At 39.3% G+C, this 68,676-nt stretch overlaps 1 protein-coding gene across 6 annotated transcripts; it reads left to right on the top strand.

The window, feature by feature from the left end:
• Nucleotides 1-14,602: 14,602 nt before the first annotated feature.
• On the top strand, nucleotides 14,603-64,133 carry LOC121872069 (ras-specific guanine nucleotide-releasing factor RalGPS1-like; the record flags this gene model as incomplete). 6 transcript variants are annotated; one of them, XM_042374756.1, is given in 13 exon segments in its annotated part: nucleotides 14,603-14,772; nucleotides 20,227-20,285; nucleotides 28,413-28,600; nucleotides 33,376-33,522; nucleotides 34,396-34,495; nucleotides 35,119-35,282; nucleotides 35,848-35,990; nucleotides 36,314-36,539; nucleotides 45,010-45,234; nucleotides 45,944-46,015; nucleotides 49,310-49,387; nucleotides 60,472-60,672; nucleotides 63,992-64,133. In XM_042374756.1, coding segments are annotated over 11 exon segments (1,680 nt in total), but the record flags the coding sequence as incomplete, so codon positions are not given.
• Nucleotides 64,134-68,676: the final 4,543 nt, after the last annotated feature.

Below are 68,676 nucleotides of genomic sequence, written 5' to 3'. Positions count from 1 at the left end.
CCACACACACACACACACCCCACACACACACCCCACACACACACACACCCCACACCCACACACACCCCACACACACACACACCCCACACACACACACACCCCACACACACACCCCACACACACACACCCCACACACACACACACCCGACACACACACACCCGACACACACACACACCCGACACACACACACACCCACACACACACACACCCCACACACACACACACCCCACACACACACACACCCCACACACACACACACACACACCCCACACACACACACCCCACACACACACACCCCACACACACACACACACCCAACACACACACCCCACACACACACACCCCACACACACACACCCCACACACACACCCCACACACACACACCCCACACACACACACCCCACACCACACACCCCACACACACACACACACCCCACACACACACACACAACCCCACACACACACACACACACACAGACCACACACACACACAGACCACACACACACACACCCCACACCACACACCCCACACACACACACACACACACACACCCCACACACACACACACACACACCCACACACACACACCCCACACACACACACACCCCACACACACACACGCCCCACACTCACACACGCCCCACACTCACACACCCACACACACACACCCCACACACAGACCACACACGAGGTAAACTCCATACAACTTCACCACAGAGTTCCTCCAAGAGAGTTGTTATAATATTGTGGTCTGACCCACACTTGGGGGAGTGGCTCTATCACACTTAATTGGGTACAACAACTTAAAACACACACACACACACACACACCCCACACACACACCCCACACACCCCACACACACACACACACCCCACACACACACACCCCCACACACACACACACCCCCACACACACACACACACCCCACACACACACACCCCACACACACACACACACACCCCACCCACACACACACCCCACACACACACACACACCCCCACACACACACACACCCCCACACACACACACCCCACACACACACCCACACACACCCCACACACACACACACCCCACACACACACACACCCCACACACACACACACACCCCACACACACACACCCCACACACACACCCCACACACACCCCACACACACACACCCCACACACACACACCCCACACACCCCACACACACACACACCCCACACACACACACACACCCCACACACACACACACCACACACACACACACCCCACACACACCCCACACACACACACACACCCCACACTCACACACCCCACACACACACACACCCCACACACACACACACCCCACACACACACACACACCCCACACACACACCCCACACACACACACACACACCCCACACACACACACCCCACACACACACACACACACACACCACACACACACACACACACCCCACACACGAGGTAAACTGCCGTACAACTTCACCACAGAGTTCCTTATTAAGAGAGTTGTTTAACATTGTGGTCTGACCTACAACTTTGGGGAGGCGGCTCTCACCCTCACACTTAATTTGGGTACAACAACAACTTAAAACACACACACACACACACACACACACACACACACACACACACACACACACACACACACACACACACCCCACTACACACACCCCACCTCACACACACACACTTGAAGACGAATTTATTACACCCATTACACACTCATCAGTCACACAACTACCTGTATGACCTGTGGAATGACTCCAGACCTCACTGGTGGATGGTTCAGGTCGTCACCAAAGCTACTGTATGTCGAGGGGAGAACCTGATGAATCGACGCCAGGTGCAGGTCAACTGTAAACACTAAATGGTGTAAGTAACGGTGTTGTGTTGTGCTGTGTTGTGTTGTATTGTGCTGTGTTGAGGTCATGAGAGGGTGTAAATATTCTCCTCTCCCCAAGCAGGATTAACAACACCTATGTGTTATAGAAAAGCCCCCAAGACTCTGCCTCAACTCCTTAGCTTCAGCGTTCCCCAGATAACTTGTGTGAAGCTATAATCCTAATCCCACTCTTTATGAAGCTGGATTAAAGTAACTCTATGTAATTGTTTTGTCTTGGCTTAACTCTTAGGCCGCGAGAGATTGGAGTGGGAAGCTCGGGGTGTGGTAGCTGTGGTAGTGATGTGGTTAATTAGGTTAGATTCTTAAAAAAAAATCTTCAACTTGGAGTTTTTTTTTGTATTGTTTCATCAAGTTATTGTATGTCAGTATCATTTATTCTTTTTTTTTTTCTCTCTCTCTCATTGTTATATCAACTTCCTTCCTTCAGCTGTGTAATACATAAGTGTTTTATTGTTCACGTAAGAGGTTGTGTGGGCGTGGCGCATGTGTGTGAGGGTACTGCGTATGAGGGTATAGTATGTGTAAGGTTGGTGTATGGGGTGTGGGTGTGTGTGAGGGTGTATGTGGGGTGTGGCGTATGTGTGTGAGGGTTGTGTATGTGGGTGTGGGTATGTGAGGGTGCATGTGATGTGGGTGTGGCGTATGTGTGGGAGGAGGAGGAGGAGGAGGAAGGAAGGGTGATGGAGGGGAGGAGGGAGGAGGAGGAGGAGGAGGAAGGAAGGAAGGGTTGGGGTGATGGAGGGGGAGGAGGAGGAGGAGGAGGAGGAAGGAAGGGTTGGTGATGGAGAAGGGAGGAAGTAAGGGTTGGGGTGATGGAGGGGAGGAGGAAGGAAGGTTGGGTGATGGAGAAGGAGGAAGGAAGGGTTGGGTGATGGAGGAGAGGAAGAGGGGTTGGGTGATGGAGGAGGAGGAGGAGGAAGGGGTTGGGTGATGGAGGGGAGGAGGAAGGGAAGGGTTGGGTGATGGAGAAGGAGGAAGGAAGGGGTAGATGGAGGAGAGGAAGGGAAGGTTGGGGTGATGGAGGGGAGGAGGAGGAGGAAGGATGGGGTGATGGAGGGAAGGGGGAAGGGTTGGGTGATGAGGGGAGGAGGAGGAGGAGGAAGGGTTGGGGGATGGAGGGGAGGAGGAGGAAGGAAGGGTTGGGTGATGGAGGAGAGGAAGGAAGGGTTGGGGTGATGGAGGGGGAGTTGGAGGAGGAAGGGTTGGGTGATGGAGGGGAAGGAAGGAAGAGCTGGGTGATGGAGGGGAGGGGAGGAGGAGGAGGAGGAGGAAGGAAGAAGGTGATGGAGGAGGAGGAAGGGGAAGGTGATGGAGGGGAGGAAGGAAGGGTTGGGTGATGGAGGAGGAGGAAGGAAGGGTTGGGTGATGAGGAGGAGGAAGGAAGGGGTTGGGTGATGGAGGGGGGAGGAGGAGGAAGGGTTGGGGATGGAGGGGAGGAGGAAGGAAGGGTTGGGTGATGGAGGAGGAGGAAGGAAGGGTGGGTGATGGAGGAGGAGGAAGGAAGGGTTGGGTGATGGAGGGGAGGAGGAGGAGGAGGAAGGGTTGGGGTGATGGAGGAGGAGGAGGAGGAGGAGGAGGAGAGGAGGAAGGAAGGTTGGGTGATGGAGGGGAGGAGGGAAGGTTGGTGATGGAGGAGGAGGATGGCTTGGGTGATGGAGGAAGGAAGGAAGGGTTGGGTGATGGAGGGAGGGAGGAAGGAGGAAGGAAGGGTTGGGTGATGGGGGAGGAGGAAGGAAGGGGGTGATGGAGGGGGAGGAGGAAGGGTTGGGTGATGGAGGGGGGAGGAGGAAGGAAGGAGATGGAGAAGGAGGAAGGAAGGGGTTGGGTGATGGAGGGGAGGAGGAGGAAGGAAGGTTGGGTGATGGAGGGGAGGAGGAAGGAAGGGTTGGTGATGGAGGGGAGGAAGGGAAGGGTTGGGTGATGGAGGGGAGGAGGAGGAGGAAGGGTTGGGTGATGGAGGGGGGAGGAGAGAAGGGTTGGTGATGGAGGGGAGGAGGAGGAAGGAAGGGTTGGGTGATGGAGGGGGAGGAGGAGGAGGAGGAGGAAGGTTGGGTGATGGAGGGGAGGAGGAGGAGGGAAGGGTTGGGTGATGGAGGGGAGGAGGAGGAGGAGGGAAGGGTTGGGTGATGGAGGGGGGGAGGAGGAGGAGGAGGAAGGAAGGGTTGGGTGATGGGAGGAGGAGGAGGAGGAGGAAGGTTGGGTGATGGAGGGGGAGGAGGAGGAGGAGGAGGAAGGGTTGGGTGATGGAGGGGGAGGAGGAGGAAGGGAGGTGATGGAGGGGAGGAGGAGGAAGGGTTGGGGGTGAAGGAGGAGGAAGGGCTGGGGTGAAGGAGGAGGAAGGGCTGAGGGGTGAAGGAGGATGAAGGGCTGGGGGTGAAGGAGGAGGAAGGGCTGGGGGTGAAGGAGGAGGAAGGGCTGGGGAGGTGAAGGAGGAGGGAAGGGCTGGGGTGAAGGAGGAGGAAGGGCTGGGGGGGTGAAGGAGGAGGAAGGGCTGGGGGTGAAGGAGGAGGAAGGCTGAGGGGTGAAGGAGGAGGAAGGGTTAGAAGGAGGAGGAAGGGCTGGGGGTGAAGGAGGAGGAAGGGCTGGGGGTGAAGGAGGAGGAAGGGCTGAGGGGTGAAGGAGGAGGAAGGGCTGGGGGGTGGAAGGAGGAGGAAGGGCTGAGGTGAAGGAGAGGAAGGGCTGGGGGTGAAGGAGGAGGAAGGGCTGGGGTGAAGGAGGAGAAGGCTGGGCGGTGAAGGAGGTGGAAGGGCTGGGTGAAGGAGGTGGAAGGGCTGGTGAAGGAGGGAAGGGTTGCGGTGAAGGAGGTGGAAGGGCTGGGGGTGAAGGAGGAGGACGGGTTGGGGGGGTGAAGGAGAGGAAGGCTGGGGTGAAGGAGGAGGACGGGCTGGGGGGTGAAGGAGGAGGAAGGGCTGGGCGGTTGTAATAGATTTAGACAAGAGTTAAGGAAGTAACTTTTGTGTTATTGTGTGCGTGCGTATGTATGTATGTATGTATGTATGTATGTATGTATGTGTGTGTGTGTGTGTATGTATGCATGTATGTATGTATGTATGTATGTATGTGTATGTTGTATATGTATGTATGTTGTATGTATGTATGTGGCAGACAGGAGAAGGATGGTGAGAGGGAGGAATGATGGGAAGGACGTTTCTATCTATCTACAGTATTCATGGGTCACAGGTCATAACTCTACGGTAATTGACCTCCGGATTACATTGTCTCTGCCCAACGTCATTCTCTCTCTCTATTTAACACACACACACACACACACGCAACAACCACTGCTTTGTTTGTTTACCTACAGCCAGCGACAGTCACGTGGGGACCGAACCTCAGTAAATGTTATCACCAGGATGTACACCGCCACCACACCATCATCCTGGGATATGTGAAAAAAAAAAGCCATTTAGCTGAATGATTGCGTTTGCGTGTTTATATCCTATTGTGTTTGCATGAAAGTTTCCTGTATTTTGAGGTGATAATGAATCTTAACCGAAACTTTTATTACGACTTAATGATGAATTTTCAATGATTCTTACGTTAAATCCACCAAAGATGCCGTAAGTTTTTGCTTACGTTGGGAAAAGAAAACACCAACATTCATTATTATTAGTTGATGCTCTTTTGGACGGCATTGTGGGTGGCCGCTATCTGTGTGCCGTGGTTAAGCGAGTCACTTTAATATGCATTCTCCCGTCTCTAATTAGTGAGGAGGTGGTTGGATAGCTAAGACAGTCCAGGAATCTCTCAAGTATGCCGTAGGGTAAAGTTAGCCAATTAGCGCCATCTTCAGACCTCCAGATACGGGGGGTTAAGTTTTAGGGCCTTTGTGAACTCATGCCATTGTGTTGCTGTATAAGAGGTGTGTGTGTGTGTGTGTGTGTGTGGAGGAGGTACTCGCTCCCAGACCATTACTGCCACAGATGTACCTTATCTCCTACCACTGATACCACCACATCCACCACTCTTCACACCACTACCACCACCCGTGACACCACTACCACCACCACCTGATACCACAGTCACCATCACCTTTTCACTACCACCACCACCTGACACTACCACCCCTCACACCACTACCACCCTTTCCCCCCCTCATCACACACACACACACACACACACACACGCACACATACTAATCTCATATTTATATTTACTTTCCTCCGCCCTAAAAGTGTACACACACACACACACACACACACACACAGTAGCACTCCAGCAGAATGACCCTCCAAGACCTCTCCCTCCTCCAGGCGGGTTGTGATACAGCATCGCCTTCTTCATGGTTTTGTACCCCGTCATCTAGTCCGGGTTAAAGGTGTGTGTGTGTGTGTGTCGACGCCTACTGAAGCTGTACCTGTTGGAGGACGAGGTGTTGGAGGACGAGGTGTAGGGTGTTGCAGGACGAGGTGTAGGGTGTTGGAGGACGAGGTGTAGGGTGTTGGAGGACGATTTGTAGGGTGTTGGAGGACGAGGTGTAGATGTTGGAGGACAATGTGTAGGGTGTTGGAGGACGATGTGTGGGGTGTTGGAGATTTATAGGGTTAGTTTTTCATCCACATGTAGAGTCACGGCGCAATTTCGAAGCCGTTTATGTCCTCCAGGTCGTGTGTGGTAGGAGGAGTGAGAGAGACATCCTCACATCTCCAGTTAAGGGGAAAATTTAGCGCACCAACATTTGAGAATCTATCCTTTAATGACCCGACCCAGCCAACCACCATCACCACCACTAACGACCTTGTTGGCAATAAACTCTCTAAAGGCCAATACCATGAATACAGCGTCAGCATGAGCAATCGGTAACCGTCTGGCGTTCCGTTCTGTTCCGCCTGGCGTTCCTTTCCGCTCCTCCATCCAGCATTGACACACGGCCTGAAGGAGCGGAGCGTTATAATATGGTACGACAACACGGGCGTTTCCTCCATCCTGCAATGAAACGCCTGAGCTTTACCAGACGAGCGTTCGCCTTACACGGGAGTAAGTTTAGTACCGCACCGCCAAGATGTAGAGAGTGTAGTGAATATAGAGTAGTTTCCCCTCCCCTCTGAGAATCACAAGAAAGAAAACGGTATTATGAGTCAAAATAATAATTATGATGTCGGAATTTTCATGATAAAACTCCAAGTAAATTTAACTTTGCTGGGGTTAAATTAAGTTAGGAGCAGTTAGGTTCGGTTAAATGGTGGGGTAGGTTAGGAAATGTTAATGGTGGGGTAGGTTAGGAAAGGTTAATGGTGGGGTAGGTTGGTTTTTGGTGGGATAGGTTGGGATAAATGAATCGAGTTATGGCCGAGATTCGAGGTTAAGGCTGGAAGTCCAAGTTACGTAAATGATGAATTTAAGGATCAGTTAGGTTAGAAGGAGAGATGGTGGTGGGTGGCGAGGAGGAGGATGGTGGTGGGTGGCTAGGAGAGGGAGGATGATGGTGGTGGTGGCTAGGAGGAGGATGATGGTGGTGGGTGGCTAGGAGGAGGATAGTGGTGGTGGGTGGCTGGGAGGAGGATGATGGTGGTGGGTGGCGCTAGGAGGAGGATGATGGTGGTGGGTGGCTAGGAGGAGGATGATGGTGGTGGGTGGCTAGGAGGAGGATGATGGTGGTGGGTGGCTAGGAGGAGTGATGGTGGTGGGTGGCTAGGAGGAGGATGATGGTGGTGGGTGGCTAGGAGGAGGATGGTGGGTGGGGTGGCTGAGAGGAGGATGATGGTGGTGGGTGGCTAGGAGGAGGAGGATGACGGTGGTGGGTGGCTAGGAGGAGGATGGTGATGGATGGCGAGGAGGAGGAGGAGGAGGATGGTGGTGGGTGGCTGGGAGGGGAGGATGGTGTGTGACTAGGAGGACGGTGCTGCGTGGCTAGGAGGAGGACGGTGCTGGTGGCTAGGAGGACGGTGCTGGGTGGCCCTGGGAGGACAGTGCTGGGAGGGGCAGTGCTGGGTGGCTAGGAGGACGGTGCTGGGTGGCCTAGGAGGACGGTGCTGGGTGGGGAGGACGGTGCTGGGTGGCTAGGAGGGACGGTGCTGGGTGGCTAGGAGGGACGGTGGTGGAGCGGGTGGCGGCAGCGATGGACTGGGGGTGTCAAGGAACCCGGCTGGCTTCAGTGGCAGTGATCAGCACCAGTCTCTCTCTCTCTCTCTCTCTCTCTCTCTCTCTCTCTCTCTCTCTGTTAGGTTAAATTAGGCTAGGTTATGACAGGTCTGGTAAGGTCAGGTTAGGTAGGTCTAGTTAGGTTAGATTAGGTCAGGTCAGGTTAGGTGGGTCAAGTTAGGTTAGGTCAGGTCAGGTTAGATTAGGTTAGGTCAGGTTAGGTAGGTCAAGTTAGGTTAGATTGAGTTAGGTTCGGTCAGGTTAGGTTAGGTAGGTAACTTTAGCATAGCTCAGGTTATGGTCGTGTACAGTATTATAAACCAGAAGCCGCAGTGGGGTGTGAGGGGGTAGTCTGTGACTTTCCTCGTAAATTGGGGGAGTAGCTCCTCTCTCCTCTTGACCTTGCCGAGTCATCTTTACCCTAACCTAACCTTGCCTTGCCTTGCCTGACTCTTCAGGCTTCTACGCCCTTAACTCATGAGACATAAAGGCAAGCATGAACTTAGCATGCTTCCCTGTTGGGCGCTGTAAACGCTTCTGCGCTTCACACAAAATGCCCAATAAATCATAAAAAAAAGCCTGTAGCATAGCTGCTCCAGCTAGCCTAGCCTTGTGTGTTTAAACCTGTTTTTGTGTGGTGGTGTGTTTTATTATTATTATTATTATTATTATTATTTGTTTGTGATTCCTCCTCTCCCTCATTTCCTCCCCTCATTTCTCCCCCTCTTTTCTCCCCTCTTTTTCCTCCTCTTTCCTCCCCTCTTTTCCTCCCTCCTCCCCTCTTTTTCCCTCCCCTCCTTTTCCTTCTCTTCCTCCTCGGCTTTGTTCTAATGTGCCCATTCAGACGCAGTGAATCTTCAGTCCATTTCAAGATTCTCTCTCTCTCATTTAATTTTTTCTCTTTTTTTTCTCTGTCCTTCCTTCACTTATCTCCCCGCCCTTCTCCCTTTCCCACTTAATAAAGTATGGTGGTGGGGGAGGGTAGCTGCAGCAGACGTCAAGGTAGTCTCAAGGTTCCCATTAAATTTCCCACCTCCCCCTCCCACCCCACCTCCCCACCCCCCCCCCAACTAGGGACGTGGACTAAAGTACTTGACTCACTTAAGCCGGGACACAGTTGGATTCTCAGAAGGAGCTTTACATTTCTCCTACGTTAAATCCCCCTCCCACTACCCCGCCACTCCCATCACCCCACCCCTAATTAACTTTATATATATACTGTGTGTGTGTGTGTGTGTGTGTGTGTGTGTGTGTGTGTGTGTGTGTGTGTGTGTGTGTGTGTGTGTGTGTGTGTGTATCCTTACGTAATTGACTCACTTCAACTATAACATAAAAAGAATGATTCCTCAATGGTATTTCCTTGATAATTTCCTCGTATATGTGGTTGAAGAGAGTACTTATATATATATACGAGAGACTGTGAGTTAATTCTAACGGCATTGAATCATAGTTTATTTAAGGAGATAGATAGATAGATAGATAGATAGATAGATAGATAGATAGATAGATAGATAGATGCCTCCTCACGTCTTTAATTAGGAGAGAAGTCACCATTCAAACCTTTAGAGACTCTTTAACTTTTTGTCGTAAACTTAAGTGAGTTGGTCAAGCAGCTGTTGTCTACCTCCAGTTTTGGGGGAAATGAAGAACCCGCTAAAACTCAGCAGCACCTAACACATTGATGGGGTGGTGGCCTGTTCTCTCGCACCGTCCACGAGAGTTGGGTGTAAGGAAGTGTCTGTATGTCGTTAACTTTAGGGGGGGGGGGGAAATAGTGTGTTAGCAGGTGTCTGTATGTCTTATATCACACCAGCTGAAGTTCGCCCAAATATGCAACAAGGAAAGGCGGAGAAGTGTTGGGAATAAATAATGAGAGACAGGCGGCGGGGTGTCGCATTTTACCGCGTGTGGTGTATCGATAGGTTGTTGTGCAGGGCCTAGTGGGGCCTCTCAACACGCGTCACCCACAGAACGATTTTAAGTTGGTTTTAATAGGGTCAAGTCAGATTACATTAAGAGGGTGTTAGATCAAGTAAGGTTGGGTTATGTCAGAAGGGGGTTAGGTTAGGGTTATGTAGGAGGGGGTGGTTAGGTTGGGTTATGCTAGGAGGGTTAGGTTAGGTTGGGTTATGCTAGGAAGGGGTTAGGTTAGGTTGGGTTATGCTAGGATGGGGGTTTGGTTAGGTTGGGCTATGCTGGGAGGGGGTTAGGTTAGGTTGGGTTATGCTAGGAGGGGGTTTGGTTAGGTTGGGCTATGCTAAGAAAGGGGTTAGGTTGGGTTGGGTTATGCTAGGAGGGTTTGGTTAGATTGGGTTATGCTAGGGAGGGTTAGGTTAAGTTAGAACAGATTAGGATCATTTAAGTTGGGTTAGATATGGATAGGTTAATTTTGGTCATTGTATTGGCGCTAGGGTGAGTTCGGTTAGGTTAGGTTAGGTTAGTATGTGGGAGGTGGGGGCGTGGCGTGTGTGCGCGTGGAGAGAAGCGTGGCGTGGTGTTGGAGAGGAGGCGTGGCGCGTGTGTACGTGAGGGCTTGGCGTGGCGTGTGCGTAGAGAGGAGGCGTGGCATGGCGTGGTGTTGGGAGAGGGGGGAGGGGGCTTGCGCCGGGAACGAGGACAAGGTCGCAGACTAGGACTACAATTTACTCCAGGCAGTTCAGACGGTCTCGCGCCAATAAGTCTGCACCAGTGTGTCTGATTCTTGCTCCTCCTCCTCCTCCTCCACCACCTTACTCACCACCTCCTCCTCCACTACCTTACTCACCACCTCCTCCTCCACCACCTTACTCACCTCCTCCTCATCTTCCACCACCACCTTACTCATCTCCTCCTCCACTTACTCATCTCCTTCACCTAATTTACTTCCTCCTCCACCTTACCTCCACACACACACACAACCACACACACACACACACACACACACACACACACACACACGAAATCTCTACCTCCCGACAACCGGCTTAACTTTACTAAGAAACATCAATACAAATACAGTACAGATGACGTTCTAAAGTACAGGTACAGTACAGAATGTTGCGGCTGTATCATCAAGTACAGCAATACCTGAACTTAGGACTTAAAATAATACACCTGTAGCGCAAGATAGTATTATTTACATTAAGTGTCGTATTAAATGGGTCTTTTCGATAGTGGCAGTGGACAATAAATGATCTGTACCTTACATATCAAAGTGTTTATTTGGGGTTTAATTTCGTGTACCACCAAGCGAGCGACATTGACCTGTTTCTCTCTTCGACCTGTGTTTGTCCCCTCGACCTATTTCACTCTCTGACCTCTTTTTCTCCCCTCGACCTCTCTCTCTCTCTCTCTCTCAACCATTTGTCTTTAAATCGTATCACAGTTGACCATTTCTCGGCATGATCCATTTATTTTTCTACTAGAGCAGTAACACACACACACACACACACACTGCTTATCATAGAAATATCAAATTCTTAATGTTTTCTGTTCTTTGTATATTTTCCAGTGAGAGAGAAGAGAGAGAGAGAGAGAGAGAGAGAGAGAGAGAGAGAGAGAGAGAGAGAGAGAGAGAGAGAGAGAGAGAGAGAGAGAGAGAGAGAGAGAGAGAGAGAGAGAGGAGACTCTCTCTCTCTTGATGTTTTCCCATGTTGATTAGTGCAAATAGTGAAGTTGACAGAGCCAGACAGCCATGGTGTTGTGCATGTGGACCGGTAACAAGTATTATTGAAGGTATGCATACCAGAGCTTGGCTCCACCGCCTCCAATATACTGATCCAGGTCATCGATTGTCACACGTGTCACACTAGCTTTTCTAAGCCTGGCTGTTACACTAACACAGGTACTGGGCAGTACATTGTTGTATGGTTACCAGTGGATGAAGTGTACTGTAAGTGCCTAGTGTGTGATGGTTCAGTATCGTGTGTGTTAGCTTGGGTGAGCATCATAATGTGCTGTATTGTGTCTTCTACGAAATTACAGCACCATTAAAGAAACGAACAAACCAAATCTAACCTTATGATCTTAGATTTTAAATTGGTTAGATTAGGTTCGTTATGTGTTGTAAATGGCTTCAGCAAAACTCATTCATGGTTTAAGGTATTTGATGAAACTTTGCTCTAATGTTTATCCTCACGAGAGATGAGACCAGAAGTAAACTGTGGTCAGTGGGTATGACATCTACAGCAACCCTACGCCTCTTTAAATCGTCTGGAACGTTAACCATCCTGTTTTAAGTGCAATGTTCTGAACTCTGTGATTGTCTAGTACAGCATCGTGATATTGTAATCCATTGGTGACATCTTTTATTTACAAATATTATACAAAAATATCTGTAGACAATATAAGGGTTACCATACGACCGCTGTTTACTGGACCATTTTTCTGTCCTTCCAGGTTTTTTAAATAACTAAAAATGTCTGGGGACTTTGTTCTACTCGTTCTTTTTCTAACACTTTATATGTGCTCATATAAAATGTTGTAGCAGTATATAATTACAGTAATTATTTTGCATTTACACCATAGGTTATATTTAGTTATGTGTAGAAACTGTTACACCTTCTCTAGTGTGTTCTCTGTTCGGAAAGTTCAAATATGGTAACCGTGTATGAATGTATGTACGGTAGTGTTTTCTTTAATATTAGTTTTTAACTGAATTCTCCTAACATTATTATTAGTGAAAATAAGGAATAAGCATTTAAAACGAGCCAAGCCGACTAACTAACCTTACCTTACAATTGAAGTCTGACTAGATTTGGTTCTGATACAATATATTGTACATTGTTGACTCGAGTAAAGTAATTTTATAGATATTTTGTGTATTATTACCGAAAGTATTTATTCCAAGTTAATCCAGGCGGAGGAGGCAGAGCTAATTATGTGATGTGATTGGCCTTGTGGAGGAAAACGGTAGTAAGGGAGGACTTCTATATTATCCCGGGTGAGACCACCTCACTGTATCACAAGACATTCTTGTCAGCTATCCTCATTTTCTCATCCCCTAGCACATTATCTTTCTTGTTATTAAAAATTTATTATAATTATTATTAATAATCCTCTTTTTCCTCTCTTCATTATTATTTATTCTCTAATGATTTTGCTGCCAGTATCAGTGGAAAAGGAATTAAGTAATCATAGGCATATGGGCTAGCTGTTTACTGGTGGGGGGGGGGGGATACCAGAATTATATAAAATAGTGAAAAAAAATTTTTTTAGTGATTTTAATTGTCATTATTCTCTCCCCAAGCTATTACAGTAATTAAGTTAATACGAGTGTACTGTAGAGGCTTTCAATTTATGAATATGGCCACAAGATCCTCTACAGATGACTAGGCTATGTACAACAGTTTCAAGCAACCAATAGGTATTTGTCTCTACATATCCGGTTTCCTGAACGAATATTAGAGTTTAAGGAATTTAAATTTAGACTTGCCAACGGCTCACAAGTATTGCCCTTCCTCCTGTTGCACCCCATATACAGTATTTGCTGTATGCACAATAAAATCAACTTTTTTCTCTGTTTTTCATCCTTTGGAAATCGATGAAAATATCTAATTTACTTGTATATCATGTAGTCTGTAATTTGATAAGCAACCAAATATGGTGCATTTATGCGGCATTGTCTCAGACTTTCACCCCGACCATTTGACGTCATGCGCAGCGAATGACGAATTTTCGACTTGAAGTGGGTTGACTTGGTATAATTAAACTTTGGCATTACCATATACAATTTGATGTGCTGTAATGTACACGTAATTTTTAGCTGAACAACACATATTTCTAAAGGTACAAGTAACCAGTTTAATAGCTTACAAGGGGCCCGGTGTGTACTTATAATGTGTACTTAGTGGTGGTAATTGCAGTACTGTTCTAATAATTTTATTTGGACAGGTTTCAAGGCTTGCAGCTTACTCTTAGTTTCCTTATTCAAGCTGCTGTACCATGATATTCAAGCTGCTGTACCATGATATTCAAGCTGCTATACCATAATATTTATACCCTTTCCACATTAACCTGGCCTGTAAGCCACGCCCCTATTCTATAGCTACGAATAGCTGATTGGTTCCCCTGAGCGTTTTACCTCCCCCCAGACTGCGCGTATTTATATCGACCTTTTATAATAAATATTAAAATATTTCTAACATCCTCTCTGAAGTGCTAATGCCTTGAAATCATTTGTATTTTGGTTTTCCAGATATTTAACAATACTTTAGATAATAACAGGTTTGCTTATCGGTAATTGTGAACACATTTAGTTTGAATTTTCTATGAACCAATCCGCTATTAGTATAGAAGAGGGGCGTGGCTTATGGGCCAGGTTAGCGTGGAAATACTATAGGGTGCTGTACTGTACCATGAAATTTAGGGTGCTGTATCATGATATTCAGGCTGCTGTACCATGATGAACATGCATACAGTCGTCAAGATGACACTGTACCAAAGCCAACAAGATTAACTTCCTTGGCTCTCCTGTCAGTTACTATACTTTACTTTACTTGGATTTTGTGGTCAAGAATTTGGTTCCATTTATATATCTGTCCACCTGTCAATAAATCTTAACCAATTACCCAACATAAATGAGGCACAGTACAGTACTGTATTGGTACTGTATACTGTACTGTAATAGATGTATGTGTCATTTCTTGATGGTAATTGATGGTGTTTTTTCCAGGGTTGGTGGGAATGTCATGTCATCAGCAGCTGTGGGACCAGAGACAACAATACCATCACTTTCCTACACGAAGATGAGGTATTTGGAGATGCCGCGAGACGTATCCTGCGACAGCCTCGCCGCTCTCCGCATAAATGAGGTTAGTCACGGGGTAAATGAGACAATCACTGTGTAAATGAGGTCCGCCACAGCATAAATAGTGGGATGATCGTGTACTGTGATAAAATGGTTATTCATGATCTTATCTGCTTCTATGCAATGTGAATTAGCTTTTGTTGTTGTCTGAGGAAGTGTTTATACGAAGCACTTGCAGTTGAGTCAGTTGTATACTGTAGTAATTTAAATGAGAAACAGTACAGAGACTTTACTCTAAGAACATTACAGGGTGATGTTTGGTTGATTTATGAAAACAAAAATATGCTGTACAGGGCCCAGGTACTCAAAACTCCTCATAAGTTATACAATATTATAAACCCCCATTGCTACACATCTAGGTCAGGCTGAGAGAATACCGATCCATAATAAAGGTATGATAATGCACGTATTGTTTCTAAGTGATTTAGAGCGACTTCAATAGGTCAGTTATTTCATTGGGAAGGAGAGAATACCAAGAATGAGAAAGACATATTAAAACAAATTAATAATTTACAAAAAAAAAAAACATGAAATCTTTACAAGGCAAAACAGAATGGTAGCATAATTTAAATTCGTACTTTAACATCCTAAATCACATACCTAACAATAGTAACTTATCTGTTGAGGTGAATACAGTACAGGTCAGCCTCATAAGTAAATGAGTAAAAGAAAAATACTGTATAGCTTAAAAATTTCATATATCCAGTAGAGGAAATTTATAAAGTCTTAACATTTGTTCATCACTTCCGTGGGGGTCCAAAGGGTCTTGGTACCTCCTTTCACATTACACAGCTTGAGCATTTAAATATGGTACTGTACTGTTCATCATTAAACTCCACCTTACCTGATAAAACATAAACAAGCACAGCTGTTGTTTATAAGAGCCTTTAACTGATTAGATTCTATCTTTTAATATTATTTTCTAGTGAAATGGTACCTATATGAAACCTATTTTCTGAAGTATTCACTGATAAAACAGCTTTAATAAAGATGATTATAGCTTTGAAGGCATGCATACTGTTTACGCTCGCTGTGTCTGGGTGGGTTTATTCCGTTACAGGAACTCCAAAGGTCCTGTAAGTTATGGCCTTCAGAAACTTTGTGTGACGTCACAAGATGGTGGATATTTTGTTTTCAATACTGTATCATTACAGAGAGGACTTGCAACCTCGAAAATCAGTTTACAGAGTCAACTGGGAGATACAATATTGTAGATACAGGCCCAGTATTGTATACTCATGTACAATATTTGTTTCTATATTTAATTTGAAGAACTTAAGAACTTAATTAGGAATGAGGGTGATATTAATATACTGAATGATAAATGTATAGAGATACAGCATAATAGATAGATGGATGGGCTAATAAACCTTCAAATTAAGGACTTAGGATTATAGTAATGAGTAGAAGCTGGTGATGATATTGAGTGTACTGTGTTAAACTTAGGACCATCATTGTTAAGTGTTAGTTTTTAGTTGACTCCCATGTGGTAGATTCACTTACTAATATAGTGTACAGTTGTGGACAAAAAGAACTTAGCAGGCAGGCAGGGAGAGAGGTGGTGAATGGGAGGGTAGGTGGAGGCTTGGCATCGTCACATAGAGGTGGTGGTTAAAAGTCTGCGATTTTCTTTTCACACAAAAAATAGATTTTTTTGTTTAATTATGAGGCAGGTGCAACTTACACTAACATTGTGCTGTAAATAATTCAGTACACCAGAACAACCACAAAAATGCAATAAAATGTTGACTGTTTGAGGCGACTCCATTGCCACCTGGATGCTACCCTCCTACACCACCTCCCTACCTGCTGAATTCTTTTGTCCACAACTGTACTGTTTTTGTTGTTACACAAGCCAGACACACTGAGATTGAGATACAGTACTGTATAGTACAACAGTCAATTTTGATGGATGAGGTGAACTGTAGGTACAGTACAGTAAATATTTCTTTAGTAGTGTACATTAAGTGATGATGAATTTTAAGCACCATTCACTAGGTCTTGGTTTTAAAAACATAACTTTCAATAAATCAAATTTAGTTTGAGTGATTAAAATGAAACTACTTCATATGGAGGATAGCAGCAAGGAGTTATACAGGACAACAGTGACACAGGTACAGTACTGTGCTTCATACTGTACTCTCACAGGGACTACTTTATATCTTGTGGTAGAGAAGAACATTACTGCAAGGATGTGGAGGTTATATGCAGAAGTAGATATTTGTAAGGAATGGAGTAGCCAGTAAACTGTGTAGACTGAAGTAAGTTAAAGATGATGATCTTGATGTTTTCAGAACATTGACCATTGATGATACCAAAAAGAGAAGAAGGGTACTGAACCAATGACTGTGGGGCAGTCTTGTATTTTTGATAAAGTGGTCATAATGGGATGCATCCACATTTATTGTACCTAGTCCTACTGAACTTGTATGCACAGTTAATTGATATGAAGTAGTACAGTATAATTAATGTGGAGATTAAGGACTCACAGTACTGAATATGAAGAAAAGGTGCAAATATGATATGGGGAAGTGGATGTGTGTGTAGAATATTTTTCATGTTGTGTTAGCCATATCTTTTCATCTTGACACTTTTCTTGCATCGCATACTGTACTATTCCTCCCCTTTCTGGAGGTTTCTGTTTACTTCGATATGAACCCATGAAAAAGTGCGAGCAAAGGAAAGGTAATATTGTACAGTTGGTCCTCATATTACGCGGTTAATGTAACCCGGAGGGTACCGCGGAAAGTGAGAAACGCGTAAAGTGAATAACATAACATATGGGATTAATTGAAATGGAGTCCGGGCCGATCCCCAAACTCCACTTTTTGACGACACACAACTATGTTGTAGTAAAAATATTATCTTAACTTTATGATGGCATGCACACACAATTAATAATTAAGAGAAATATCAATAATATTAGGTTTTTTAACACTTACATTAGTAGAAAAGATGGCTGGGCACACGGGGATGGGCGGTTGGTTCCGAGGCAGAGGGCAGATTATTGGCCCTCACCTGTATCACTTGTATCAATTGTATCACTATCCACCACAGAGGCTTGCAGGGCCTCTTTGTCAAACCCCCCAAAGTTCATATAAGTCCATATCCTCACTATAATTATCACTATCACTGACTTGGGCCGGCTGTAGTGGGTGGCGGGTGAAGAACTGGTCATGTTTTGATGACTGGGCGACCTTGTGCGCACCATTTTCGCGCCTCTTACACAACATGGCGGATGGCGGGAGGTTTGGATCCAAAAATGGCGCGGCTTGCCAGCCGCTCTCCGCGTAATGGGGTTCACGACCGCTGAATGTGAAAATGTTAGGTTCTGGCAAGGCACCGCGTTAACGGTGAAACGCGGAATGAGGGGACCGCGTAATATGAGGACCAACTGTACAGTACTGTACTATACAGTCAGCTTTCAGTTTACAAGGTCGTATGTTCCTGAGAAACACTGTGCAAATGGGACCTGTATAAAAAAATACCAATGGCCTGTGTGAAATAGGGAGTTAGGTTCCATACTTTCAGCCTGAAATGACCTTTCCTTGTTCACCAATAAGTTCATAAACACACAACAAAACATTAATTTAAAAAAAATCATACCTGTATGTATTTAAATTTGCTACTAACCTCTAATGGTGATGAATTTGATATGATGATAGAGTTGAGGTTGAACAGCCTGGGGAGGCTGGAGAATATGCAGTGGAGGTAGCGATGGTAGTGGAGGCAGCTGTGGTAGTGTTATCGTGTTTGGGAATGAACATGGTGGTAAATGTGGGGAAAAAAAGGTGATGGTTAATTGTTTGACCATATTCTGTAAATATTTGTGCATTCCCTTGAAAGGAGTCAGTACACAGTCAGTTTCTCTTGAATTTCAAGCTCTTTTTCGTAAATGGATCCTCAACAAAAAAAGTCTTCAGTTTCCTTGGCCAGTCAAAAACACTTAGCCAGACACATGAGTGTTTGTTGGGGCACTTGTCCTTATCACTGGTGCTTGATTGAATCAGCTTCTCACTGAGCTCTGTGCAGTGGGATTCATGTGACATGTACATGAGTCACATGTGGTGCACTCCTCAGGCTCAAGTGGTCACCATGCTGAACTGTATACTGTACACTAAGTGAATTAAGACCTTGTACAAGAAATAAAGATCATAATCAAGCTGAATTAAAGTTATCCTCTTTTTTTTTATATCACAGCCCAGAATAAAATTTGTTACGTGCACAAATATACTGTGTGCAGATGCGTGCCTCCAGTAGAAATAAAAATGCTATGCCGTATAATAGTACAGTATTGTTTTAAAGTTACCATAGCCATGCAAAAAGTAAAAAGTTATCACTGTCTGTGACAATCTGGGCGGCTGGAAGAACTAAGTACCTAACACTTGATTGTCTGTTGATCACAGTTACTTGACCGTATATATGGCAAGTGAAACCATGCCTAAAATAAAAGTGGGCCGACTGTACACTACTGTACTTTAGATAGATGGGTAGGTAGATTCTTCAGAAAAATACTGTAAGAGATCATATTGAAGGAATTATAGGAAGACGAGTCTTCTGAGAGGTTTTGGAGCAAGAAAAATAAACATTCTCCAAAGTGTAAGTGTGATTAGTTTGTACAGTACTGTACTGTACAGTGTTTGTTCCAGCTGCTGCTTCTAAACTGTTGCACATTACCACATGTTTTGTGTGACAGTTATTAGGTCGGGCTTCACCTGGAAATAGCATGTTGTTTGTACTGTATAGGAAACTTTCTTCATTACATATAGTAGTTTAACCAAAATGGAAAGAGTTCATTTATATGCCTGTTTTAACTTTTTTTCTTATTGTATGAAAATCAGTGGCAATATGAAAACAGAAACCAGCCATAAAGAATATTAAAATTGCAGTATTATCTGATACCCCCACACTCGGTATTTACCCTCCTTTTGAAATATTTTTATAAACTAAATATTTTCAGGTTTGAATGATTCACTGGAATGATTTTGTAGTAGCTAGTAGTACTGTAGTAAAGGTCAGTTCTGTAGGTATATCCTTAAAAATATGCTGTGTGTTTTTGGTAGAAGTTTGTTAGAACAAAAGTGTTAATGTTGCATAGAAGAATGTTCCTGAACTTTTTAGTAGGCAAAATGATTTAATTTATATAAAATGCTCTTCACTTAGAGTAAGATGTGAGAGTTATACATTCTTATAAGAAAAATTAGGCTGATCTTTTTGAAAGTTTATTTTTTTTAGTGCAGTATATTGATTCCCATAATGGTTGTTGTTGGAATTTTAAGAGGTTAGTTTGCTTTGTGATCAATGGAGGCTTATATTTATTTTTTATCGCCTAGTGTGTGCTGTATTATCTTAAATTAGTTGTATGTGTTTTTCTTGCATGGGTTGAAGATGTATGATAATCTATAACTGTAATAATTGTTGTTGTTCCTATGTGTTACATCCGGTTTCCTTCCGACAGTTTTATAGGTAGTCGGCAACTCTACAATCAACTCCATTCAAGAAGTTGATTACGTTTAGGTATGGAGCCCCTTAAAAAATTTCAAGCAACAAAATGGTGCTGAGAAGAATGCCTGCATCATTTGTATATTTGCCTCTCTTAAAGTATATGGAGAAAAAGTAATTATATTCATATATCATGTAAAGAACCCACTCTTGCTTCTTAGCTTGTGTACTGTAATATAAATTTGAGTCACTCCGTTTTTTGGGGATACTGTATTTGATGGTCTGACACACGGCTTTGTTGCATGAACCACCAAACTATTGTACCTTGTCGTGGGAATGAAGGTGTCTGAAATATTCCATCCATTTGAAAATTATCTTAAGTATACTGTACTTTTCACACTCAGTTATCAGCTGTGGTGTAGCTTATTGCTTAATGTTATTTTTATGCTTTTGAAGCAAGTTTTTGCATCTTTCCATTCATGGTGGGTAATTGTAGGTGTGGATCAGTGTCACTTTTTTATTAGGTCCTGAGTTGTCGTGTTTGTTCTGATACCTTTGTTGTTTATCACATTTTATATCAAGACCCCCTTTCCTGCATGCAAAAGAGGGTGACCCATTCAGAAACTACTTTAAACGTTGTAGCGAACCAAACATTGCCCAGATTCTCAAAGTTTCTTATGATTAATTTTTCTCCTAACTGGTGATGTGGGAACATTTCTCAATGGTTTAGTTTAAGGTGCGATGCATAGGTGGTGACCAGGATGATATTGAAATTACTTTGAGACTCTGCCATAAGTAGACATGTTCTCTAATCCCAAGTTATTTGAAAAAAGTAATTTAGGAAACTTCAGAATCAGTGACCATACTGCACCTTTAAGTGTTGAAAACTGAACAGTAAAGCTCAGAGTACATCCTGAACATTTTTGTATATTTGCTTGGCTTTTATTTAAGTGAAACATTTAACATAGGCGTGTTCTGAAAATATTTATCTTTTTATTCAATTTTTATTGACTTAATCAGTTCAACCCATTGAGAACTTGTGTGAAAGAATCATTGATCCCTTAGTCAGCAGATGTAGTGAAACCAACATCATTTGCTTACTTTATGAAGCAAATATGTTTTAAGTGAATAAGTGTTTGTTCAACCAGTACTTAGAATGGGGAACATAAGAGTGAAGCAGTTGTAGCTTTTGTTATCCAGAAATGTTTATAGAAGGATGAATGATGACTTGCCCATGGCACATGCATGATGACAGTGAAAAGAAGTGGTTATCACAAATTTGCTCAGAGAAGAATTTGAAACTTGTAGAAAGAATGAATAGTACTGTACTGTACCATACCATACTGTACTGTACTGATTTATTTTTTGTCTTCAGGGCTTCATCTGTTAGGGTTAGTAAGCATCATTCACCAAGTCTCAATTTCTACAAGAGAAAACTTTAAATTTCATAATAAAAAGGTGGCTTATTAATTAATGTTACCTGATCATTGTGAAAAGTGGTGGTAGAGAAATAGAGAGATAAGGAGCAGCAATGACAATAATAATAATAGTTTATAATTGTTGTTTTGTTTCTTAAAAGTTCCAGATCCTTTTAAAGGGAGAAAAAAATTGCTAATGTATAATATACCAATATCCGGTTAGTGACAAGATATGCACAATAATAATTTTTTTCAGCTGTGAAAGCAAAAACTGTTAAAATAAAAGCAGTCACTCGAGTTTGTAGTCATCATTTGGTACACAGTCATCTGGGTCTTATGGTGTTGAAAAGGAAAGGACTTAATTGTTTTTTGAAAGTTTGATCAGAGTTCAGCTGCTTCAGGGATATGCTGTAGGTAGGCAGTTGTATAAATGAGGAGCTGTGTAGGAAAAAGCTCGAGCTACAAAAGAACATTCACACTCAACTCTAGGTTCACTGCCTCAGTGCAAGTCATATTGGAGCCAGTATCCATAGGTGGTTGAAGATTTTCCAACTGTGGTACTGGTATTTTGGTTCATGAAACTTTCCTACTTTAAAGATCCTCGAGCAGAAGTTTATATTAATTATTTCTTAATTAGGAACCAATTTAATTTGATTGGAAATGGAGTAGTGGAATTACTGTGTAAGTGAGTAGATGAGATGCTCAGGACAGACTGGACCTTCTTCAATAGATAATCTGGCAACTCATCCGCTGAAAGCTTCAAGAGACCTTATCCTGTACAGTATATATATACGATTAAAAATCTGAATATGATGAGCAATTTTTTTACCAGCAAGTCATTATGTTTTCTGAAATACAGTGGACGCTTGGTTAACGAACGGTTCAATTAACAAAATTTTGGTTAACGAATTAGCTCCCATGAGGATTTTCAGTCCGATTAACGAACAAAACTTCGATTAATGAAATCGTTACGACAAACACGGTTTGTTGTGTGCATCAGTTGATCAGCTAGTCCGCCAATACAGTAATTAGTTCTATGTTTACATTCGTTTCCAGTGAAGTAAATATCAAGATAGTTGGTCTCTTGAATATTTCTGCATTTTTTATATTAAAATTATTGGTTATTCAGAAATTTAGTTAACATATTGATAATAAAGACAGTACATGTACAGGGAACAGTTTTTGTGTGCCCATCAGCTGATTGAATCATCCAACAACGCTTCTCAATTTAACTTTGTTTACAGTGGAGTGAACATCGATTTTGTTGCTCTTGAATATTTTTTAATTTTTACATTAAAATTATTGGTTATTCTGAAATTTAGTTAACATATTGATAATATACAGTGCATAAATCATTATGAAACATGAAGAAGGCATTAGAACCAATGCACTCAGTAAAGAATATGGCATGTCATCATCGACTGCCTCTACAATCAGCTGTTTGATATGTAAACAAAGCTTTTACTTTTATCCTCTTCACCACTGATCGGCTCGTTAGCCGCTTGTGCGATCGGTCACGACTCTGATTACTTTTCCTTTTCTTTTATCCTCTTCACCAAAAGATCGGCTTGTTAGCCGCTTGGGCGATCGGTCACGTCTCTGTTACGCACTGTTGGCAAGTACTGGGCATGCACCGGCTCCTGAATGTACATGAACCTGCTCCAGTGTTGGTCAAGTCTTGTCTTGAAAGAGCTCACACTCGGTGCCGTTACAACACTTTCTGGTAGATTGTTCCAAGAGTTCACAACTCTCACTCCGAAAAAGTTTGCCCTCACAGTTTTCTGGACTTGCGGCTTCTTATATCTTGAGCTGTGACCCCTTGTGGGGCGAGCGTCCGCCAACTCCAAGTTAGGACACTCGACTGAGTAGTGCCCCTTGAGATGCTTATACACCTCTATTAGGTCACCCCTTGCCCGTCTGGAGTATAAGCTAGGCAAGTTCAGGCGCTCCAATCTCTCAGGGTAGCTGAGGTGCTGAAGAGCAGGCACCAGTCTGGTGACCCTCTTTTGAACATTTTCAACCAACTGACAGTCCCTAGCACATCTCGGGGACCAGACGGGGTGACAGTACACCAGATAGGGAAGCACTTCACTCTTGAAGATCGTTACGAGGGACGGACCGTCTAGATATCTGAACAACCCCTTCTTAAAAGACCCAATAATTTATTTGCCTGATTTACCTTCTAGCAATGGCCTGAGAACTTCAGCTCATTGTCAACATACACACCTAGGTCCTTCTCACATTCAGTCTCAAATAGTGCAGTTTCTTCATCCTGTTGGGACATATGATACGCCTCCTTACCGTTGGTACGCCCCAGGTGCATCCTCTTACACTTCGTGACATTGAATCTCAGCAGCCATTTCTTCGACCATTCTTGGAGCCCACAGAGGTCATTCTGCAACTCTTCACAGTCCGCTTGGTTCTTGATTTCCCGAAATAACTTGGCGTCATCGGCAAACATTTGTATGGAGGAGTGTACAACGTAATACGACACACACACGTCAAAGTAATTTAAAATACAGTATTCTATTGTTTTTTATTTATTATTATACAGTATACTGTACAGTACAGTACTGTATTTAGTTTATATTTAATGTTTTGTTAATTCTATTACTGGTATACAGTACTTTGTACAGGTTGACAATCCCTTATCCGAAATCCTTGGGGCCAGAGGCATTTCGGAATTTTTCGGTTTTGAGAATGGTTAGGTTTTTTTTTTTTTTTTTTTTTTTTTTTTTTTTTTTTTTTTTTTTTTTTGAGCCCACCCAAGCACAAGTCACTGACCCACATTGGGGCCTGGGAGGCGAAAATATAATAATAATTATATTAATAATAATAATTCATAGGTCTAGGTCGTGTTTCTCACTTTTTATCTTTTTTCATTCTTGTATTTCTTTATTATTATTATTATTATTATTATTATTATTTTTATTATTATTATTATTATTATTATTATTATTATTATTATTATTATTATTATTTTATTAATACAGTATTATTGTTATTATTATTATTATTAATTTTATTATATTTTCTTATTATTATTATTATTATTATTATTTTTTATTTTTATTTTGGTGTATTTTTATTAAATTTTTATTTACTATGAATAATTATTATTATTATTATAATTTTCGACCCCTATGTGGGTCAGTGATCTATGCCGGGTGAGCTAATCTCTGTTTAAAAAAAAAGAACTGCTCCACAAAAAAACTTTCGGTTTTCAGAGTTTTTCGGTTTTCGGAATTTTGGATAAAGGTTTGTCAACCTGTATGTACTTTTTCTTTGAGTTGGAACCAATTATCCAATATCCCATTGAAATAATAGATTCGGTTAATGAAATTTTCAGTTAACGAACGACTGTGTAACGAATTGTGTTCGTTAACCGAGGGACCACTGTACAGTCTGCGCGGATTGAGATCGTGTGCTGACAAAATATGCATATTTACGATTGTTATATAAATAAAGTCAAGTAACACTTATCACTTCAATTAATAATTTGTAGTGTTTCCTCTGCGCTTCAGACAGAGGCATTTGAGACCACAAATGTAAGTGTAAACATTATTGTCCTAAGACTGACCCCTATTATACTTCACATTTCAACCAGGCATATTCAGATGCCAGTCCTCTAACTGCAGGGTGTTGGAAATGATCTGATAGACAAGACAAGTTGTTGAAGAATGAGATGGGAATTCCAATCATAGTCATTGCAGACATAATTTTTTGAACTCGTAAGCAGCAAATTTGGGATCCTCAGGAAAACAAACTACTGCTTCATCTTCATTTACAGCCGTCCACAAGAATGGAGCAGTGCTTCTTCAATGTTGATGTTAACCGGAGCAAACTTCGTTCCATCAGTGACAGTGCCTACATTTGGGTTTATCATGAGGACCAGCTGATTGTCGAGTCTTGTTATGACCATAGGCTTTTATTTTCATACCAGCCCTAGATCATTCCCTGGATCTAATGAGGAAAAATTTTGACTTAGTGAGGAGGTTTGTTGCCTCAGCATCACAGTGGTTATAGAACCAGCAAAATCTACCATTTTTCTGGGATATAAAGTCATCATCCTCTAAATCAGTTTGAGAGTTGTACAGTACATGCCATAACAATGTGAACATCTGAGGGCTTGTGTTGTCTTGGCCACTGCCAAGACACAAAAATCCCTGGAGTGGTTTTTCTTGTACAGTGCTGTACTGGTAACAACTCAGTTAAGATCAGTTTAAGGAAGAATAGTGAACCTTGTGAAAAAGTAAGAGATGCTTAAAAGTCATGTTCTGGAGGGTAGCCTTCAATTTATATTCTGAAATCCCCTTCATTCAACACTTGATTTGTTCAAAGTTGTTAATCTGAAAATTATGAGAAGCCACTTAACCAAGAGGGTCTTTGTTAGAAAGGTTCCATTATCATACCAATGGATTTCAGATTAGTGACCCTTTGAAGCTTGAACCATCAATTGATAGGCATTGGGAACGCATTCTTGTCTCCCTGGCTTGAGGGAGTGTGCCACATGGCTGTAATTTGGTATGAATGTGCTCAGAGAATTAAAAGGCCTTTGAAAGAATCCTATTCATTGTAGTTCTTCATTTGATTAACCATGAATATCTCTTGAAGTACCTACATAATAAAACACCTCACATCTGTTTTTCAATGGAGGAAACTTTAATGTAAATTGAGCATTCAAAGGAGAAATAAGCTGCTAAACTGACAGGTGTGTGTCTGTACAGTGCAATATTTTGTTTTGTACAGTAGCTACACATGTATTGCACTGTACTGATATAAGTTGTTATGCTGTACCTGTATTATGTTTTTAGAAGTAATTTTTTTTACACTTTGTTTCTTAAATTTATGTTCTATTGGTGTATTTATGGTACTGTATATTAAACTAATCAGTTTTCAGCTGCTCTCGGTAAAGATAATGAAGGTATAGATGGGATCATCATCTTTGTAGGTATCAACCCTAAAACAGTACTGTACCACAAGTACAGTATTGGAAAACTACCATGAACAGGAGTACAGTGTTTTTATAAGCAGACACTGTGAACAAAAATAGTCTAACCAAACCACAATTTAACCTACCAGTATTTGTTTGTTTAAACTGGGTTGGTTTGTGTCATCTGAAAAGTAGAGTAGTTTAGTATACAGTAGTCCTTTTCATATTACTTTCCAACATCGCTCCTCCCACCATTTCTTTGTTGGTCTCGTGTTTCACTATTCTTTCCATAATCCTGACTGAGAGAAATACTGTACAGTAGTATCTCTTAAAACATATTTCACTCAGGATGAACTTCATGGCTTTATAGTTCATCTTCAGTAGATATATTGAGACCAATTTAAGATAAGTGTTGTGTTTGTCCCTGGATGAGGACCGGACACGGGGGTAAATGTTTTGTCAACCTGCCTTGTATTTTTCTCTTATAGTGTGTACAGATCTACTCATGGGCTTTATTATTATTATTCAATGATGTGGATACTGTATCTTTTAGGGGATTTTTTTATACATCTACATGTATACTATTTGTTTTAAGAAATAATATAATTCAATGATACATCATGGCTATATATTTTATTTTTCAAAGGTCATTTGATTCATAGATGACTACTTTGTCAGGGATTGTTATTAGGCCTAAGGTTTTGAGAAATAAATTTGATTTATTGATTAAAGTTAATGTATTTGTTTTGAGAAAGGGATCAGGTCTGTTGATTAAAATGAAAACTGTACTTGTATTTATTGCCTCCAAAACTCTATATCATTTTTATTCTCTGATTACGTGTATCACACCTTTGTTGTTGCTTGTGGCTAGTGCATATCAGTCACTGATTATGACCCATAAGCTGAGTTAACCAAGTCACTGATTACAAATTGATATCATTCGATCACTAAGAGGCACAGCTTTCACACAGTAGGACAAGACCTCAGCACTACAGGGTGCTCATGTGAAGGTGTCTGACTGTGACGACCTTGATCCACTTTATTTTCTTGAGTCGTCTACCTTTTATTCTTTATTCATTGTTGTATTGTATGGAGAGCTACTTAGATGGTTTGCTTATTTTTCTTTTGGTATGGAGCAAGAAATTCATCAATTATATTTGTATTTCTCATAAAATATTCCTTTTACTCTGTGTATAAGATACTGTATACACAGATATAGCTACAAGAAATATCTCGTACTACCTCTTACTTACCACACTTCTACTTGATGTATCATTCGCATGACATTCGTGCACTTGATAATTGAAAGCTGATTGAGCATATTTATTAACCTTACATTCAAGCTGCAGCACATGAGCTGTTCATATCACCTACATTGGCCTCCTCTTGGTTCAAACTGTAGATAGTCATAAAAAAGTTGAGCATTTTGGTGAGCCAATTTTATGGGATGTATTAATGCACTTTTTATCCATTCATCCTATTTATTAAGTTATTTGTATTGTCTTTGGAACAGGATGTTCCATTGATATTGACTTTGTATTTTGTATAAATATATTTTACTAAATAAAAGTTTAATATTGTGTTGAGAGTGACAGTACCTTATGCTGTTGAGTTATACTCTTTGGTTCGACTATTAAACACAAAGTATTATGGGTGTGTTGTGCCATTCATGGAATTTATTTATTTATTTATTACATTACACTCATTCATAAGAACTGAATGCATGAACTTTTACTGTATTTGCATGAAAATATAAATCCTATTATATTGGGTACTTGTGCAATTTAGCCTGATGGATTTTTTCCAACTTATGAAAGTTAGGAATTGAAATGTGTACTGTACCTATTTCAGAGTGTGATGGACAGCGATGATGAAGAGGAGCGCAGCAGTGGTTGTGGGGGTGGGAGGGGTATGGCAATGCCAATGTGTGCACGAGGTACTTCTCCCCCTTCTTCTGTCTACCGCAAGGTAGTCCAAGAGACCAACTACGATTCACCCGACAGCATGAAGGCACTAACAAAAGCTGCGTATAGTTACGGGTAAGTAGTGTAGGGCTTCCAAATGTTTTATATCAGGAGGAGCATGTACCTGTAATTAATAATCAAAAGATACTGTTCAAGCACAGCTAAGTCTTTGCAGCTTAAGGCCTTACAGTTCATCTACTACTGTACCTGTGACACAGGTAAGTGGGTAAATAACGGAGTACAGTATTGGTTGATTTCAGAAGCCTCACCTGTAGCTGTACTTATTTATACAGTAGTATTTCCTTTTGAAGGAACATTTTTCCTATGCAAGTACAGTCTCCTTCACTAGTGCATTTACATGGGTTTGTCATATAAACATTCCACATATCATTATCTTTGAGGTGCTGTATTTGTTTTAATATTGTTTTAATTTTATTCCATAGTATGTTTACTATGGTGAGTTTCCTTCTGTTGAATGTAAACAAACACGGCTGCCACACTGCACAAAACCTGACAATCCTCTGTAAATGCACTAGTGAAGTGGACTGTACATTTATGTGAAGTATATCCCAGAGCACAAGATAAAACAAGTCATACAAGAATGTCCAGTTACAGTACTTTGTGAATTTTCTTCATGCATTCTGAATACCCATTATGCCACATATATTTATATTACTCTGTCACATATGAAGAGTTATACATATTCTTTTAATCATTTACAGAAATATAAGATATCATTTGCCATACAGTATGTTTTCTATTGCAGTACTGTACAATATTGTAATTCATAATTTTTAGTTTATTTAATTTTAGTCAAGCTCAGGCAGTATCTCAGCAGCATCCATCATCTACTGGGTGTCTTGTACAGTGCTTCAATTGATTAATATATGGAATGGTGTTTTGACAGCTGAATCACATACTGAGATAGTTGACTTGTAAAATGATCCCTGGACCCAACAGGCTCAACCTCACTTATGATTGGGGTTAGGATCCAGTTCTTAGGACCCATTTGAGCTGCAGGTGAATGGGGTATTGTTTCAATGATGTGAAAGGAGAATGCAAGTAAAACAAGTTGTTACACTAAAAAAGGAATATTCTCAGTGTAGTGTTTGTCAGGGGGGGCACTTGAGTTTTGTACATGTGGGTCTGTGTTTAGTAAGAAAAGCAGGAAGCAGAAGTTGAGAACAGGGTAAGGCAAGGATGAAGAGCTGGAGGTGGTGTGTGTGTGTGTGTGTGTGTGTGTGTGTGTGTGTGTGCGTGTGCGCGCTAGCTTGATTTGTGATACCAAAATGTCATGAGAATGGTAGAGTATATTTGAGGCTGTATAAGGGAAGGTGTGGTGCATGTGCGTGCTAGAAAAGGTGCCCTAAACATAGCCTGTTTAAAAACCCAACCTGACTGGGCAACCGCACCCAGTAAGGTCATTCTTATGTGGTCGAAAACACAACCAAAATCACAGATCCAAACAAAAACAAACCATACAACCTCATATGGTCTCTGCATGGAATGTCAGGACCCTTCTGGATACTGGCACAAATGTGCGTCCTGAAAGAAGAACTGTCCTTGTGGCAAAAGAGCTGGCTAGGTATAACATCGACATAGCAGCCATCAGCGAATCCCGGCTCCCAGATGAGGGCCAACTCACAGAACGGGGGTCTGGCTACACCTTCTGGAAGGGTAAGCCTGCTGCGGAGAGAAACCGCATTTATGGAGTTGGCTTTGCCATCCACCAACGCATCCTACACAGGCTAACTGAAATGCATATTGGGGTCAATGAGCGCCTCGTGACGCTTCAAGTCCCACTGAATCACTCACGTCATGCCTTCTTCATCAGTGCATACGCCCCAACACTGGATGCAGAGGATGACATCAAGGAGGCCTTTTACACTGACCTTGACAGAGTGCTAACCTCTATCCTCAGAGAAGACAAGGTTGTGCTCCTTGGTGACTTCAGTGCCAGAGTTGGCAGAGATGCTAACATTTGGCAGGGAACCATAGGGAGAAATGGACTAGGCAAGTGTAATCCCAATGGCCTACTCCTCCTCAGCAAGTGTGCTGCATGCAACCTCACTATCACCAATACCTTGTTTAGGCAGGCCGCCAAGTTCAAGGGTTCGTGGCAACACCCACGATCCAAACACTGGTATCTCATTGACTACATCATTGTCAGAAAAAGAGATTGCCGAGATGTCCTCATCACCCGTGCCAAGCGTGGCTCAGAACACTGTGACACTGATCATTGACTTGTCAGATCCAAGCTCTCACTTCATGTCACCCCAAAATGGCGAAGGCAGCAAGCCTCCAGAAGAGGTTTTAATACTAAGAGTCTGGAGGATCCAGCGGTACCACATGCTTTCAGAGAGCAGCTCAAACATGGGCTTATAAACAACCCAACAGCAAACAACGTGAATCCCAGTGCCAAACGGAATACTCTTAATACTGTTATGACAAAAACCTGCAGAGACCCTCGGCCAGATCAAAATAATACACCAGGACTGGTTTGATGAAAATGACAGGGCAATCAAAGTACTCATTGATGATAAATGTGCTGCTTTTACTGACTGGCAGAACAACCCTCAGTCTCGGACCAAAGCTGATAACCTTCCCCAAAAAGAAAGCGGCAGCCCAGCGGGAACTTGGCAAGCTAAAGAACGACTGGCATAAAAATAAAGCATGTGAAGCACAAAAACTTGCAGATCAGCACAAGATGTGCGAATTTTTCATTTCCACTAAAATATTTTATGGGCCAGTCACTCGTGGCGCAGCCCTCCTCCACTCACCTGACGGTAACCTCATAAATAAAGACGATGAAGGCCTCCTTAAGTGCTGGAAAGAGCACTACCATTCATTGCTCAACTGAAACACCGATGTGGATGTCCTGACAACCCAGCAGGTCCCTCGGCATCCAGAGCTGACCCACCTCAGCTATCCTTCATCCCTGGATGAGGTTGCTACTGCCATCAAACAGATGAAAAATAACAAAGCCTAAGGGCCTGATGGAATCCCAGCCAAGGTGTATAAAGCAGGAGGACCTCTGCTTACCAGCCATCTCCACTCTCTCCTGGAGAATATATGGGAAAAGGAGGAAATTCTCCAAGCTCTTAAAGGCGCCTTCATTGTCAATATTTATAAGAACAAGGGAAACCGGTCAGACTGTGGCAACTACAGTGGGATCTCGCTGCTCTCCATAACTGGCAAGATTATCGCTCGAGTCCTAAATAGACTTCTTCCTGAGGCGGAAAACTTCCTCCCAGAATCTCAATGTGGTTTTAGACCATCACATGGCACTACTGACATGATCTTTGCTGCCCGCCAGATATAGGAAAAGTACAGAGAACAGCGTTGTGACCTGTACATGGCTTTCATCGACCTAACTCAGACAACAGGGAAGCCCTCTGGTGGACTCTCATCCGTTTTGGCTGCCCACCAAAATTCATCGCCAATGTGAGGCAACTCCATGATGGCATGAACGGCAGTGTCCTGCACAATGGCACCCAGTCTGAGTTCTTCCCCTCCAAACGGGGGCTAAACAAGGGTGTGTACTGGTATTAACTCTCTTCTCCACCTTCTTGACTGCCTTCCTTTCTCGTGCCAGTGCCAATTTAGTCAGCGGGGTGAACATCGAGTACCGGGTGAAGGGGGGTCTTTTCAACATAAGACGACTCCAGGCAAGAACAAAGGTGTCGGCAGCTTCCATTACTGAACTTCAGTATGCAGACGACCTCACCCTTGTTGCTCACACTGAACACGACCTACAGGAGATCCTGAACACCTACGCAGATGCATATGCACACTTCGGCCTTGAGGTGAATGTACGTAAGACTCAGATTCTTTTTCAACCTGCCCCTGGTTCAGACACACCTTCACTATCTATCCAGCTGAACGGTACTACCCTCTCTAATGTTACCTACTTTAGGTATCTCGGCTCCCACCTGTCCACCACTGCAGACATCGATGAAGAGATTCAGCATCGGATCATATGTGCATCTCAAGCCTTTGTCAGACTCCGAAATTGTGTCTACAGCTGTAGGGAGCTGAAATTATCTACAAAGCTGTACGTATATCGAGCAGTGGTCCTCCCCACCCTACCATATGGCAGTGAGACATGGGTCACATACAGGAGGCACCTCAAGGCACTTGAAAACTTTCACTAACGTAGTCTACGTTCCATCCTCCGAGTTCGCTGGGAAGACAAGAGAATAAACGCCAGTATTTTTGCTGACACCAACTGTAGGAGCGTCGAGGCTACCATTATCCATGAACAACTATGTTGGACTGGCCATGTTACCTGCATGGACGACAGTATACTGCCAAAGCAACTACTTTACAGTCAGCTAACGAATAGTAAACGTAACACCGGCCGGCAATTAAAAAGGTATAAGAATAGTCTTAAGACAAGCCTGAAAAAGTGCCATATCGACCCCCTCACCTTGGATTCTAGTATTCCACATGATAACGCTTGGAGGAGCACCGCACGAAGTGTCAATGCTTTCGAGTTAGCCCAACTGCAAACCGAGGCAGACAAGCACCAACGCCGGAAAAACACGGTGGCAGTGTTTTTCCGCAGTAGATGGAGCCCTCCACATGTGCAACAAAGTGAAAGACCCTGCAGGACCTGTATCGGCCTCTTTAGTCGCCTCAAAACTCACCAACCTAGGTGACATCCCTAATAGCTCATATCATTGTATCATAGCTGGATGATCGTCATCCTAGACTCTGAGTGACAGCAAAGTAGTAGTAGTAGTAATAGTAGTGTGTGTCTGTGTGTGTGCGTGCATGAGAAGTAATATTTTCATCTTGTCAGTTTGCTGTAACTACTGTACAGTATAACATTTTAAAATATATTTCAGAACTCTCCCCAGAATTCACAGCCATAAATCCGCCAGTTTACCAGCGAGAGGGAAAGATACAGATAACCCGCCAGTCTTGGATCTCTTACGTGTAGTGCCAGAAGATCTTGCAACACAGATAACACGCATGGACTTCCCAGTTTTTAAGTAAGGAGAGTTTAAATGTTCATAGGTGAAGTATTTCTTCTTTTTACACTGGTCCTAAATTGTAACCTTTAATGCTTGTCTTAAGTGAAACACTGTAATTAGGAACAAAGTAAATAGAGGATTTCCTGTGTTGTGTAGAGACATTCAATCTTATTTGATAGTTTTTTTTGTCAGGTAAATGGTAGGAGAGTTTGTGAAAGACCAAGCAGGAGATGGAAGGATGGGTGAAGGCAGCAGAGTATGAAGATGATAGGTTCTTTACATATGATATTTACTGAATAAACAGAATTTTACACAAACCAGAAAAAGAAAGGAAATTGATTGTATAGGGTCGTCCAATTAAAGTGAACCAGTTTTAGGTTGGCAACACTGGGTAGGGGTTTGAGTGGGAGGAGGAAGCGGGATGGCAGCTGGTGGCGTGTGGCCTTGGATTCTGAAACAGAAGGTGTACTCTCATCGATTCCACGATATTGATGACCTGAAGGCCAGAATTCACCTAGAGGTTTTTGCCACTTCTCCAGGTGTGCTTCGTAGAGTCATGCACAATTTTTGCCAACGACTGCAACAGTGTATTGCAAATAGGGGTGCACATTTGGATGACAGAACTTTCAAACATTAATAACTATTGTTTCCAAAGGTTTCAGAAACTTGCAAACTGCTTAAATACAGATTTTGTCCATTTCATGAGTTTTTATCTCATTTTCAACATGGTTCACTTTAATTGGACCACCCTGTATAAACTAGGGCTGTTACAGAAGTAACCATTTGATAGTAAACAAAGAGTCTGTGTTGCTCATGGGAGAGGAATAATGGTTCTCAGTGGCCATAAATCATCGTAGTACAGTATTGTATTTATCACTTGTTGTCTTACAGATCCATAACCCCAGAAGAACTGACCTCTTGTGGCTGGACAAAAAAAGACAAATTAAAATCTGCTCCAAATGTTGTCGAGTTTACCCGCAGGTTCAACCATGTGAGTAAATTATGGTCTTGTGTGTATTAGCTCGTGTAGATTATTATATAAGAGGTAAAGAAAGTGTGAAGATAAATGTCTGTTGAGTATTTTATGGGAGGGGAGTGCTGCAACGGGGGTAAATCCAAATAGATTTTGGGGCCTTGTTGTGGGAAGGGAACATGTGGTGGTACAGCAGTATGAGTGAATAAATGACTGAGTGAAGGGGAGGCAGTGTTTACTCTTGCTTCCAGGTTGAATGAATGGGAATTGATGATTAATACTTGTTTAATTATGAATAGCTTAAAAACTCAATTATGTATGTGCAGTGAATTGATAAAATGGCATTGAATCATTGTGGAGGCTGAGGACTCATTCTGTGTATTGCATATGTAAGATGAACCTGTGAGTAATTGGTAGAGTATGACAGTTTTCTTGTTAAACCCTTCCAATCACTTTCTGTACCAATATTGCACCACTCATTCCTGTCATTTCTTCCCTATGGCTCGGTACCCCTAGATCCACCCCTCACAAAAGATGAAGAAACTAAAATATGCACACACACACACACACACACACACACACACACACACACACACATTCATTCATTCATACATATAAATTTTGTTCATTTCTATCTTTAGGTGAGTTTCTGGGTTGTGCGAGAGATTCTGAATGCTGGAGGAGTTAAACACCGGGCAGAGATGATGGGACACTTCGTCAAGGTCGCCAAGAAGCTCAACGAACTCCATAACTTTCACTCTCAGTTTGCCATCATCAGCGCCTTGCAGTCTGCTCCTATATATAGGTACAGATCTTACTTCATCACTTTTTTGAGCCTGGGTCTTAAATATTTGAAATTTCTCTTGTACTTCTGTTGTGAAAATATGAACCATAGTGTGTGAAAAGAAAAGTTAAAGAAGGGGATTAAAAAATTGGTAAAAAATATATATACATGTATTGTACAGCATCATTATCTGGCATCACTATTAAGTGTCATGTTGCTACAATTTTTTGCTGTATGTGAAGGGAGTAAACTTAACTCAAGTTTTTAAGTCCATCATTGGTGTACAGTAGTTGTTTTTCCACACCTTCAAGCCCTTTCCTATAATAATTCAGGGTGGACCAACATCAACAAGGTATACCTGCTTAAAACAAAATCAGTAATTAGCAAATGTACAACAACAAATTAGTGCAACTCAATGCTTCACACAGATTAAAACGTAGATTAGCTAACTCGATTTCTTCCCACACATTATTTACGACTTGTATTGATAATTTCTTCACGTGGATTTATTAAGATTTGGGTAAACTCATTTTCTTCACACACACACACACATTGAATGAAACCTCAACTAACTTTATTCAATCAGATTAAATAAGACTTGGGCAGCGCTCTCCCGGAAGGACCGTCAGCATTTTGATCGGATGACGGAGCTCTTCAGTGACAAGAACAACTGGGAACAACTTCGTAGTCTTGTCAACAGTCTGAAGCTCCCGATGATTCCTTACCTTGGTAATTAAGAACTTTAAGATGGGTTATCCATGCATCTGTATCCCTAACTGTAAATTACAGGGCTGATTATCATATTGACTTGTATTTGTGGTAAATTTTATGCTCACACATTAAACCTTTAAGAAAATCATTGATATAAAAGTATTCTCACTCTTCCAAGTCTTCTCTCCACAAAATATAATAGAAGATGGCCAGACACAAGAGCAAGTATTGTACACACACTTGGTCCTCCTTCATTTGCTGTTATATTGTAATCAAAATACTTTCTATGATAGACACTGTTCTTTAGGAAGTAGTGTATCTCACTTTTTTTGTCGCTACAGGTTTGTTCCTAACGGATTTAGTGTACATCGACATGGCACACCCGCACTTTGGGGGTCTAGAGTCTGAACAACGGCAACTGAAGATGAACAACATTCTTCGGGTATTAGCGGACTACCAGCAATCAGACTACTCGGCTCTCCCACATCTGCAGCATGTTCAGGCTTACTTGGCATCTGTCAGATACATCGAGGAGCTGCAGAAGTTTGTAGAAGATGATCACTACAAGTATGTTACCTGTGAGATAGTTTCTATTTACAAAGACTTTTATACTTGTTTCTTACCTTGTATGATAACCTGCTGTGATACTTAAGTTAACAATCAAGCTAGTCTCTAACTGATTTGTATTTAAAAGTATTTTTGTCATAGTGTTCATTATCTTGGTTACCCAGCTAAGTTAACCTTTATCCAGGATTGCTACCCCACAAATTGTGAGAAACTGCACTGATAATGTTAGATAAGAATTGTATTGGCTGGTACAGGGGGTCCCTGAGTTACGAACGTCCGACTTACGAACACCCACCGATACGAATGAGGTTCCATAAGGTCAATTATTTTAAGAATCCGACAAAGGTACAATTGATTCGTAGTATTAACGTACGAGAATTAGTTTGTGTGGCATAGCGGCAAGGCAGTAATGCGGGTGAGGAGTAATGCGTCACCCAGCCTCATGCCTTGAGGGAGCATCAGTACACCTTACCCTCGCCTCAGTAACATGTGTGATCAAGTGCAAGCTGTTGTGTTTTGCTTATTAACTCTTATTTTTCTGCCCTCATCATGGCTCCCAAATGCAAACCTGATGCAAGTGATAGTAGTGCATCCAAGAAAAGGAAAACAATTACAATGGAAGTGAAAGTTGATGTAAATAAACGTTCTGAAAAAGGCGAAATACCCTCGGTCATTGATAAAGCGTTGGGCTTCAGTCGGTCAACGGTCGGAACAATTTTGAAAGACAAACACAATATTCTTGAACATGTAACAGGATCTACACCAATGCACTCAACTGTGATAACAAAACAAAGAAGTGAATTGTTAATTGAAATAGAAAGATTGTTAGTGATATGGTTGGAAGATCAGCCAGCCGCAGGTTTCACTAAGTGTCGAACATTAATTTTTACTTTCCTTTACTGTATTTTCTCATTCAATTTCTTTTTTTCTCTTGAATTAAGTAATTCAAGAAGTATAAAAGGGTTTAGACTTTGGGATAGTGCACATAGGATATGTGTTCCGACTTAAGAATGTCCTCAGGAACAGAACTCGTTGGCAACCTGGGGACCCCTGTATATGCTGTAGATAGTACATACAGTATGTGGAAAGGTTTAATTAACATTCTGCAGGATGAGAAAATTAGTACTATAACTTTTCTTTTTATAGCCAAAGTGATAGGCTTTTGTGGACAGTCTTCTGAAATTAAATCAAATTTTCAGCAGGTGTTAAGAGGATGCAGTGTTGGTTTCCTAGAGAGTTGTTTTCAGGTATTAGTATTAGTATGGTATCTTGGTGTAGCCATGTATGGTGTCTTCTCTTCCAGGGGGGATATAGTCATGGTAAGTTCTGCTTATGGGTAAATGGTGTACATATATTAACTTGAGTCTTATTGTACATACAGGTTGACAATTTTTTATTTATTTTTTTGGGGGTGGCTGTGGGCCTAAAATGTAATAATAACAATAATTCATAGGTCTAGGTCATGTTTCTCACTTTTGATCTTTTTTTCATTCTTGTATTTATTACTATTATTATTTTATTACTGTATTATTATTATTATTTTATTATTATTATTATTATTATTATTATTATTATTATTATTTTATTACTGTATTATTATTATTGTATTATTATTATTTTATTATTATTATTTTATTATTATTATTATTATTATTATTATTTTATTATTATTATTTTATTATTATTATTATTATTATTATTTTGTTATTATTATTATTATTATTATTATTATTATTATTATTATTATTATTATTATTATTATTATTATTATTATTATTATTATTATTGTTATTGTAATTATTGTTATCATTAATATTTTATTTTATTTTTTTGTATTTTTTATTTGTGTAAATTTTATTTACTATGAATTATTATTATTATTATTATTACTACCACAACATTTTTGCCACCCCAGACCCCAATGTGGGTTGGTGACCTGTGCCAGGGTGGGCTAATCCTGTAAAAGAAAAAAAAAAGAGGGTTATGTGATGCTCCACGAAAACACTCGGTTTTCACACAGTTACTGAACACAGGTTTGGTCTGGGCCTGAGATAAGACTTCACGTGGATGGATCTGATTTTAATATTAATTTATTGCATTAAATTCCATTCAGTTTTTACTTTGTAGTTATGTCAGGAATATAAAATATGTGGTGAGTGCATTACTGGGTATCTTGTCAAATGTGTGACTAACGAAGTATTCCCTTCTGAGTGTGTTGCTGGCATCATAAGAGTGCAAGATGTTGTTTTGTGATGAGGCATCTGTGATCAAAATAAACCCAAGGGAAATTTAAAAAATAAATTCTTGAAATGTGATGACTTGTGAACATTACTAACTTCCTAACTCAAGGAACAGGTTGAATTGACTACGATGTACAATCACGGACAAAGTTTGCTCCCTGTGGTGAAACTGAGTCATGGGAATGAGTCTCCGAACTGACTTGCCTTAACTGTTGTAGTGGTCCCTCGTTTAACGAACACAATTCGTTCCAGAAGGTCGTTCGTTAACCGAAACCATTGTTTCAATGGGATTTTGGGTAATTGGTTCCAGCTCACCGAAAATTACATACAAACTAAAAATAAATGCAGTAAAGCACACTTACTTTGAGGTGTGCATGTAGAAGGCTCCTGGTTGATGATGATGATGATGGGAATTAAAAGTGGGGGTGGAGGAGAAGGGAGAAGAGAAGGCAGTGGTGGTGGAAGAGAAATCACCCCATGTTTCCTGCTGCCATTTTACCCATAGAATTTTAAGTTCACTTGGTGTAATTCAAGATTATTTTCTTTAAATCAACACTGCACTGCACTATATATTGTCAATATGTAAAATAAATTTCAGAATGACCAATAATTGTATTGTAAAAACATAAAAATAGTTTATGTTCAAGAGTCTCAAGCAAGATGTTACCTCCACTGAGCAGAGACACAAACTGACGCCTGCTGGGTGAGTCAAGTGGCTGTTTGACGTGCTAAAAACTAGTTTCCTGTGCTTCAATTATGTTCAATAATTGTTAAAATGACTAAAAAATTTAATATAAAACTTTTAAAATTATTAATTAGTACTTTTTTTTTTTTTTTTTTAACGGGGATTAGCCCACAGGTCACTGACCCACATCGGGGCCTAGGGGGCGAAAATGTAATAATAATAATAATAATAATAATAATAATAATAAAAACAACAATAACAAAAATAATAACAATAATAATAATAGAGTGAACCCTTGCTTTACGCGGTCACTTGAACCCACGGCGGCTTGCGTAAAGTGAGAAACGCGTCAAGTGAACAACATAACATATGGGATTAATTGAAATAGAGACCGGGCCGACCCCCAAACTCCACTTTTTCAGACACAATACCTACGTTGTAGTAAAAATAACATCTTAATTTTATGATGGTATGCGCACACAATTAATAATTAAGAGAAATATCAATAATATTAGGTTTTTTAACACTTACATTAGTAGAAAACATGGCTGGGCACACGGGGATGGGCGGTTGGTTCCGAGGCAGAAGGCAGATTATTGGCCCTCACCTGTATCACTTGTATCAATTGTATCACTATCCACCACAGAGGCTTGCAGGGCCTCTTTGTCAAACCCCTCAAAGTCCATATAAGTCCATATCCTCACTATAATTATCACTGTCACTGACTTGGGCCGGCTGTGGTGGGTGGCGGGTGAAGAACTCGGTAATGTTTTGATGACTGGGCGACCTTGTGTGCACCCTGCTCGCGCCGCTCTCCGCGTAAAAGGGTACACACACCGCGGAAAGTGAGCATTCCGGTTTCGGCAGGGTACCGCGTAAACGTGGAAATGCGTTAAGTGAAACCGCGTAAAGCGGGGGTTTACTGTAATAATAATAATAACAACAACAATATAATACCAGAATTAATAATAATAATAAAAATAATAATAAAGAACCATAAACAAATATACAGTAATACCTCGGTTTACGCAGTTCTCGTTTACGCGTGCCCACATTTACGCAGTCCCCGCCAGAACCGGAATGCCCAATTTACGCGGTGCATCTACTCATATACGCGGGTGAAGTATAATTTTTTTATTTAGCTCATAAAATTCATACAAATTACCTGGCCAGAATATAATTTACATTGTTGGAATTCTTACAATATGATGATCATTTTAAATATGAACATCATGGATTTTGCATTAGACATACAAATTTTAGATCTAATGTAAGAATTTTGTTTACACAGAGCAAATATGTTTTCTTTTGTGCAAAATATATGATGTATATATTCAAAATTATCCTGGTCTTGCAAGGAATCCAGCAATGTCAATTATATTATCCTAGCTTTAGTCTGAGGTATTATTTATTACTAAAAATGTAAATATACTGTTTTAACCCAAACATTTCTCTGGTAGGGAGGGAAGGTGGGGGATAGGGAGGGAGGGAGGGGGGAAGCTGGTGGTGGGGTATTTTGATTGACAGATAGTGTCTGGGTGAAGTAAAGAATTTTTATTTACTGAAGATATTTGTTTTAGCTCATAAAATTCATACAAATTACCCGGCCAGAATATAATTTACATTGCTGGAATTCTTACAATACAGGTTGTACCTCTCTAGTCCGGCAACTTCGGGACCTGACCGGTGCCGGACCATGGAAATTTCCGGACCATGGAAATTCACCCTTTTCCTGGATAGTTAGTGACTTGTGATTACGCTTGGAAGCACTAGCACCACTTTCTCTGCTTCATGGTCTCTTTGAAGACATATTGATGAGTTAAATGTCGTACAGTAGCTTCTCAAATTTCGCGAGTTTTTAATTCGACGTTTTCTATTTGAACACACAAAAAAACACGTTTAAAAATTTTGACGGCGGAAACTCGAATTTCGACGGGTTTGAACGGCCCACCAACGTTCAGACGACGTGCATACTCCTGTAAACAGCGTCATTTCTCTTATGTACAAAAGATTCATTATTGTTTATTACTGAAAGTCTTTTTGATTGAATTAATGTTTGTGTGTGCAAAATGAGCAATACAATTCATTAATAATACGTCGAATATTAAAACACGAGGAAATGACACAGCATTGTTTTCGTTGATTACAAAACCAGTGACTGATTGGTTCTACATATAAAACTGAAGAAAATAAGACCCTGGTTGTAGCTGTAGTAAAATTAATATGGTTGTTTTAAGTAATTTTATTTAATGTTAATAAATGGAACAATAGAAGTAGCTAACGATAATGGTAAAGAAAAAAGAGAGATCGCGTATGTAAGTGCGCACACGTGAAAACATATCATCATTACTTTACATAAGAATATGAAAGCAACACTTATTTACTGTTCATATATATTTTAATTAATGTTTCTGAATTTGTTTTTATTAAATTAATGTTTGTGTGTGCAAAATTAACAATACAATTTATTAATAATACGTGGAATATTAAAACACACTAGGAGACGAGACGGCTGCCGGCATTGTTTTTGTTAAAGCTTACAAAACCAGTGACTGATTGGTTCTACATATAAAACTGAAGAAAATAAGGCCCTGATTGTAGCTGTAGTAAAATTAATGTAAAAAAATTAATATGGTTGTTTGAAGTACCTGTAATGTTATTTAATGTTAATAAATGGAACAATATAAGTAGCTAACCATTAATGGTAAAAAAAAAGTGAGACTGCGCGTATGTAAGTGCGCACATGTGAAAACATATCGTCATTACTCTACATAAGAATATGAAAGCAACACTTATTTACTGCTCATATATATTGAAGGGTTAAATGTTGTACTCTGTATAGACAAGCAGAGAGAGAGAGAGAGAGCAGCCGAACTGCCGGATGTAAACAAACCTTAATTTCCCGCGGCTTTGTTGTTTTTTTTTTTTTTACGGGGATTAGCCCACCCGGGCATAGGTCACTGACCCACATTGGGGCCTGAGGGGCAAAAATTTAATACTCCTGTAATAATAATAATAATTCAGATAAGTAAAAAAAAAAAAAGAAGCTGCCTATCTACCTATTGGACAAACTAAAATCGTTCCGGACCACGGGAGTTTCCGGACCACATAATGCCGGACTAGAGAGGTACAACCTGTATGATGATCATTTTAAATATAAACATCATGGATTTTGCATTAGACATTCAAATTTTAGGTTTAATGTAAGAATTTTGTTTACACAGAGCAAATATGTTATCTTTTGTGCAAAATATTCCTGGTCTTGCAAGGAATCCAGCAATGTCAATTATATTATCCTAACTTTAGTCTGAGGTATTATTTATTACTATACCTTAAAATCTTGTGTTTTCACCCAAACATTTCTCAGAGAGGGAGGAGCCAGCGAGCGTGGGAAGAGGGGGAGTTGAGTCCATTATTTGAATGGACATTAACCTGGAGACTGTATTTTTCTTAAATATTAATTGTGTGGGCATACCATCATAAAATTAAGATGTTATTTTTACTACAACATAGGTATTGTATCGGTTTTGTGTCGGAAAAAGTGGAGTTTGGGAGTCGGCCCAGTCTCTATTTCAATTAATCCCATATGTTCTGTTATACCATTTACGCTTTTCTCATTTTAGGTCTGCGGGTTTAATTGACCGAGTAAATCGGGGTATTACTGTACAAATGAAAAAAAAAATCAAGAGTGAGAAACAATATATGTATGTTGTGTCGTCAAAGTAAGAGAAACAATTGAGACCCTGCAATTGTGTGTAAATGAGGCAAAAGTCAGATCAACAACCTGGGACTTGGTCACAATTTTTGTGATGCCATATGGTAGCAGAGTCTACAATTAGACAACACGTTATGCTTCCAATATCTTCCCAGGCAGTAGTATCTCCCTGTTTGGTAGCTGCCTACTACTGTATGTACTCAAATGGTAACGAATTTAAGCCCTAAAACCGATTACTGTATTGGTGGACTAATACTCCAGCTGGTGAGCAGGCGAAAACATGTTGACATGATTTTGTAAGGATTTCGTTAACCGAATATTTGTTCGTTAATCGAGTTGAAGATTCTTATGGAAGGTAATTCTTTAATCGAGGGATCACTGTATTTTGTTTGGGGTTGATGCTGCTACATTTTGGGAGGGAGCGAACTTTTGACCCCGACTGTACCATATATACTTTCTGGTGGTTATTATTTCAAGGCCTTTGGATCTATAAGTATCACTTTACTATTGGGTGTGGTGTCCTGCCAATTGGGATATTGCACAGTTGATAAGTACTGTACCGTATTTTACAGCATATAAGACATATAACCATATAAGACACATGCCCCATTTCAGCAGGGAGTATTTAGGAAATACAGTACCAGTAAATGTGAGAAAAAAACAAATAAGTTACAACAAAAAATAATGTATTGCCAAACCAGTAAATAAAAGCCAAATGAAAGTTTAACACTGTCACCATACCAACGCAGACACTACCTCCGCCAATTCCCTAACAACACCCCCCCCACATGCCTCACCACCTCCCCTCCCTCACTGAGCCAGCTAACTCTTGTGTAAAGAAATGTATGTTCCCTTTATGTGTTTGCCCATAGGACAATTACTTTTTTCATAATATGTATGTAGGATGGTGTGTGCATGTAACTGAGTAAACATTAAGGAAGAAAGTTACGTATATCTATCCGAAAATACGAGTTGAAAAGCAACCATAACACCTCACAGCTTGGCCCACTAGCCTGGAGGTTACGGTGATGAGTCTAACCTGGCTACAAGGCTGCCAATGATGTTAACAGATGCAAGTGTGAAAAGAAAGTTATTTGTAAATCTTCATTTGTGTCAGGTATTTTCTAGATTTAAAAATAAATTTTGTAAATATGGCATTAACAGATTGCAATGCTTGTAAGAGTTCAGAAATGGTTTCTGCTTAGCTAGCTTTGAAGACGTTGATCGTGCCAGATTATCATCATCAGTAAAGTACTGTAGTTATAAATCCAGCTTTTATATTTAATATTGTTTTTTAGTTTATTAAAAATAATAATAATGTGTTAAAGCAATAACATATTTTTAATTCTGGAGTTGGGTTAGGTAGAAATTAGCTTACTGGAGACAACAACTGGGGGATTCATTAGCTTACGGGAGACCGCATCTTCACACATATAGGGCACAGGCTGATATTTTTTAAAACCATTTTCAGATAAAAAAAAGTGCATCTTATATGCCGTAAAATACAGTAGTGGGTATTGCAGTCATCATCATGTCCTGTTTAGTGTTTTATGATAATTTTAATAGTTTATTAATATACAGTACTACTTCTGTCTTTCTATATATGACTGTCTACACACACACACACACACACACTCACTCACTCACTCACTCACTCACTCACTCACTCACTCACTCACTCACTCACTCACTCTTCCCAATAACAGTGAATAGAACAGGTACTGTAGCCCAAAACCACAAAAACCATCAACATAGTAGGTACAAAACTACCATCAGCATCCACCTTCTGTGTTATGGTGGATGTTTAACCACTGCTCCACATCATTGCAGGTTGTCCCTTCAGCTGGAGCCTAACACCCCCAGCAGCAGTCACAGCGCTAGTAAAGACAGTGTCGCTGATGCTGCTGGTGGTATCAGCTCTCTTAATGTTTCCCCATCTGCACGCATGGGTGTAGGAAGACCTCCAGCTCCACCACCCACACATTCCTGCCCCACTCACGGCCAGCAGGGGAAATTTGTCCCGACTCACCGCAAAGCTCGCAGTCTAGGAACCAAGTGAGTTTGGCATGAGTCTTGCTCATTGGCTCAGTGTTATTATTATTATAGATATTTTTTATTTCACTTGTTACATAGTACTTCTTGTTCATATCACTGCAGTGTTTGAATTTTTTATATCAAATATTTTCACATAAGATTTTTGTTCATTGTTTGTTGCACCTTGCAGGACCTTTCTTAAGTTGTGAAGCTTGGAAGCTGTTAATACACTTTTTTAAATTTATTGGACTTTGTATTAATATACTATGTTGTCATTAATGGCACATTCCTCTATTAAACCATAATATGGCTGCCATTGTGTGGTGTTTATCACTTATCTGTTTGTTTTAGTGTGAGGACTGATTTTTTGTTAAGTATGCTTCTCTGTTTCATGTATTGCGAGTGAGCATCATTCCCAGTTGTGAACATAGCATACAGTACACCATAGTCAAACAGGCTTAGTATTACAAATTTAGCAAGTACCTAATTGTGCATAAGAGAGGGCAAATGGACCAGAATTACTAATAGTAAGCTGCTTGTCTCACTGTGGACACCCTAATGTTGAAAGTGGTTTAGTTAGTTAAGTAATTAATAAAAAAAAATGCTAATCCTGACGGGCTAGGTTAAGGTGCCTATTCGCCCAAATGTGCTGAGATTAAATTGTTCCTACCATAATACCCTGCCACTGACGCTATGAACCCCCTTGTCCCAAACATTGCTGCCATGCTAGATTTCGGAGTATGAGTCTCCCACGCAATCTCCATCGCTCCGAACCCCAGACTCAGGGGGGAGACCGCTTCGGGTGAGTCCTGCACCAGTGCTTGACTTGAGTTGTCCTTTTATTTTTTTATTTTTTGGGTTTGTTTTCCTGTGGTCCTCCCTGTTGACCTGTCCTCTAGTACCAACGTCCTTGTTAACCTGTCCTCCTGTACCAATGTCCTCGTTAACCTGTCCTCCTGTACCAATAACCTCCTCCTTGTTTCAGCGTTGCCTCCCAATGTCTTTGTTATCACTGCACAGGACTCCTGCTGTATCACGGCTTTGTTTTTTTGAGTGGGGCACAAGGCACCTTGTTCGCTTTGTTTAGTTTGTAGCACGTACAGTATGTGGAATGAAAAATCACCGAGCTTGTGTTATTTTGTTATGAGCTTTTTACAGTTTTCATTCATGACCTTTATCCTCCATTCCATTGTATCCTCTGTATACTGTTTACCGTCTCTGATTCCTAGTGTTTTCTCTGTGGATGGGTCCAGTCGTCCCTGTTTTAGCCTAACGTAACCTCACGTAACCAATCTTAACCTGACCAGGCTTAACCTTCCCTGACCCAACCTACCCTAAACTTACATAACCTATCCCATGTAACCCAAACTAAACTAACCTCTTTTACTCTCCCTATGCTGTATATTTCACTTTTCTTGTCTTTTCTTCCATGCTTTGTCTACACAGTGTTGTTATCCAGCTTAACCCATGTAAGCTTGGAAAATGGCTCTGAAATGGTGACAGTGGTAATGTCTTTATCTCTGGCCACTTACAGTACTTGTTTTCCTTACTTCTTTACTAGATCTTATCCATTTAGCTATACTCCATAACTATCTGTGTCATCTAACCTCTATTGTTTTTATTTCTTGTTATCCAATTTCGTTTATGTAATTTTTTTGTTTTGAGGAGTGTTTGTGTTCCAGTCTTAACACTCAAAACTTCCCCTTCCATTCTGTTTGAATTATTATTATTATTTTTTTGGCCTGGCGAGTTATTGCTAGGCATTAACATACCTAGGTATAAGCTACGTGTCGCATTCTGGACTATATCACAAAAACTGGTTTTTAGAAAAAAAGGCTTTTTTTTTTTTAATTCTTCAGTTTTAATTTTCTTTAATCACTTCTTCTTTAATTTTCTCGTTTCTTTTGATCCTCCTTTATCTTATACAGTACTATTTTATTTTTGTCTTCAGTTCCTTTATTCCATGTTTTCTTTGCTTCTTGTCTTTATCCCCATTTTCCAGGACCTTGACTCATCCTGTCTCATTCCTCCCTCCCACATTTGTGTACCCTGATCCTCATGCCATACGACCCCTACTTGTTTTTCACACTGGTTAAGGGAATTTTACGTTGCAGGTATGTTGATCTGCAGTATGATCAGTTTGCAACAAGATGTACTGAAGGTGAAGTTCACAAAGACTCCTTAACTTTCATACTGTATAAAAAGAGTCCAGGGTAACATTCCATTTAATCAATAAAGAGAAGACCCTTTGAATTGTCTTGGTCCACTTAAGGATGGTAGAGTCTGTGAATGTATCATATGGTGGTTGGTCAAATGGGTCCCACTGATAGGTACAAACCTAATAAATTATAACCAGTTGATTTAGGGCCCAATCCTGATGGATCCCAATTCTAATGGTTGTGTTAGGTGGTGTATATGAGCTTTGGGAGCCATTTAATCTGCAACTGTATAAATGCACAGTATTCAAAACATGTTATTGGGCTGTGTTCATCAAAGATCTCTGCTAGAGATATTGGTTGATGACCCCGTGCACCTTGGGAAATTATATTCAATATAAATTTATGTACAAGTATTTTCAAAATACTGTACAGTATATATAGAAATAAGATCCTTTGGAATTACAATGAATAATTAGTACTGTAATAAACATTTTTTAATTCTATGAAGGCGGTGTAGACATGACCTCATGTTCAGAGTAAAACTTGCCTGAGATGTAAAAGGAGTCTGTATGTGAACTGCAGCTGGTGTACGTCTAAGCATGATACATTGTTAAGCTTCGTGGGCTATTTTGATTCTTGGCTGAATTTTTATTTTTCTAATTATCTATTTGTTGATGTTGATTTTACAACCAGATATTTTATATTGATAATAGTGCATTTAGCCAACATCAGGTAGGTGCAGAAATTTGATTTTAGATTATTATAGTAATACCATACAGTATGTATATATATATATATATATATATATATATATATATATATATATATATATATATATATATATATATATATATATATATATATATATATATATATATATATATATATATATATATATATATATATATATATATATATATATATATATATATATATATATATATATATATATATATATATATATATATATTAATTTTTTCATTTCTTTATTGGATATTTTTGTAATTAATCATTTTCAAATAACTTGATTATTCAAACCCCTGCTGCTTATCCAAGAGTTTAATTATCCAAGACATCAGATAATGGTAATTGTGGCAGACATACAGCCTCATAATGTGTCAACTTCAGAAGCTGAAGAGAAAAGGAATATATTCAATGTTTTAAGCACCATCATTTGTCAGCTCACAGAGATAGGGTCATTCCCAGAGTTAAATAGAATTGGGAGAAAGTTATTATTTTCATACACCCTCCAGGTTTCTTAATTGGAGAGGCAGATGTTAATCTCAGTTTGGAGGTATTAGGATAATATTCTTTTATTTTATTTTTAATTTATTTATTTATTTATTGTCAGAACCAGTTTCTCATTAAACTGTGCTAGACCAGCTGACATTTTATCACTATGGATGTTTCATGTAGAAAGGTAGTGTAAAATATATTACCTCAGTTGCCTCCCACCCAAATTATTCAGTTAAATGGACATTTGAGTCAATTCAGATTGCTCCTGGACCATAGTCTTCATGCTATTTATTTATTAGTATAAAAATTATTTACCCATCATAAGATAATCTCTGTATATATTTTTTTTTCATTTCACTTAAGCATCTGCTGTGTTTCCCTTTTGTTTAAAGACTTACACTGTGTAAGTCAAGGATTCCTTGATACCTGGCCTCTTATTATCCCCTTGGATCTTCAACTTAAACATTTAGTTTAATCCTTGGATGCCATGATAACCTCCTAAGAACTGACTTTTTGATACTAAACAAAAACTATTTACTGGGTCTTGGATGATTAAAATAATAGTGTTCCTGACCATTTTCTCCCCTTTTATAGTGTATGAGAGCCAAAAACCCTTAGGCAAGTACAGTAGTGCAAATGAATTCCTAAATCCAAAAATTTAGGAAGGAATACTTTAATCAGTGACAACATCTCTTTCGCAGTCAAACAACTCAAAATTCACAAATACAGTGGGACGGCTGGACGGCTTGCAGCAGCATACACATGTATTTGAGTCAGATGTACGAGAGTTTGCATGTTTTGCTGAATGAACGTCTATGCTGAATGTAGAGAATTTGTACAAACAGTATTTTCAGTTTGGATTTTCTAAATGAAATTAATTCCTCCCTTACAGAAAAGCAGTTGTGCCTTAGAACCATGATGTGAAATACAGTAATGTAACCTAATTCTCCCTATGTAGCTCCATATTATCCTCATGTAACCCCACACTCCCTTATGTAACCCCACATATCCCCATTCTCCATCCACAAGAAGTAAGGCTTCAAGTATGGCACACCAGTAAGTCAGAGTTTTTTAAAGTCACACATTAAGGCCTGATGAAAATTTTTCAAATTCAAATATTTTACAATAACCACAAAATTAAGAAGACTCCTACATTAAGCTGAACTTGTATTATACTAGTTTAATTAATATATAGATCAGTGTTTTTGCATTCTGTGAGGAATATTTTCACAGCAGCTGTTGGGCAAACTTTCAAAATTTTGAAATTTTTGAACTCATGCAGGGTGTTTCAGAAAAATTTATGCCCATTACCTTAAAGATTTTTGTGGAGATTTTATGAATTTTTGCACTGTGTTACTGCAGCAACATTGACCTCACTTGTTAATGTACAAGGTCTCCCACAAGCTAGGACAATGTTGTTGTTGTAATACAAGCATCCATCAAACTCCTTTAAGTCTGTAAGGCAATATTCTAAAAATGTTCTGAGTCACCCTGTGTATTATTGAAGATAACTACGGAGCTGTTGTCACCTCCCTGATGACGGTTTTGTCATCTTACAAAGTCTAGTTAAGATTGTGTGTGTAGTTCAGTTCCCTTATACAAATAAGATTTTGTATCAACTGTTGGTGCTCTTGTTTAATTGAGTCTTAACAGTATGCAGTATCATAGGTGTATTGTATTAACCTTTTTTGGCTGTGTTTTTGTTACACTTAGGTACGTCCTCTTGAGGATTGTAATATTCTCAATCCACCTCCTGAGAACTAGGCTAATTGTGTCATGTGATCCTTACACTTGAAGATGTTAGCCACGAGAGTATCTTTTGAAGCACTTGGTGTGAAACTATCTTGGTTCTAATGCACACTGGATTCACACAATGCACTGTGTTGTCTCCCTAGAAATGGAAAAAAAATACAATTGATATGGATGAATAGCCTTATTCATCATTCTGTTCTTATGCACTGATCACATTTAACAAATTCTTCACATGTATAGCCTGTATTTTTTAACGAACAAATTTTTCTTGTCAATGATATTAAAGAAAATTTGGGCACTGTATTAAATCCATACATGAGCTTGGAAACTTAGACTGAGCAAGTTGAAGAATACAGCAGCAAAACCTAGAGTAACAGGTCATCACTGTTGCATATTGCATCACTGGTAAGATTTATAGACAGGGCTTTAGCTTGATTAATCTTTTGAAGTATTGCTTAAGTTTGGTCAACCCCAGTCAGGTCAGAGCTATCACCTCTGGTCTGACAGGAAGTTGAGCGCTGTGCTGACTTTTGTGTTACATTGAAAATATATCCAATGAACTGATACAAATTGCTTACTTTGTGTCTCTTAGAATGTCTATAATAAACATATTTTATGAATTTGACAAGAGGAGTGTCTTACCATTATACTGGAGGTGTTACAGCTTTCATCATTGTAATGTGCATAACTGGTTGAATATGGATACATATACTGTACTGTATAATTAACTTGTCATGGGGATGAATCGGTGAATAGCTACAACAGTGACACTTGTCTGAGAGGTACCTAAATGTAATATTATGGGTGCCATAACTTTATTGGAGTCATACGGAATTACAGTCCACAAAAAAATGGTTTTGACCCCTGTGAAGTCACTTATGTGGTCTTTTTATTGTACATACTGTAAATGCCTGGAAATAATCTAACCCTTCCCATTTGAGGGCTGCATTATATAGACCACGCCTTGTATTTACTTCATTATCATCAGTTGGAAACATACTGTAGCCCAGATCATACTACTTTATCTTATTATTAGATGATCTTCTTTCAGGGTTTACTTTCTCCAATTGTCTTTACTTTATATCATCTTTTATCTTCTCTGATGCCTCACTCCCTAGGAGCTTCTTGTGTGGAGGGTGGTCATGACAAAAGAGCCTTCAGGCTGCCCTAGCACTTCATATTTTGTATTTCTCGGTATGCCTCACTCCCTTCATCATCTCTCATTAATGTACTGCTCCTTTATCCTCTCCCATGATTTAATACTCTCACACCTTGAAATGTCATTCTCGTGAAATAATGATATTTTCTTGATGTCCCAAAATAATTATGGGGAAAAAACAACTTTGGTTTGCATACAGTATCATTCAGTAATGAAATCCATTGATTATTGGTAGTTCATGCATATGTGTATACGTTAAATTGGAGGCTGAGTGGCAAGTTGAGAGCAAAGGCAGTCTCCATTGTTATCTTGAGGTGAACACACATACACATTGTCCAAGAAATAACTTGTATACCTTAGGTGCATTTATAATAATTACTTGTGCAATAACTATTATGCAGTATAAATAGAAATATGCATTAAATATAGATTACTGTAATTATATATAAAATAAATTCATGTAAAAAAGAACCATTTATAGATGAAGATGATGGTATGCAAGTGAGATCATAGTAAACATATGTTCATGGGTAAGTGACAGCTTACTGCACTGGGTTCACCTTATGAGTTTGGGTGTTAATATATGAACATCTTTCCAACACTTCTACTATGTACCCACTTTGTCATCGTGTCATTGAACATCCTTCTGTGTTAATATTGCCTTAGAAATTACATTTCTTTAACCTTTCTTGCTGACTCTTAAAGTTTAATTTTTAAAGTTAACTTGTACCCTTCTTTGGTTCTCACTGATGCTACATCTACAATCTGCCAAATTACCCAGACCTGTGTATATCACATTGGATTTCATGACTTACCCGTATACACCACAATGATTTAATTAAATAAAACAGCATTTCAGGTATTAAGATATTTAGAAATAAATCTGTATACTATTGGTTTGCATTTTGACAGTACCTGATGATTACCGCAGGGCCTGTATTTTTTATTTGCACTTCATACATTTAAACTTTGCACCTTTTATTGTTGTTCCCTCCGAGGGTTTCCACACCCCTGCGGAACCCACGTGGCCACAGTGTGTGTGTGTTTGTTTTGAATAATTTATTTTCCTTTACATGTTTTATATTTATTCAGATGGGATAAAACTACAAGTACAATACTGTAATATCTTCATTAGCCAGAGTCCCTCTTAACCAGAACTCTCCAATGGCTGGAATTGAAATTTGCCGAGAACTTTTCCAGAAAATTCTCTCAAAAAGGAGTTCTTCCATTAAGATGGTTGTTTTAAGAGTAATCACTTGCATATATTTGAGAGATGGCAAAAAAAGACAGAAGTTGTCTCGGAAGGTTTTGAAAGATATATCAGTGCAGTATAGTCTGGATTTACGCGGTTTTTGTTTACGTGTTTGGTCATTTACGCGGCACCTTGCCAGAATGAAATGTTTTAATTACGCGGTAAATTTCATCATTTATGCGGGTGATGTGTAATTTGTTTATTTACTGAAGACATTTGTTTTTAGCTCATAAAATTCATAGAAATTACCTGGCCAGAATATAATTTACATGGCTGGAATTCTTATAAGATGGTGATTAATTTAAATATAAACATCCTAAAATTTGCATTAGACATACAAATTTTAGATCTAATTTAAGAATTTTATTAGAAAGAGCAAAAATTTTATCTTTTGTGCAAAATATATGACGTTTATATTCAAATTATTGGCAGTCTTGCAAGGAATCCAGCAATGTCAATTATATTATCCTAACTTTAGTCTGAGGTATTATTTATTACTAAACCTAAAAACCTAGTGTTTTCACCCAAACATTTCTCAGAGAGGGAGGAGCCAGCGAGCGTGGAAAGGGGGGGGGGGGAGCAGCAGGAGTTGAGTCCATTATTTGAATGGACATTAACCTGGCGACTGTATTTCTCTTAAATATTAATTGTGTGTGCATACCATCATAAAATTAAGATGTTATTTTTACTACAACATACGTATTGTCGGAAAAAGTGTAGTTTGGGGGTCGGCCCAGTCTCTATTTCAATTAATCCCATATGTTCTGTTATTTCGTTTAAGCGTTTCTCGTTTTACGCGGACCTCCACAGGTTCAATTGACTGCGTAAATGAAGACTATACTGTACAGTACAGTTAAAAGCTGAAGCTCTTCAAATGTGTACAGTGTAGTACTGTTTTTATGTCCTGCTTTGTTATATTACTTCTGTCCCTCTGCTCATATGAAGTAGTTCCAGTCAATAGTCTGAAAGAGTTTTTTGTGAATGAAATTAAAATTTACAAAATTAGAGTAAATCCTCCCTAAAGGGAGAGGTTCCTCTCTCTCTATTTTTTCCTATGTATATACATAAAGTAATACAATAAAAAATTCACATATAATTTTCAAGCAATATGGACACTAGGGGGCAAGGAAAAAACACTTTTAATTGAGTTGCAGTCTGCACTTTTCAGGCATCGTTTATATGGCTGTAACAAACACCTGTGCAAAATTTCATGCCATTTCATGCATACTTACCCTGCTGCATCGCGAACGACTTTTTGTCAACTTTTAGTGTATACCAAAAATTAGATGTCCTTTAATGTTTTCCAGGATAATGATAAATTTTACATGGGTGACATCGATTTAATTCACATGTTATTTTACAGGTACACCGTATAGAAAATCATTACAAGTTCATATTGAAATTCTTTTTTGTGTGGAACCTTGGCATCATTTTCCTAGACAATAATCTTTGCCTAATATATCCATCTCTCGATTCGTATCCCGTCACTTCAGTGCAAGCTTCAGTCATCACTTTTATGCCTCTCTCGACCGCCTGAGTGCTGTTTGGCCACTTGGGCACCACTAATGGTGTCTCAAGAATGTCATTAACCTGTAGATTTGACAGAGAAGCAATGTAAGGAGGCTCAATCTTGAGTTCATTCCTCCAGTTAATCATGGAATGATAGTTTTTTGCTTGCCACTTTAGTTTCGGAGTCACCACCTTTCTCATGTTGACTACAGGAGGCACATCCTCATTCCCATCTCCATCTTTACCCTCCTCATCAGTATAGTTTAACAAATTCTCGTCAACAGCAGCATCAGAATCTTCCTCCTCCTCTTCAGATCTGCCAGTGCATTCTTCCTTTTGCTGATTCTCCTCTCTAATTTTTCTTATCATTGAGACAGCTTTTTCTCTAACAGTCATGTCCTCATCTGCACACATACCAAGAAGAAGTTGATCTGTGTGGGCGAAGTATGCATTTCTCTGGACAGCCTTCTTCACTATCGTCTCCTCCTCACTATTCAGGTGTTTCATATATAGCAGGGACTGGAATACGTTCCTTGAGCCGTGTGTTACGTAAGGGTGTATCTTGATGTAAAACCACATTGGAGCACTGAACTTTATTATTGTAATGACAATTCTTTTCAACTCATGGCTGGGTCTTGATGTTGCTACATACAGCCTGAGGATTCTACTCCATAAGGTGTTCCACCTTGACACACAGGGAGGACCTGGCTCAATAGCAGCCAAGTCATCTTCAACAACACCTGTGATAACTCCTTTACAAATCCTATACAGGTATTTCTGATCCCAGGACAGATCTTTCTCCACTTCATCATTAAACACAGGGAAATCAGGGAAACTGACTGGCTGGAAGGCGACAACTGGAAGCTCAGACAAAGACTCCTTGATCTGCTTTCCAATGGGACCACGCCAATGCTCAGGACCACTTGGTTTACCATCATAGTGATAAAAAACTGCGCGGAAAGGCAGCTCATTTCCGTGAAGCTGACATATGAAATAATGGAGCGGGTGACCAAGTAACATTTCAAGATGATGAATGACTCCATTTTCTGATCCTACATTTACATTGGTTCCATCACAACCAACACACACAATGGGCTGCTGGGTTAGATTTTTCTCCACCAGAAACTCGTGAATAGTTTTGGCAATCTGCTTTCCGTGTCCAGTCTTGGGAGTCACATGTGTGAGATATTCATTGCCAGGCTCAACCATGATGACATAATGATCTTTCACCATCATCCTCGAACTCCATTTCTCGGTCTTCTCATTCTTTATCATCACACGAGTGGCGGTCTTCTTACCATCAAAATAGAGTGACGTCAAATTATCTAAACTAGCCATCTCAATTTCTTGCCTCTTAAATCGGTATTTTTGTCTCGCATCCCGCAGCTTATGTGGTCCAATAACCTGACTCTTGTCATCCTTTGTGATAATGCCATAGTCAGTTAAGGTGGCAGTAGCAATGGCAGCTCCAGCATAATCACTAATCAAGTATCGGTCACAAGCGGCAGCCAGTGTAGGGAGTCTTGTCCGGTTCTGTGAACTGGTGTCTGTCAGAGCCCTTGGATCAGGGACAAAATCAGCATCAGTATTGACTAGAGGAATATCTCTTGAATCATCTGAATTATCCTCAACATAAGGAATATCTCCAGCTACCAGATATCTATGTTTTTGCTCAAGCTGTCTCCTAACTCTGTCCGCATCATGCTTCTCTCTTGCCGTCACTCTGTCCCACATCTTCGTCACTTTCATGTCAACCCCTGCAATCTTCATCTTCCTATCACCTCGCTATCATACGCTAAGTAAACAACAGAACATATGGGATTAATTCCAATAGAAACTGGCCCATCCCCAAACTCCACCTTTTCCGACACAATACCTATGTTCTAGTAAAAATAACATCTTAATTTTATGATGGTACATGCACACAATTAATACTTAAGAGAAATAGAGAAATACAGTCGCCAAGTTAATGTCCATTCAAATAATGGACTCGACTCCCTCCCCCTCTTCTCGCACTACACTGCTGGCTCTTCCCTCTCTGAGAAATTTTTGGGGGAAAACCACTAAATTTTAATAAATAATACCTCAAACTAAAGTTAGGATAATACAATTGACATTGCTGGATTCCTTGTAAGACCAGGAATATTTTGAATACAAATGTCATATATTTTGCACAAAAAATAACATATTTACTCAGAATAAACATTATATCTAAAATTTGTATGTCTAATGCAAAATCTATGATGTTTATATTCAAAATGATCATCAAATTGTAAGAATTCCAGCAATGTAAATTATATTCTGGCCGGGTAATTTGTATGAATTTTATGAGCAAAAACAAATATCTTCAGTTAATAAAAAAAAAAATATTCTTCACAGCACTATCTGTCAATCAAAGTACCCTACCTTGCCTCCCCCCCTCTTCCAACCGCACGGTCAGTCCCAACCCTCCCCCCCCACCAATCCTCCCTTCAAGAGATGTTGGGTGAAAAACTAAATTTTAACATTTAGTATTAAATAATACCTCAGATTAAAGTTAGGATAATATAATTGACATTGCTGGATTCCTTGTAAGACCAGGAATATTTTGAATATAAATATCATATATTTTGCACAAAAAATAACATATTTACTCAGAGTAAACTTTATATCTAAAATTTGTATGTCTAATGCAAAATCTATGATGTTTATATTCAAAATGATCATCAAATTATAAGAATTCCAGCAATGTAAATTATATTCTGACCGGGTAATTTGTTTGAATTTTATGAGCTAAAACAAATATCTTCAGTTTATAAAAAAAAAAAAAAATTATTCTTCACAGGGTAACAGATGGTCGGTCGGTCCCTCCCTCCCCCCCACCCCCCACCAACCGTCCCAAGGAGATGTGTGGGAAAACCAGAATATTTACCTTTTTAGTATTAAATAATACCTCAAACTAAAGTTAGGATAATATAATTGACATTGCTGGATTCCTTGTAAGCCCAGGAATATTTTGAATACAAATGTCATATATTTTGCACAAAAAATAACATATTTACTCAGAATAAACTTTATATCTAAAATTTGTATGTCTAATGCAAAATCTATGATGTTTATATTCAAAATGATCATCAAATTGTAAGAATTCCAGCAATGTAAATTATATTCTGGCTGGGTAATTTGTATGAATTTTATGAGCTAAAACAGGCAGTCAGGCAGGGTGGCGGGTGGGGGGGTGGGGCGAATCTAAAAATAGCTCTCGAGCCGGACACTCACCGCGTATACTGGCGTATACTGGAAAAAACCCGCGTTAAGTGAAAGTTCAGCTCTGGCGAGGCACCGCGTATACGGTAAAACGCGCTAAGTGAAACCGCGTTAGGCGGGGTAATACTGTATGCAAATAAATCACTGTAGGTGCGCATGATCCAGGTATATGCTGATAACCACAAGGAAAAAGAAAACACGAAGTTCCCAAGCGCTTTCGTGTAATTCACATCTTCAGGGGTGAGTACAAACTAAAGTAGAAGTGCAGAACAAGTTATATATACAGAGGAGGGTGAGATCAAGTCCACAGAGGTCAAGTATAGGTAATGACCCTACTTATCTTCACAAAAGAACCGCAGTGGTTGGTAGTCAGGTCAGAGGGAAAACTGACCCAACCTTCTCACCTGGTTGCAAATCTTTTTAATTACAAAATTGCCCAATTTGTACATACCATTACTCAAATTCATGTTAATGGATTCGGTATGTTTAATGAGACTAGATTCTATAATGTTCCTACTGTCAATTGAATTACAAGGTAATATTGAGGAGACATTATCCCAGTCAATGCAATCCAATGCTCTGTTGTTTATTTGAGGGATAATAAACATTGCATTGCAATTACCTTATATATATAATATATATATATATATATATATATATATATATATATATATATATATATATATATATATATATATATATATATATATATATATATATATATATATATATATATATATATATTTGCTGATAACCACAAGGAAAGAAGAAAACACGTGTTTTCTTCTTTCCTTGTGGTTATCAGCATATACCTAGATCACGCGCACCTACAGTGATTTACGTGTGTGTGTGTGTAAATTATTTACCATCATCATTTGGTGTAACAGGATTTTTAGCTAGATTTTCCTGTCCTGTATATTGTACATTTAAACATACGTATCATTTAACAAGGGAAATTTGTAAGATATATTCCACAAGGGCCTATCTCATTTTATGATTTTATTAAGATTCAGTCAGCATAATTTTAATTTCAAATGGTGATCATAGTACTGTACAGTACTGAGAGTATACTAGAATTGAGAAGTAATTGAGAGACTTTGTATGTAATACTGCATCGAGTACTACTGTACCTAATGAAGTCTTTCTGAATTCATTAATAAGTATACTGTATCTTGTGATGTGTACAGTGTCAATAAATAGTACCCAAATTTAGTCACAGATTATAATGCTGCCAATATATATGGAAAACTGCACATTCACCATTTTTGAGATTTGTAACCAATTCATCATACAAGCTTAACTTTTGTCTATGGTAGCAACTGTTATTGTTACTATAAGTGAATTGATTGTTGGTTGCCGAGTGACTTGACATCATGTAACATCGGTAAATTTATGGCTGTAGAATCTTTCTGGTGGAAACCTAATTTGTAGGAAAACTATTTATAGGAGAAATTCAAAAGAAGATAAATAACAGTATGATCACTTTAACACCCCCCCTCTTCCCTCTGCCAAAATAAAGCACATGGGTCATTTCATGTCCAAGTATCAGTTAACTAACTCAAAAAGTGTCTGAGATATTACCTGGACAAACAAGCAACAGAGAAAAAACAAACAGGCAGACAGAGCAATCATCGAGTACCCCTTTCATGTGTGCTTCACAGGCACTTGAAGATGGATTGGGGGAGGGGTTGGGGTGTATAAAAAATGCCACAAATTTTCTTATGTAATGTTGCAATTCAGAAAATATTGAGTACAGTGACCCCTCCGTTAACGAACTCAATCCGTTCCAGAAGGTCGTTCGTTAACCGAAAAGTTCGTTAACCGAAACCATTGTTTCAATGGGTAATTGGTTCCAGCTCACCGAAAATTTCCTAAATTCAACAAAAATGGTAGAAAAGTTCACTTACTTTGAGGTGTGTATGTAGAAGGCTCCTGGATGATGATGATGATGATGGGATTTAGAATGGGGGTGGAGGAGAAGGAAAAAGAGAAGGCATTGGAGTGGAAGAGAAGTCACCCCATGGCGCCATTTCACCCATAAAATTTTAGCTCTCTTGGTGTAATTCAAGATTTTTTTTTTTAAATCAACACTGCACTGCATTATATATTGTCAATATGTAAAATATATTTCAAAATGACCAATAATTTGCTTGGAAACACAGAAAAAAAGCGTTTAGTTGAAGAGAGTCTCAAGCAAGATGTTACCTCCAGTGAAAACAGAGAGAGACTAACTCCTGTTTGCTGTGTTAAGAGGCTGGATGCCGCGCATTAAACTAGTCACTTTACCTTCAATTATGTTCAATAATTGTTAAAATGACTAAAAATTGAATATTAAACTTTTAAAATTATTGAATAGTATAAACTTCTTGATATTTACTAAAATAGTAAGGAATTTAAGCCCTAGAACCGATTAATGTATTGGCGGACTGATACTAAAGCTGGTTGCCCGGTCAGTGCAAGCGAAAACATGTTGAGGTCGGTTCGTAAGAACTTCGTTAACCGAATTTTTTTTCGTTAAACGAATTGAAGATCCTTATGGTAGGCAGTTCGTTAATCGAAATTACGTTAACGGAGGTGTTCGTTAAACGAGGGGTCACTGTATATGTATGAGCACATGTATACTTCATGAGATTCTTGTTGCTAAAGCCCTGCAGGAAGCACTACACAGCTTATGTTAGCATGTCTGGGAATAATTTTAATGAACCACAATGTATTTTAGTTGCAATATTTTATTATAAGTGTTATTACTGTGAACGATTTATCCTTTCTATTAATGTGTGCAGATTATTGTGTATATGTTTTATGTAATTTAATACCTGTATTGTATCATCTTATAAATAGTAATCAAATTTTACTCAGTAAAATATAGTGAAATGTTCCAAGAATTTATTATTATTTTTTCTATGTACTGTACATAATTTTTGAATTATCCATTTCCTTGGCAGCATCTTCAAAGGTTGCTCTGGCACTAGTGAAGGGATGCGCTGTGACTCTGTGAATAGCCTGGGTAGTCATGAGCCAGGTTGTCCGTCAGCTCAGGGATCACAAGGTTCAAGACACTTGTTAGATGACTCGGAGTTAGACCCACCACCACCTCCCCACCACGACTGTACGTCTCCACCTTCACACACACTCACACGCACATGGTACGTCAGGTGGGGTTCAGCCACTCCTGAAGTAGTAGTTGTGGTTTGGGGACAATGTGAATACAGTATTAGGTTCATTATAGGGTAAAATTAGATGAATTGTTCATAGGTAATGGTATTTATTGATAAAAAGTATTGTGAAGCAATGCCAAGGCTAAGGACTTGCTTTGTATACAGTACTGTGTATGCAATTGGAAGATTTCTCCTATTGATATGTTTTGATATTTTTTACTTGTTGTTTCTGCTTTCCCAGTTAGTTTCTGCATACCTTGCACTTCTCTATTACATTAAAATCCCAGATTCAACTAACCGGCACCAAAATGAAATAATATTAAAAATTCATCCACAATCAGCGAGAATCACAAGTTTGAATACTGCATGCTACAGGGATGAGCTGCCATATTTATTGCTATGATAAACAATGAAATCAATATATAGCATATAGTAAAATACAATAGCACTTATTTTATGTACAAAGAGTGTTTCCTTCTACACTCAAACCATCCTCTGGGCGATGCAACACAGTTCAGGCAGTCAACCAGCTGATTCACAGACATGTTGTTGTTGTGCTGACCATTCATATGCTGTGACGCAGCTATAGCCCAGTAACCCGTCGCCTCAACACACATTCACTAACCACATACAGGTTGGGGCCTTAAGGAAAGAATAAGTTTTAAAGAAGTGTTTTTTCTGATATATGGATTTATGAGGTCATCCTGTAGCACTGTACATTTTAGGATTTATTGGGGGATCCAACCAGAAAAAACTCTTTATCCGACACCTCTCAATCCCTGAAGGTGCTGAATAATTGGGATTGATACTGTTTTACTGTCCATTTATTGAGGATTGTGTACCTATTGATCTACTCCACGCAAGAGTGGTAGAAGATTGAAGATGATGGATAAATAAATATAAATTTAACAGTAGTTCACATTAACTTCACCGATGATTTGACTTAACTTCAACAAAAGTAAATAAAGAAATTATAATGACAAAAATGGGTAAAAAAGAAAAAGGAATAGGACAAAAAGCAGGAGAAACACATTTGCTGAAGTCCATCATGAGGCTCTAGTGTTGTGTTACTGCACACTTAGGTGTAATCCTGCTGAAGATGTGGATCATGAAATAAATATATCTTTTTCACAATGAGATTGCACACAGAAAAAGGAAACGCGCAGAGTATTGTGGTCCCTCGGTTAACGAACGGTTCGATTAACAAAATTTTGGTTAACGAATTAGCTTCCATAAGGATTTTCAGTTCGATTAACAAAATACTTACGACAAACACGTTTTGTTGTGCGCATCAGCTGATCGACTAATCCGCCAATACAGTAATTGGTTCTATGTTTACATTCGTTTCCAGTGGAGTAAATATCAAGAAAGTTGGTCTCTTGAATATTTCTGCATTTTTTGTATTAAATTATTTGTCATTCTGAAATTTAGTTAACATATTGATAATATAGACAGTACAGGGAACAGTTTTTGTGCGCCCATCAGCTGATTGAATCACCCAACAACGCTTCTCAGTTTAACTTTGTTTACTGAACATCGATTTTGTTGGTCTCTTGAATATTTTTGCATTTTTGCATTAACATTATTGGTCATTCTGAAATTTAGTTAACATATTGATAATATACTAGTGCAGAAATTATTGTGAAACACGAAGAAGGCATTAGAACCAATGCACTCCATAAAGAATATGTCATGTCATCATCGACTGCCTCTACAATCAGCTGTTTGATATGTAAACAAAGCTGCCGGAAATACGACATACACACCTCAAAGTAAGTTTAAATACAGTAATCTATTGTTTTTTATTTATTATTGTACAGTATACAGTACAGTACTGTATTTAGTATCCAGTATATTCAATGTTTTGTTAATTCTATTACTGGTATACAGTACTTTGTATGTACTTTTTTTGTAAGTTGGAACCAATTACCCAATATCCCATTGAAATAATAGATTCGATTAACGAATGACTCTGTGGAAAGAATTTTGTTCGTTAACCAAGGGACCACTGTAGTGTATAATATGTGGCGGGAACAGATGTTTGCTTGGGCTGACTGGAAATACGGCGTGCACTCAATACGGAGTTATGATTGGCTGGAAGCATGTTCTGATTGCCTGAAGAAATAATGTAATACACTCACTATTGAAATACCCAGAGTAAAGTAACAAGGTATCATGAGGCCTGATAAAGTAAATACTGTAATGAAATAAAAGTACCAATAGTTATCTGAAATGTTACTCAAGTAAAAGTTCCAGAAGAAAAGCTACTTTCAAGTAACTTATTAAAAGAAAGAACATATGAGCTCGGTAACAAAGTACAATGACTTTATTTTGTTACCAACTGCCTCTGGTTTTATGTACAGAATATAGTAATTTTGCTTATGGGCCTTGGTTTCTATCCAACAGTTATAAGCACCTAATAGTTTGAAAAGTTGTTTAATTTGGTGTTGGTGTGTGAACTAGTTATGCTGTACTCGGTGTACTGTGAACAAATTTTCATTAGAAGTACTATTGTGATAATAGGAGAAGATGTCATAGAAAATTTCATTCAGAAACAAATGTTCTTAAAGACATACACTCAGGCCATCATATGTGGACATTAAGTAGAAAAAGTGGCTATTGACATATACGGTAAAGTGTTTCAAAAGAGGCATGTGGTCTGTCTGTGTGTTAAGTTCGTTGATTATGTCTAAATATTATACAGGTATTTTTCTCTTAATATCTTTGTTGTATCAAGAGAAAGTCACTTTGTGTAACAGGATCTATGAAGCTCTTCTTCCGCCAACACCATCCACTTTGTTCTCCATCCATTTCTATCTTGGATGTCCAGTGAGCCATCTTCCTTCTAATGCCTGTCTTGGCTTGAACAGGTTAGCTGTTCACTCTATATATCCAACCCACTTTATGGTTGTTAATATTACATGGTGTAGTAATTTTTTTACTGCAGTAAGAATGATTGAAGGGAGAGTTTGTGTGTATGTACGAGTATGTGTGCATGTTTGCTTTTGGTTTCAGCCACCCTATGTTATATTGGGGATCTTTAAACAGTGGAAATAATGTGTGAATGTATGATTATGTCTTATGTATGTACAGGAGTATACTTGTATTACTGTATGTGCAAGTTTATACATGTCCGTTACAAAATAAAAGATATTATCTTTGAAAGTATGTTGTGATAAGGTGGCCTGGAGGTTCTTCTGTCATGGCCACCCCCTCAAAGGGAAGGAAGGTGTTGTAGACATTATTTTTTACATAAATCTTGTCATACTGTAATCAATGTCTCATTATTTATACTATGTTTTTGTAGGTCAGGTCTGTCATCAGACTCGGATACAGAGGTTGTGTTTGAGGTCAGCGGCGAGGAGTGTGGAGTGCAAGGACCATTAAGACGTAAAACTGTCATCAAAGATGGCCGTCGGCCTGCAGTAGCAGCGTGGCATAGATACTGGGTAAGAACAGTTTATGATCAGGAAATTCTTTCCATGTAGAATAACATTAAATATTGCATCTAATCTTTTCTTTACCATAAACCTAAATCGTGGTACAGGTTGTACCTCTCTAGTCCGGCATTCTGTGGTCCGGAAACTCCTGTGGTCCGGAACGATTTTAGTTTGTCCAATAGGTAGATAGGCAGCTTCTTTTTTTTTTTTAATCTTGATTATTATTATTATTATTATTATTATTATTACAGGAGTATTAAATTTTTGCCCCTCAGGCCCCAATGTGGGTCAGTGACCTATGCCCGGGTGGGCTAATCCCCGTAAAAAAACAACAACGACAAGCAGCGAGAAATTAAGGTTTGTTTACATCCGGCTGTTAGGCCTCTCTCTCTCTCTCTCTCTCTCTCTCTCTCTCTCTCTCTCTCTCTCTCTCTCTCTCTCTCTCTCTCTCTCTCTCTCTCTCTCTCTCTCTCTCTCTCTCTCTCTCTCTCTCTCTCTCTCTCTCTCTCTCTCTCTCTCTCTCTCTCTCTCTCTCTCTCTCTCTCTCTCCTCTCTCTCTCTCTCTCTCTCTCTCTCTCTCTCTCTCTCTCTCTCTCTCTCTCTCTCTCTCTCTCTCTCTCTCTCTCTCTCTCTCTCTCTCTCTCTCTCTCTCTCTCTCTCTCTCTCTCTCTCTCTCTCTCTCTCTCTCTCTCTCTCTCTCTCTCTCTCTCTCTCTCTCTCTCTCTCTCTCTCTCTCTCTCTCTCTCTCTCTCTCTCTCTCTCTCTCTCTCTCTCTCTCTCTCTCTCTCTCTCTCTCTCTCTCTCTCTCTCTCTCTCTCTCTCTCTCTCTCTCTCTCTCTCTCTCTCTCTCTCTCTCTCTCTCTCTCTCTCTCTCTCTCTCTCTCTCTCTCTCTCTCTCTCTCTCTCTCTCTCTCTCTCTCTCTCTCTCTCTCTCTCTCTCTCTCTCTCTCTCTCTCTCTCTCTCTCTCTCTCTCTCTCTCTCTCTCTCTCTCTCTCTCTCTCTCTCTCTCTCTCTCTCTCTCTCTCTCTCTCTCTCTCTCTCTCTCTCTCTCTCTCTCTCTCCTCTCTCTCTCTCTCTCTCTCTCTCTCTCTCTCTCTCTCTCTCTCTCTCTCTCTCTCTCTCTCTCTCTCTCTCTCTCTCCAGGTACAACATTTAACCCTTCATATATATATATATATATATATATATATATATATGTATGAGCAGTAAATAAGTGTTGCTTTCATATTCTTATGTGAGATAATGGTGATATGTTTTCACATGTGCTTACATACTTGGCGCCAGTCTCACTTTTACCATTAATGGTTAGCTACTTATATTGTTCCATTTATTAACATTAAATATCGTTACAGGTACTTCAAACAACCATATTAATTTTCTTACATTAATTTTACTACAGCTACAATCAGGGTCTTATTTTCTTCAGTTTTATATGTAGAGACCAATCAGTCACTGGTTTTTGTAAGCTTTAACATAAACAATGCGGCAGCGTCTCGGTCTCCTCGTGTGTTTTAATATTCCGCGTATTATTAATAAATTGTATTGTTAATTTACACACAAACATTAATTGAATAAAAACAAATTCAGAAACATTTAAAATATATATGAACAGTAAATAAGTGTTGCTTTCATATTCTTATGTAAAATAATGACGATATGTTTTCACGTGTTAGCATGCTTTTACATATGCGATCTCTCTTTTTCTTTACCATTATCGTTAGCTACTTCTATTGTTCCATTTATTAACATTAAATAACATTACTTAAAACAACCATATTAGTTTTACTACAGCTACAACCAAGGTCTTATTTTCTTCAGTTTTATATGTAGAACCAGTCAGTTACTGGTTTTGTAATCAACGAAAACAATGCTGTGTCATTTCTCTGTGTTTTAATATTCTACGTATTATTAATGAATTGTATTGCTCATTTTGCACACATAAACATTAATTCATTAAAAGAACATTCAGTAATAAAAATAATGAATCTTTTGTACATAAGAGAATGGCGCTGTTTACGATTATGCCGTCGTCTGCACGCGTTGGCGGCGTTCAAAAGTGAAATTCAAGTTTCCCCATCAAAATTTTACTTATTTATTTTTTTGTATTCCAATAAAATCGTTGAATTAATAACTTTCGCGAGAAATTTGAGAAGCTACTATACGACATTTAACCCTTCAATATATCTTCAAAGAGACCATGATGCAGAGAAAGTGGTGCTAGTGCTTCCAAGCATACCGGTAAGCACAAGTCACTATCATTCCAGGAAAAGGGTGAATTTCCATGGTCCGGCACCGGTCAGGTCCTGAGGTTGCCGGACTAGAGAGGTACAACCTGTATTAGCCCCATTGTTGGGTGTGGAGCTCATCTACTGCACCATTGGTTTACACTTGTTAAGGATTTATAATTTTGAGTTTGTCTGATTAACTGGGGTTGAATAATACATATTATGTATTAAACCATTTTAAGACTTAATTGATTTTGTAATTACTGTTTGTGAAAAAATGATGACTACTAACTAAACAAGCCTCTGGTTTGGGCAGATAAGAAGACTGAAGATACTTAGATTATTCCTGAACCCTAGCTAGATGTGTGGTCAGGTTTATATACCACAAAGAGGATGTTTTGTTTAATGGTTAAATGTTTTTGCCAGTTTTCCAAAGTAAATATTTTTTTGAAGTTGTAATTGGATATTCAAAATATTTACAGGCAACAATTTCAACTGTTGGTGTAGATATACTAGGACCTGTGGCACTGAAAACAAATAGCAACTGGAAGGATCCCTACTATAATGTGAACATATTATGAAGCCTTCTCATGTTCCTTGGGGGAGGGGCTTTTTTTTTTTACTTTTTCATACCTTTATACTGAATACCATTTCTAAATTCTTTCTAATCAAAATTCTTAAATTAGATCTAAAATTTGTATGTCTAATGCAAATTTTGTGATGTTTATATTTAAAATAATCACAATCTTATAAGAATTCCAGCAATGTAAATTATATTCTGGCCGGGTAATTTGTATGAATTTTATGAGCTAAAAGACATATATTCAGTAAATACAGTAAACAAATTATACTTCACCCGCGAAAATTACCAAATTTACCGCGTAATTAAAGCATTTCGATTCTGGCAAGGCACTGCGTAAATGACCAAACGCTTCAACCAAAACCTCATAAATCCAGACTCCACTGTGTAAATATATATATATATATATATATATATATATATATATATATATATATATATATATATATATATATATATATATATATATATATATATATATATATATATATATATATATATATATATATTTATATATATATATATATATATATATAATAGTACAGATTTATATATATATATATATTGTATATATATATATATATATATATATATATATATATATATATATATATATATATATATATATATATATATATATATATATATATATACCATTACAGTCAGTTATGCTATAATCTTGAGTTGTGTTCATGCAAAACCTAGACTTTCTAGAAATTAAGCATAATAGAAATAACAGGGCTTATGGAGAAAATGTGGTTAGGTGCAGATTACTTGAAATCGGTAAAAATTTAGGAGTTAACATAACACAAAGGATAGCACAGTCTAAATAAATGTTACATTCATATCTAATAATGAAATCATACAGTAAATGTTACACTTTACCTTGAAAAAATATGAAAATAACTTGATGGGGGAGAAGGTTGAGGTTGAGGAGTCATGCAGACAGGATTTGACAGTTGTCATCATCAGTATCAGAAACTTGCTGCTTCACCACATAACTTTACATTATGAAATGCATAGCAGTTCTTAAAACCAGAAAACCATCCACTACTAGCACTAAAGGCAACCACATCATCAGGATTTTCAGCTTTTTTCTTTAGGTCCTCGTATATTGGTAAAGCTTTCTCTTTAATGGTGAGAAGCTGGTCCCAGATCGCTTTTCGTTTGATCTTCTATCCAAACACTTAGAAGCCATTCCATCTCCTCAAGTTCCTTTGGCTGTGATCTCACACTTTTGCTAGCACTCAAGGTTTTTCCAGCAATACAGCTTGTTTTAATCTTTTTGCATTGTCTCTAATGGTCTTGGAAAGTAGACTCCTTTATTCCGTTGCTGCGCACAATCACATGTTCTTTCCTTATTTTCAAAACGCTTGACAACAACAAGCTTTTCATCAAGTGTTATACCCTTTCTTTTACGATCACCACGGAAATGCAATCACCAAACGCTTCGGGAATTTTCTTCTTTTCATAGTCACAAAATTGGAGAAACAGTAAGCAAATATCACTAGGGCGGCAAAACTTCCCATGTGTTTCAAACTGAACGTGTGTGATGTAAACAGAAGCGGGTGTAAGCGCTCATTATTTTGTTTTTCTCTCTTATTTAAAAATTTTACAATTTACATATACTGTACAGGTATACTGTATACATAAATATTACATAAATTATTTCTGCAATTCTTCACAAACAGAACACATAATCAATTGGACATGTGATGTCGGCGTGAACTGTAAACACTGCATAAC

The sequence above is a fragment of the Homarus americanus genome, unplaced genomic scaffold, assembly GCF_018991925.1.
Source record: "Homarus americanus isolate GMGI-L3 unplaced genomic scaffold, GMGI_Hamer_2.0 scaffold51476, whole genome shotgun sequence".
Taxonomy (NCBI): Eukaryota; Metazoa; Arthropoda; class Malacostraca; order Decapoda; family Nephropidae; genus Homarus; species Homarus americanus.
This window is presented reverse-complemented; position numbering and strand designations above follow the sequence as displayed.